This window comes from Sarcophilus harrisii, chromosome 1 (assembly GCF_902635505.1).
Source record: "Sarcophilus harrisii chromosome 1, mSarHar1.11, whole genome shotgun sequence".
Lineage (NCBI taxonomy): Eukaryota > Metazoa > Chordata > Mammalia > Dasyuromorphia > Dasyuridae > Sarcophilus > Sarcophilus harrisii.
The window spans coordinates 345,325,689-345,397,777 of NC_045426.1; the positions used below are offsets into that span (position 1 = coordinate 345,325,689).

The 72,089-nt window shown below is 43.3% G+C and overlaps 1 protein-coding gene across 1 annotated transcript; it reads right to left on the reverse strand.

Moving 5' to 3' along the window:
* Positions 1–5,724: 5,724 nt before the first annotated feature.
* On the reverse strand, positions 5,725–40,012 carry HS3ST6 (heparan sulfate-glucosamine 3-sulfotransferase 6). Its single transcript, XM_012543245.3, has 2 exons — positions 39,341–40,012; positions 5,725–6,617 (listed from the first exon to the last, which is right to left on the reverse strand). The coding sequence occupies exons 1-2, from the start codon at positions 39,859–39,861 to the stop codon at positions 5,999–6,001; spliced, it is 1,140 nt and encodes a 379-aa protein (XP_012398699.2). The 5' UTR covers positions 39,862–40,012; the 3' UTR covers positions 5,725–5,998.
* Between the last annotated feature and the right edge of the window lie 32,077 nt (positions 40,013–72,089).

The following is a 72,089-nucleotide window of genomic DNA, read 5'->3' on the forward strand; positions in this document are numbered from 1 at the left end:
AAACATCTTCAGTGAGTGATTCTCTGTTGTCTTTTGGATCAAATACCAACTCTTCAGACAAGTAGTTAAGGCTTTCTACAATCTGACTGCAATCTACCTCTTCAGCTCTATATTACTTCTCTCATAAACTCTAGATTCCAGCTAACATTGACTTTCTGCTGGTACTCAAACTCAGCATGCAAATAGACAATGTATCCTGTGGCTTACATCAGTCCTTCTTCATTTCTGACTTTTAGCATCCTCTTCTTTCTATAGGACTCTGTTCTCCTGCTACCTCTTCCATGAAGCCTTCTCTGATCCTCCCCAGTTAATGCTCTAATATAAATGTAATTTCCTTAAGTTACATTCTTTTCGCCTATTTACATACATTTTTATCCCCCTAAAAAATAAGCTTTTTTATGGGCAGAGGCAGTTTCATTATTGTCTTTGTCTATTTGCCTACTTCACACATGCTATCTAGCATGCTTTGCAATTCCACTGTTCTTTAAGGTTTGTTTAATTGATGGAAATGGAGTCGACATACACTTAAAAGAGACTGTTCCTTGTAATAAGATGTATACTAGGATTGGAGTTAGAACACTTAAGAGATGAATCCTCAACTCAGCGCCCTAATGTCATTCAACCCTATTTTTAAATCAGCTTTGCCCAAGGAATGTAGTTCAAGCCAGGTCATAGCACCCCAGCCTTCACCAGGTCTTCTCCTTCGGTCAATGATGTCTTTCAAGTCCATATTCTCAAAAAACTCTATGATACTCTCTTTCTTCAGGAATGGGTTTATTTTTCCTTGCCCCTTAAAGATTCCTTAGAGCTAATCAAGCTCCCATCCTCCAAAAGTCTTAAAGAAGCTATCCATTCATTTTTTTTTTCTGACCTGGATCCAAGTGTCTTAAATTTCCTGAGATTTGGGGATAGGCAACATTGAGATTTAAGGGGAGGTAGATGGCACCGTGAATAGAGTGCCAGGTGTGGAGTCAGGAAGACGCATCTTCCTGAGCTCTAACCTGGCCTCAGACATTTACTAGCTGTGTGATCCTGGGCAAGTCATTTAACCTTATTTGCCTCAGTTTCTTGATCTGTAAAATGAGCTGGAGAAGGACTTGGAAAACCACTCCAGTATCTTTGTCAAGAAAACCCCAAAAGAGAGTCACAAAGAGTTGGACACGACTAAAATAATTGCACAACAACAAATCATTGAGAGAAAGCAAAGAGCAATGAGGGAAAAGAGTTTGGGAAGAATACTCATCTTTGAAAAGTCAAAATACTGGAGAAGTTTCTAGAATCTCATCAACAAGAGAACATTTAAAAAGTTGGAAGAGATACTGGATTTATACTGGATTTTACTTGAGTCCCTGCTAATTTCCAGACAGAGACAAGTGAACAATCTAACTTCCTCTTCTGAGAAGAGTTGGGAAATCTACTACAAATAAATAAAGCTTTTCAATTGAACTACCAAGTGCTTGTTTAAAGCGTGATCAAGAGGCAATTTGCTGGGACAATTAGCTGTGAGAAATACCAGCTAAAATAGAGAATTGAATACCTCATTTTCAGTATGGTGTGAAAAGAAATTTTGTAGTGATACTTCAGGGAGTGTACTCTGTTTGTGTTTCTGCCCCAGATACCCATGCTCGACATGCATTTTATTTCCCTCACAGAGCAAAAGCTGAAAGAGCTAGAAGAGTCTACATTTCAGATTATCAGAGAGAATGAAATCTTCCTTGAAAAAGTGGCAGAAGAACTGGAGTACATTATTGAATAAAAAATAGATAATTTTGATTATATTAAGTTAAAAGGGTTTTGTAAATCAAAACCAAAGCAGACAAGATTAGAAGGGAAGCAATAAACAGGGGAAGAAATTTTACATTCAAGGGTTCTGCTAAAGCCCTTGTTTCTTAAAATATATAGAGAATTGAGTCAAAATTATAAGAATTCAAGCCATTCTCCAATCAATAAATGGTCAAAGTAAACCCTTTGATCCAGCAATGTTTCTACTGGACTTATATCCCAAAGAGATCATAAAAGAGGGAAAGGACCCACATGTGCAAAAATGTTTGTGGCAGCCCTTTTTGTAGTGGCAAGAAACTGATGCGCATCAGTTGGAGAATGGCTGAATGAGTTATAGTATATGTATGTAATGTAATATTATTGTTCTATAAAAAATGATAAACAAGCTGATTTCAGAAAGACCTGGAGAGACTTACATGAACTAATTCTGAGTGAAATGAATAGAACCAAGTGAACAACTGTGATGGATGTGGCTCTTTTCAACAATGAGGTGATTCAGGCCAGTTCCAGTAGTCTTGTGATGGGGAGAGTCATCTGCACCCAGAGAGAGGACTGTGGGTACTGAATATGGATCACAACATAGTATTTTCACCTTTTTGTTGTTGTTTGCTTGCTTGTTTTTTCTTTCTCTTTTTTTTCCTTTTTGATCTGATTTTTCTTGTGCAGTATGAAAACTATGGAAATATATTTAGAAGAATTATGTTTAACCTATGCTGGATTACTTGCTATTTAGGAGAGGGGAAAGGGGGAAGAAAAATTTGGAACAGAAGTTTTGCAAGAGTGAATGTTGAAAACTATCTTTTCAAAAAGATGTATTTGCAAAATAAAAAGGCTATTATTATATATATATATAAAAAGAAAAAATGGCAGAAGGGTTTAAAAATAGAAACCAGAAGATAAATAATTTTGAGGGGTGCCAGGAAATAGGTGGGTAGAGGAAACTGAAAAGGACTAAGCTAGACTTTCTTCAGAGATGGCAATTTCTCATTTCTCAAGGAAAGGCAACATGAAAGGGCAGCAAGATGGCATAATGTATAGAGGACCAGTCAGGAAGGTCTGAGTTCAAATCCAGACTTAAGACACTTAATACTTACTAGCTGTCTGATCTTGGACAAGTTACTTAACCCCAATTGCCTTGTTAAAAAAAAAAAAAAAAAGACAACATGAAGCTACTGACTCCATCAGATGAGAGGTCATTTAAAGGCAGAGGGAGAAGTAAAAAGCAACAATGATTGAGGACTCCTGTCTTAAGATGGACCGAGGCAGTCATTTGTCAAGCTGTCATGAGCAGTAGCGAGATGTCTGCTGCATTCTGGATCATGTATCCAGAATTTGATGGAGAACCTCAAGAATTATTAAGCCCTATGACCACTATTCACTCCTTCAAATTCATGTGGTGACAAATGATATCACCAGAAGGAGCACAAAAAGAATTCCTGAGGAGTGTGAGATCCAGGGCTAGAAAGTTATGGTCTTAGGAGTACAACTGGTCTTTTAATTACTGTAAGCTGTTTAAAAAAGGGATTCAGATGGGAACAGCAGACTTGGGAAGTGAAGAACAGCTGGTTAAGAAGATGGCATCTGAGAATGGAATTTCAGATTTCCAAACCACAATTTAAAATACAGGCATAAATTGGTTAATATGCTGATTAGCTTTCCAGAACTAGGTTTTTTCTCTTTTATTCTTTGTTATAAAACATGGCTGAGGGCAAGTAATGGCAAATGACTACCTTAAGAAACACACATGATGAAAAACAAAATATATCAATTAAAACATTAAAATAAAACAAAATAATAATGGAATCCAGGAAAGGAATGCATCTAATGAGATATTGGGCTCTGACCAGACTAGTTGCTGAAATACGAACAGCAGAAATTTCTGGGACAAGTGACCATTCCATGATATTGTGATAGAGGAAAGCAGGTTCTTTCGGATTTTCAGAGAGCAGATTTCAGAGGGTTCAGAGACATGATAGCTAGGATCCAATAACCTCATACTCTGGGGGGGTTGGGGCAGAGTGGGGGTAGGAAATCAACCCAAGAAGGAGGGAATCACTTGACTTCATCAGGAACAGGTCATGCCAGATTAATCTTATTTCCTTTTTTGACAGGGTCACTAGACTGGGAGATCAGGGGAATGCTTTAGCTATAGCATACTAAGATTTCAGTGAGGCCTTTGACAAAATCTCTCATGTTATCTTTGTGGACATAATGAAATGATGTGGGCTAGATGATGCTACAGTTAAATTTATTTAGAACTGGTTAAGTAACCAGACCCAAAGAATACAATGGCTTCCTATTGCTACAAAGATAAAATACAAACTCCTTCATTTGTTATTTGAGCTCCTCCATAATCTACCTTTCCAGCTTTATTTCCAGTACTCCCCTTCATATAGTGTCTTCCAGCTAAACTGAACCGCTATATGGTCCCTAAACTTGACATACTGTCTTCTTCCCTCAGTATATAGGCCTTTCTCTGTCTTTGGAATCCACTCCCACTTCATTTCCTTCTTTTGGAATCCTTATCTCTTTTCAGGATTCAGCTCATATGCTACCCATTCCATGTATTTTTTTTTTTTTCACACCCTCCTCCCCAATCTGGTCTCCCTCCAGAGAATATAAGTTTTTTGAATTATTTTTTCTTATATTCTCAATATTTAATCTAGTGCTTTACATACAGTAGGTGAACAATAAATGTTTGTTCAATTGAATTGACCAAGAAAATCATGACTTGGTTGATTGCACCACAAGCAGCAGTTTGGTACAGTGGATAGAGAACTGGCCTCAGAACTAGTTCTGAGTTCACCTTTGATACTTACCACCTGTGTGACCCTGGGCAAACCATCTAATATTTCTGGGTCTCAGTTTCCTCATCTATAAAATGAAAGGGCTGCACTGGCTGACCTCTTTAGTCTCTTCCAGCTCTAAATCTTTGATCTCTGAAGCATGGGTTGGGGAGGTGGGGTTCCAACAAAAGGTGAGAAATCCTGTCTCCCAGGAGTCAGGAGGCTATCAGGATATTGAGGGTACCAAAGACCATGCCTTATGAGAACTGGTTGAAGGAGCAAGGATGTTTAGCCTAGACAAAGGGAGATTTAGAGGGAACATGATAGCTGTCTTCAAGTATTTAAAAGGACTATCCAGCAGATGGGGGATTAGATTTGTTTTCCTTGGCCTCTGAGGGCAAAATTAAAAGCGACAGAAAGAAGCTATAGGAAGGTAGATTTAAGGATGATGAAAATAAAACTTCCTTAGAAAGCGTTTTCCCAAAGCAGAATGGGTTGCTTGGGGAGACAGAGGATTCCACTTTAATGAGGTTTCCAAGTGGAGGCTGGATATCCTTGTCAGGAATATTGTAAAGGGAATGCAAGGATGTCTTTAACAGAGTGATTAAGTTTGGGTTAAGACTGTGTGGGAGACGAAGCTTTGAGGGAGGGGTGAATAAGGGATGCAGGTTTTGGATAAGGGGTCAGTGTGGTGAATGAGGATTGTAGTTAAGGGCCAGGAGTCAGTGGGAGTTGAAGGCTTTAAGGATAATATTTAAAGAGCGGAATCGGCAGAGGAAAAGGATAAATGTTTGGTATTAAGTGTATATATATATATATATATATTTCTAAGAAATATATATTTCTAAACATATATATATATATATGGGGAGGGGCGTGATTTAGAAATTTGGGACAGAGATAACGGTTGCGCCATCACTTGGGTGATATGTCCAGCTATGAGGAGGGCACCAGGGCTAGGCCCTTTCTGGGGAAGCAGAGTACAGATGGAGTTGTACTGCTCTGGCTCCTGCCATCCCCAAGGTATGCTCAGTGAGCGGACATGTTCCCCAATGACCATGAGGTACACAAATATGAAAGAGATTAAAACTCAGTCCTCCCATTTTCCCACTTTTCCTCCCCACCTGAAAACATCCAGCAATAGAGACCACAAAAGTTTATGTGGAAGAATATTTATCTGACTGTTTTATTTCTTAAATATCTCTCTCTACTCAGTAAGTGTACAATTGCTTGCTCTCTACTAGGAGAGCAGATATAAATTAGAACCATTGTCAAACTTTCTAAAGCCTGGTACGAGGCTCAAGTCCAAGCCGGCCCAGATGGGCGCCTTCAGAGATCTTTTCCTTGTCTCAGCGGTGACCCCCGCTGCCAGCAGCAGCAGCTGCCCCTCTCATCCCACCCCACTACCAGCAGGGTACCCCGAGTCTGGGTCAGTCCCACCCAAAGTCCTGCCCCGTCATCTGGTAGAACTTGAGGTTGAAAGGCCGGTAAAACTCTCTCAGGCGCTGGACCACATGCTCCTCGATGTGGGGGTGGGGTCTGCCCTTGGACTTGCCCAGACATCGAGGGCGGCTGCTGCCTTCTGGCTTCTTCAGGCAAGGGAAGCCTTTGGTCTCATTGAAGTAGAAGTGCTTGTCTGTCACGACCCTCTTGAGGCCCAGGAAATCCTGCACGCGGCCCATCTCCCCGGCCGGGTCGCTCACCAGCCTCTCCCCGCTCACAAACAGGAAGTGGGACAGCGGGAAGTACTGCAGCCAGTTGTCCAGGTGCTTGGCGTAGATGCCGATGCGCACGGCGCTCCACGCGGTGTCCACCAGCCCCGAGCTGCCATTCCGGAAGGCCAGCGCCTGGAAGCTCGGAATGGAGGGGTTCTTGGACAGCGTCTGCGTATAGTCCGAAATGGCCCGAGTGACTGGGTTCCGAACCACCACGATCAGTTTGGTGTCCTGAGACATGTTGTGTATGCGTCGAGGGGCCTCCTTCGTCACAAAGTAGCTGGGGGTCTTCTCCATGGTGATCTGGCCATCCAGTGTCCGCGGCATCAGGCTTCTGGGGAGACAAGAGGTCAGGACACGTATGAGCTGGCTGTTTTAGGACCCCCCCCCCCATGAGCCTAACATTTGTCCCTTCCTATCTCAGAGCTCTCGGCTCGGGGAGCCTCAATTTTCTTATCTATAAAGTGAAAGTTTGGACCACCAGAATTCCTTTTATCTCTAACTTTCTGGTTCAATGTCAAGCACTACTTATCTCCTTCCTTAGCTGAGAGCTATACCTTCCCATCAGAGCAAGCCCCAGCTAAGAACAAGGGCCAAGCCTCTTCCCCAAATCAGATCCCACAGAGCAGTTGTCTAAGTATGTTGAAGTCAAAGCTTCTTAAACTGGGTCTCGACCCCACATGGGGTCACATAACTGAATGGAGGGGGAGCAAAATTATGATTTATTATTAGTTTGATTTGTATACTTTTTATATGCCCATGTTACCGGGGGTCATGTAAAAATTTCTTAGGCAAAAAGGGGTCATGAATGGAAAAAATTTAAGGAGCCGGGGTATAAGAAACAGGAAGGGCATCTCAAGGGACCTTGAATTTTGGAAGGATAAACCAAGTCCTTCAGTCTGATTCAGAAATTTCCTTTTAGAAGCCCTAGATTTGATCATTTGCTTTGGACCAAACTACAGTTGGGATTGGGGCTATTTACTTCTATTCCACTTTATCTGGGTGAAATCTAGACATGAGTTTCCTGGGTCCATTCATGTGAAACTTTGTCTAGGAAGGGGTGTGACCTCAATCTCTTTATCTTTTTAAAACAACCCTGTCATTCTCCAATAACTGACCCATCCTTCCAGCTGGAAAATTTATAACAAAGTAGCTAAGCAAAACAAACCAACAGACTGGCCATATCTGACCACACATCATCCTGTACCTGCAGTCCCCTGCCCATTCTCTATCTGGACAAGGGATTATCATTTCAGCATCAATAATCTTCCCACAACCTTACTGACCCCTGAGAGCTGCCACACAGGACGGCATCCTGGCCACATTCCATCAGACTTGTAGCCTACAAAAGGCATTTTAAAGAGCAGGCCTAGATTCAGATCCTGCCCCTGTAATTTACTACCTAAAATTCACTTCATCTCTTTGGGGACTCATTGTATTCTGGATAAAATAAGGGGATTGGGCCAGATACTATCACCCTCTGGGGGTGGGCATCAAAGCTGCCCTGTATTCTGGGGCAAAGGAGAGAGGAAGCCCTTGGGCTTCCTTTAGGGTACTAGGCCAGAACAGAGGGGCTACAGGCAGTGAGAAGGGTTTATTCTCCCTCATGGTCTGTAACCCTGTGATTAGAGTCCCTATCTTAGTGACTGATGGAGTCGTTAAGGTTTTACTACACAGATCACTAATTGGAACAGTAATAGCTGCAGTTATCACAACCATTCTTCATAGGGAGCATTCGTGCTGAGATGCAGTTAATCTTCTTAAAACACTTTCATCCCATCATTTATCAGCTCAAAAGTCTTTCCAGATCCTCCAGTGTCCTGAGGAGGTAAGTAAACCTTCACAGCCTGGCATTCTAGGCTGCCCACAATGTACCCCTTCCTAATTCAAGTTACCCCTAAATTGCTACCTCTAAACCAACTCTGGACCCTGATGGAGCCATAGCCACCACTGCAAACTGACTCCCATTTAGGCCAAATGGTGATTCCTAGCCCCTCACTGAGAATGCCCAGGAGCACAAACCAGTTTAAGAGCTCTCCTCCATCCCTCTCAGCAGATAATCTATAGCAGAGGGAGATGGAGATCTAAGGGAAGCTCAGTGGTCTGAATACCCAAATGTAAAATAATCAAATGTCTGGGCCCCTGGTTCCTGAAAATACCCAACAAAAGTGACCATATAGCCTCTTCTCCCCTTCAATTATGCCTTCATTATCTGGGATATCTTTGGGGATACACTGCAATCATTAAGTTTTAGGAGCTAATACGGGGAAGGCTGAGGATGTGTGTGTGTGCTGGGGGATCACCAAACTGTCCCTCAGACACTAGCTAGGTCACCCCCAAACAACCAGCTTAACCTCTCATATATAAAATGAAAGGGTTGACCTAATTGATCTCTAGAGGTTCCTTATGGCTCGAAATCTTAAAACCCAGGCCCCGGATTGAGCCCCACCCCTGGTCCCTGTCTGACCTCTAGCCTCAGTCATAGACTAACCCACCATTCCAGCTGAAGAGCAAGCTTCCTTACAAATGCCTACCATTGATCCTAAGATGAAGAGAGCAGAGAGTGTGGCTAATGCTGCCCGTTCCCACTCCCAGGGACACAGCTCGGAGCCCATGGCCCCGCGATCAGTGGGGTAGGGGGTCAGGACCGTCCATCCATCTAGTCATTCATCTATCTGACAAGCATTTATAGAGTCTAATACTGCAGGGAGACAAGAGAAGTATCGGGCTGAGCTCGGGTCTGACTGGGGGGACAAAACACACAGGAAACAATTACAGACCGCTAAAAGGTTAGGCTGCAGGAGGCACTTAGTAAATGTTTGCAGAATTTGTTGAATTGAATTATCTGGGCCAGGCTAGGAATGGAAGCAGGGGTAGAAGTGCAGAAAGAGCTGTTTCCCAACTGCTTTGGGGACTTTGCTCATTGAGCATCAAGGAGTGGATGTATAAAAGTTGGAATGGACTCCAGCCCCTCCTGCTTCCTGCCTCGGGTCTTGTTTCCTTCCATCGTGATTGCCCCTCAGACAATGAGGCTGCCCCTCTAGGGGGCCAGAGGCTCTTCTGAAAAGCTCCTATAAACCACCACATACATAAACCACAGGACACCCCCCCACCCCGACAACGAACTGGTTTGGGGACTGGTCTAGCTTGGGCTGTGTTCAGGGCTCAAGGAACTTGTCACTTTGTCTCTCCTTGAACCCTCTTCCCTTGCTCTTACCAAAAGAAAACTCCTGGAGCAACCCCAGGGAAAAAGAATTTCTTACATCCTTTGAAAAAAAAAACACACCAAAAAACCAAAACCAAAAACATGTTCAGTGATCAAAGATTTATAGCCAGAAGATTTGGGGGTAGGAGTGGGGTTAGTTGGTAAAAGACCAAACATCATCCCATAGATTTAGAATTGGATATAGAGAGGGCATCTAATCCAATCCCCTCATTTTATAAAGGAAGAAAAGACCCAAAGAGACTTAACAAATGGCATTCAGGATTTGAATCCAGTTCCGATGGCTTCAAATCCAGCATTCTTTCCCACTGTATTATTGTGATCAAGATTCTTCATCCAGTGCTTGCTTAATGAGTGTTTATTGACTTATTCTCAAGATGTTCCTGCTGGATTTCTGCCTAGGCTAGAAGAGGGTCATTCCCCCCAACTTCCAAAGACCTAAGAGATAGATGGAGGTTCCAGATCTCCAGGGCAAAAACATCTGTTCCCTCCTGAAGGAGAAGAGCCAGAGCAAAACCTGAAGTGTGTCCTAGATCACAGATGAAGCCCTGGCTCTTTCTGTGCTTTAGAGATGAAGAAGCCATCCCAGCTTTCTGTACTCTACTGGATACTTACTCTTCCCTTACCATTCAAGTGCCTGTGCCTGGTTCTTAGTTCAGCTACAATGGAAAAAGGGACAGAGAGAAAGAACAGATCCTAGGAAGCTCACAGAATAAGATGGAATACGGCTGGAGAGATGGCTAAGTAAATGGTCCAATGTCATTTTCACAGACTAAGAGTCATCGGATAGAATCCTAAAAGTCATCTATCTCAACTCCCCCATTTTACAGATGAGTAAACTGAGGACCACAGAAGTTATTAAAAGTCACAAAATGAATTAGCAAATGGACTAGAAACCAAGTCTTGTGACAGCCCCCAATTCCCCCTAAAGCTATAAAGACTCTCAACCTTCTTGTGGCCATCCCAGACCCCTCTAGCAGTCTTTGAAACTTTGGAGCCCCTTTCAGCAGTTTTTTAAATGCACAAAATAAATACAAGTGATTACAAAGGAAATCAATCAAAAACTATATATATATATATATATATATATATATATATATATTAGTATAGTTCTCCAACTCTGAGTTAAGAACTCTTATACTTCAATGTTTAACTTATATCAGACTGCTTGTTATCTTGTGGAGGGAAGGAGAAAAAACTGGAACACAAAATCTTACCAAAATGAATGTTGAAACTATATGTGTATCTAGAAAAATAAAATACTACTGAGGGGGAAAAAAGAACTCTTGTACTTAAATATGCCAGTTCCATAGGTTCTTAAGATTTAGCACTGGGAAAATCCTTTACCCCCCATTTTCCAAATAAGAAAACAAAAGCCTGGTCCAATGTCATATAGGTAGCAAGGAGCCGACCTGGGATCAGAAACCAGATCATCACTGACTCCCAAATCCAGTCCTATGATCTCCTTTCTCTCCCCCATTAGCTTTCTCCTTTTTTTCCCCTTTCTCTCCCCCATACTCAGCCCTTTAAAATGAGAAAACTTGAGCTGGGGCAAGGATAATTTTCTTTCTACACTACTCTAGCATTTAACCCCTGCCAACCACGCCCTCAGCCCAGCCCTGCCTGTGAGTGGGAGAAACCTGGGATGACCAATTTGGGACAGGTAGGGTGTAAGGATTCAATAGGAATTTCCAATCTTCCTCAACAAAGTAGAAAGATCAGAGAAGGTATGAAGAAGGAAAGAAAGCAAATAAGAGATAGCCTTTTGGGATTATTTCTCACTGTCCTTACCAGATTTATAGAATCCTAAAATTTAAGAGCTAAAGGCATTTTATGAGATAATCTGGCCAGGCTCCTCACTTTTCAATTGGGGAAATAAGCCCAGAGAAGTAAACTATTTCCTGTTTTTAACTTCTTAGGGCCTCAGTTTCCCCATCTGTAAGATGAAAGGGTTGTACTAACAACAGACCTTTAAGGACCCTCCTAGTTTTAAATCCTATGACTATATATACTAGATAAGTAATAGCAAAATCAGGACCTCAGACTTGAGAATCAGTGTTATTTCCATTAGACCAAAACTCCTCTTCCTGGCCAAACATAGTCAGTTCCTAGTTCATTCTGATGATTCTAATACTCTGACCTAGACAACATGTATCTGTACTGCCAGCACCTAAAACAGGGCTACTTCCAGCCCCCAACAGCGCTTCAGAGACACACACACTGAATAAGTACTGAGGTTAGGAATAGCCCATACAGGATTCATCCTTGTTCATGATCCCAGCAGCCCAAGGGGATACCCCCATCAGCTGGAACCCATCTCATCCCGTCACTGAAGTGAGGCTGCGAAAGTTGGAGGTTTCCCTTGGCCATCCTCCCTGAACTACTCAACCAAAGCTGTCCCAGCCTTCTGCTGCTTGTCCCCCCACACAAAGGCTCCCACCATGCTTTGTAATTACTCCTCTGTCCATTTTCATTAACTCATACCTTGCCCTAAACTGCCTCCATTAATTATCGATACCTCTCCTCCTTCCCATAAGGGACAGCTTCCTGGACTCCTCCACTCTTCTGACAGACTCCCTTTAATTATGAGTGTGCTAATTGTCTTTAACCTTACCAGGTGGCTCCACAATACTAAAGAGAATCCACAAAGAACTCAACTTGGGGAAGGATGTTACCTAAGAGAAAAGGTCCCAGCTCTTACCCCTCTGATGGCTCCCCACTGATCACTGCAGCAGGATAGAAGGCAGCAAGATGCAGTGGGGCACAAGTCCTGGACTAGCAGACGGGAGACCGGGACTCAAGCCCCAAGATATTTACTAGTGCTGCTCAGCCTCAGGTTTCTCCTTTTTAAATGAAAGTGGGGAGAGCATCATTTGCACTCCTTTCATTTCAGAATTGTGAGGAAAGCACTTTAAAAATGACAAAGTACTAAATCAAAGTAGGGCTTTATTTATTACCCAGTGACAGCGGTGATGGGCCAATCAATAGTAGTTACAAAGTAGCAGCCCCCCGGAGTGATGGCATTAGAGACAGCTAGGGTAATAGGTGATAGGGTGCTGCCAGATGGCCAAATAACAGTGCGATGACATTGGGTGCCAGGGTGATGGGATCACCCTGGGAACCAGGCAGGCACTCTCTTAATAGCTCTCAGAAAGCCTCTGAGTCTGCCTCCTTTATTGACTCAGGCATGGCAGGGAATGGAAGGAGAAGGGGAAAGGAGTTAACGAGCTCAGACTCCCAGACCCTCTAATTGCCATCTCTGTAGATGAATTTCCAAAGCCCAGAACAAGCCAGCAAGCAGGGTTTCTGCTCATTCCTGAGAGCCCTCGTATTTTATTCCAGGGAAATTTCAGATCTCAGTGGCGTCTGCCGTACTGGAAGCACACAGCGTTGCCCCTCTTCTTGGGCCAACGGGGCAGGCCCACCCTTCAGCCCCTGCCTTTCTGATTTGGGTTGGCAGCCGGGTTCTCCCATCACCCCTCTCTGGGAACAGTTCCAGCCCGTGAAACCCATCACCCAGGGCTAAGAATCCAGAACCCCGTAAATTCCACCCATTGATCCCACTGCTCCCTTCTGGGAACAACCTAATCCTTCAACCCCATGGAGAGACCTTCAGATATTTGAAGACAGCTGCTGCCTACCCTCTAACTTAAAAAACACCCTGAACGCCTTTGGTGTGGTTTTGAGACTCCTCCCTCACCACCCCGGTTTGCACTCCCCCTAGACACAGCCTTCCACTTGTCAAAGTCTTCCTGGAATGGGCTCTCAGAACTGTACCCAACACTCCAGGTATGGTCTTTTCCCAGTTAGAGGATAACGGGATTATCATATCCCCCCTCTCATCCTGGACATTTACAGAGGGGGGAAGGGAAGAGAGAGAGGGAAAAGGAAGGGAGGAAGGTTTGGAGAAAGAGAAAGAAAGGGGAGGAAGGGAAAAAGGGAGGGGGAGGAAGAGAGAAAGGGAGGAGGGAGGAAGAGACAGTGAGACAGAGACAGAGAGACAAGGACAGGGACAGAAAGAGGAGAAAAAGGAGGAGGAGGAGGAGGAGGAAGAGAAGAAAAAGGAAGGAGAAGGAAGAGAAGAAGAAGCAGAAGAAGGAGGAGGAGGAAGAGAAGAAGAAAGAGAAGGAGGAAGAGGAGGAAGTAGAGGAGGAGGAAGAAGTGGAAGAGGAGGAGGAGAAGGAGGAAGAAAAGGAGGAAGTGGAGAGGAGGAAGAAGAAGAGGAGGAGGAGAGAAAAAGGAGGAGGAGAAAGAGGAGGAAGAGGAGAACACACACACACACACACACACACACACACACACACACACACAGCTAAGATTAAAATACCCAGAAGTCCAAAAACTTTTGGTTCATGTAGGGCATGCGATCATTGAACAGGAGTTATGGTACTGCTATGGTGGTGAGCTGCTTGTCGACATCTCAGAAAGTGCTTTCACAGTGAATTCTCAATATATCATCCAGGGGAGGAGCTTACTAACTATGTCTTAGAACTGAGGCAGCTGATGAAGGAAGTCCCTCGGGCTTCCCCTCTGGCAGTTCCTGGCAGAAGGCTTATTCAGTGGGTGTGATAAGTAGATGCTAAGACTGGCAAGCCTCCTCAGCTATCCCTATTCAACTAAATATGAATAAAAAAAAGTGCCAAGAACCTCTCAGCAGAGACACTCTCACTGATGTCACCCACCCCCATCAACTGGATCATAGAATATCTGGATTGCAAGCTCTTAGTGAACATAGATCACTATATCCAATCCCCTCACTTTATAGAGCAGGAAACAGAGGCCAAACAGCTAAAGGACTTTCTCTGGGTAACACCATAAAAAGCAGGCTAATATTTGAATCTCAATTCTCAAGATTTGAAACTAGTGTTCTTTGTCCTATTATAACAATGCTTTAGGCTCCTCGGTAATGCAGAGATAAAAGGGGGAAGAGAAGGGAAGCAATTAGATAATTAGGGGAAAGGAAGGGAAGAAGTGAGGGATTCCACAGAGTGATAAGCACATTCCCCCTGCCCTGGGGAAGGACAGGTGCAACCTCTTGGTGTCTGACATTTGAAATCCTGTCAATGCTCACCTGCCTCCCACTCAGTGTCTGACTCAGACGCAGGTCCCCAGGGGGCCTATGACAGGTGTCCTGCCTGTGACTTCGTCAGTCCCAATAGGCAGACTATAGTCTCCGGTTGGCCCCCTCCCCTTTCCCTTTCAATTATTCAAAGTGGAGGAGACAGAGTTCCTACTGAACGGCAAACGGCCTCTGACCAGAGAACATGGGGTACAGTGAGATGAGGTCTAGAAGTCAGAGGACCCTAGATAGAATCCTGTTTCTACTATTGTGTAACCTATGGGCAAGCTATTTAATCACTTAAAGCCTTGGTATATGTAAAATGAGGGCATTGGAAGTAGATAACCAAAATAACCTCCAAGGGCTCTTTTAGATCTAAATCTGCTTTTTTTTTTTTTTTTTTTTTAATATTTTTCTTTTCTTTTTTTTTTGTTTTATTTTATTTTTACTCAACAGTATTTTATTTTTTCCAATTACATGTAAAGATAGATTTCAACATTTATTTTCGTAAGATTGAGTTCCAAATTTTTCTCTTTCTCTCCTTTACCTCCCCTCTCCCCAAATCAGCAAACAAGCTGATATAGGTTATACATGTACAATCAATTTAAATATACTTCCATATCAGTCATGTTGTGAAAGAAAAATCAGAACAAAAGGGAAAACCATAAAAAAGAAAAAGCAAACAACAAAAAAGTGAAAATAGTATGCTTTAATCTGCACTCAATTTCCCAGATGTTATCCTCCATCCCAAGTCTAATGGAATTCTCTTTAATCACTGTATTTCTGGGAAGAGCTAAATCTATCATAGTCAACGATCATACAATGTTGCTGCTACTGGATACAATGTTTTCTTGATTCTGCTTTCTTCACTCAGCATCAGTTCATGTAAGTCTTTCCAGGCTTTTCTGAAATCAACCTGCTCATAATATTCCATTACATTTATATACCATAACTTATTCAGCCATTCTCCCCAATTGATGGGCATCCATTCCATTTCCAATTCAGATCTAAATCTTAAGATCTGTGCATGATCTTGGGACTTTTAGTCACTCAGAGCTGAGGAACAAGGGAGAACAGAGAAAGGCTCATTCCTCAAGACCCTTCTTTGTCTTTACTACAAAAGGAGAGAGTAAGTAACTAGATAAATTTTTACTCTACCATACATACACATATATACTCCCTCTGGGAATGTGGAAGAGCCAGCTGTCCCAGCAGGGGACAGGGCTAAGGGCTAGAACCTCCAAAAGCAATCCTCAGAATGATCCTTCCCTGAGAGCTGGGAGGGATCACTTCAGAGTCACAGTTGCTAGAGATGGAATTGGAGATCACCCAGTCCCTCTCATTTGCAGACAAGAGTCTAGCCATTTGAACCTATGTCCAAGGTAATAAATAAATCACTTCTTTCCCTTTACTGCCCCCCCCCAATTTCTGAGCTGCCAATAATGGACCTGGAAGTCAGGGAGAAACACCTAGGTCCCCACCTCCATGAGCACATCCAGGTGAACTTCAGTGACCACAACTATCCCTTACAGTAACAAAGTGTGTGTATGTGTGTGGGTATTTCACTACTATGGAGGTGTCTTAGAAAGGCCCTCTAAAATGGGACTGAGGTCATCTTCTGCTTCTGCATTAATGCCAGGCCATGGGGAGGACAAACTGTCCAACACATCTTTCTTAAATTCCTTTAAATCCAACACTAACCAGGAAGCCTTTCAAGACCATCAGTTAAAAAAAACATTCATTAAGCATTTATTGTATGCTCTAAAGCCTAGAAAGTACTTTAATCTGACACTCTCAATTTCCCTACTTATAAAAATGGGCAGATTGAGGAAGATGATCTCTCAGATCTCTTGCAGCCCTAAAATCCTAAATCCTCTCTTTTCATCTTTTTTTTGGGGTGGGGAGGGGGAGGGAGTGGAGGTGAGATTGGAAGCTTCAGGGCTTCCAGCATAGGATGTTTCCAAAATCAGTATGTGAGAACTGTGGGTATGCATAACTGAGAACCCCAATAGTTCTTTCCAGCCCAGCACCCACCATGCCCAGAAAGCAGGGTACTTCAACTATTAAAATCATATAACAAGATAACCATAAGCAGCCCTACCCAGAAACCAATGTATGATACTGTTGAAAAATGCTCTGTTTTGAGCTAGGGACTTTAATCCTAATCCTGACTGACTCTGCTATTAGGTTACTGTGTATGTAGCCTCTGGCAAACTGGGTCTCAATTTCCTTGTCTACACAATAAAGATCTGTTTTTAAAAAAAAATAAAGAGGAAGAAGACTCATATCTAAAAATATTTATATCAGCTCTTTTTATAATGGCAAAGAGCTGGAAACGAGGGGAATGCCCATGTACTGGGGAATGATTGAATATTTGAATAAAATGCAATATTACTACACTGTAAGAAATGATAAAAGAGTTTTTGGAGAAATCTGAGAAGACTTACAAGAACCAATGAAAAGTGAAGTGAGTAGAACCAGAACAATCTAAAGAAAAACAACTTTCAAAGATTTGAGAACTCTGATAATGTAATGACCAATCACCATAACAAAGTTGCAGTGATAAGCAAGATACACCTACCTCTAGACAGACTCAAGATGTAAAATGAAATACATATTGTTGGACATAGTCAACATGGAAATTTGTTTTGCTTGACTTACATATATTCGTTATTTTTTTTTAATGTCCAGAGAAGAACATAAGGAAAACCAGAAGGAATCACAGACATGCAGGACCACTTTGAAAATTATGTTGAATTTATTATATACTTAAAAAGAAAAACAAACTGCATATAATGGAGATAAACAGTTTTATGCACAATCATCTTCTTTTGTTCTATTCTGTATACAGAAATGCTCTCTTTATTTGATGTTTAAGTCCAGAATTTAAAAAAAAATCCAAAGGAAAAAAAATGAGGGGGTTGGGGCCGGCTGTTCTATGAGGTCCCTTCCCAGCTCTGAGCTTCTTTGATTCTTTCCCTACCTCCCGGTGCCAGCCTCTAGGGCTGAGCTGTCTAACTGAGCCACTGACATTGTGTTTGCTGTAAACCATCCTCTCACCAAGCTGCAGATGTTGCTACAGATGTTCCCTTATGATCAAACTCTGCTTCTTCTCAGCTCTGGAGCTGCCATACCCAGCCAGGCCCACAGCCTGTAAACCCAAATGAGGACAGAAGACAACCTCCCCCAAGTCTGTTCGAACTAATTCCCATCAGATGGAGCTGCTCAGACTGGCTTTGGCCCGGGTCCAAGAGAAGGGCTTCCTGAAGAGGGAGGGTGGGGCGGTCCAGGCCCAACCCTGCAGGTCTCCATCTAATTGCATCCCTACTTAGGTTGGCTGGCATGAACATGCCTCGGGGCACACAGGTAGCCCCAGCCTGTTTAATTATTTAGCACCTACTTGACCCTTTCTAATTGGGGCTCAAGGGACAGTGGGAGAAGAGAAAGGGAAAGAATACACCCTAATACCAGCTCCAATTTTGACTGAGTTTTGCAATACACAAAACACTTTTGCACCCAGAAATACCAGGAAGAAGGTTATATGAACATTATCCCCATTTTACAGAAGAGTGAGGGGAAAAAACTTGAAAGTCACCTATTGAATACACTTTGGTTTCTCTCACCTGTTAAAAATGGTCACTATCCCTACCTGTCTCCTCCTGGATCCTGGGAAAATTAGTCCGTTACCTCTCCATCAAGCTCATGAGTGCCTAGCAAAGTGCCCAGATCCATAGGAGACAGAAGTAAGAAAATACAAAGCTGTGTCCTCTGAACACCTCTGGGGTCAACAGCCTTCCTGGCTGGTCAGTCTCAGGGCTGCCAGCACAGGAAGTTTCCAATCAATGGCAGGCTCTGAGAACTGGAGGTGTCCCCAGCCAGGACCCCCAACAGCTCTTCCAGACCAGCACCCACCCTGCTGAGAGAGCAGAACAGCATAACCACAGGCAGACCTGCCCAGGAAGCCAGGCAGTGCCAAGGGGCCGGTACCTTAACCCACCCATGCACATTCAAGAAAGTGGCCCAGGGGGTAAGGATAGCAAGCTGGTACTCAGGCACATGGTCCCTCTCTCCTCACAATGCTGTGGAGTTTCCCCTCCTGTACATCAATACAGCAAAATAGTTCCATGTGCAGCCCCTACGCCAGCCCCGCCAGGCGGGCGCTGAGACGGCTGATTCCAAACATGCTTGTGGCTTCATTCCCACCTTGGGTTTCAGACTTTGGGAGCTGCTCAGCTGAGACCCGCCAGAGTCAACAGGCAGGATCCACATGGCAACAGAGAGCCCTGGCCATCACTCCAACCCTCCATCCTTCCCTCCCTCCTTCCCCTTCCACCCCACCTAAGGAAAGTTGGAAAAAAACAATCAGAAGACTAGGGCAGGAGAGCCCCCCAGCTCAGTCTATCCCCAACACACATGGGTGAACAGGGCTACTTAACCTTTTGTGTGCCACAAGTCCCTTCTCAAAGTTATGTTTTTAATGCACAAAATAAAATTACAAAGAAAACAATTCAGAATTTTAAAAATTATCAAAATGTTTCTGAAAACAAATTTCCTAAAACTGAGCTAAGAACCCTGCTAGACAATGGAAACAGCCTTGTTTGCTTGCTTGGAGCTTACATTCTGAACATCTTATGATTTTCTTACTTTGGCTAACTTTTGTTTGGTAAAAATACTCTCAAGACCTAGAACTAGAAAGAAACAAAGATCATCTAGTACCATATTCCTTCCTCAAGGAAACTGAGACTCAGGAAAGAGGGAAGTAAATTAGTGGTTGCAATTGAAATTCAAATCCAATTGCTTTCTGACTTCAATTCAGCGCTCTTTCCAGTATAGAACATCTGAGTTTCTCATCCCTTTGGACCCTAAAGCATTTCCACTTGATTCAAGTTAAACCCAAGTGAGGTGTTTCTCTTCTGGTACAGAAAACCTGGAGAGAAGCTGCTTTGTAGCATATGGGTGGGAGGTTCTCAAGATCTGTCTTGAGGGGTAAGGAGTCTCACAACTGGCCCTGAGTTGGGGCTAGTCCAAGATTCTATGTACCTTAGGTGTTTCCTGGATGCTCAAATTTGAAGGAAACCAAGAGGGGATCCTGAATTCCCTTATCTGTTTCCCCGTTTGTAAATTAAAGGTTAGATGGTATAATCTATCCCATAAAGCCCAAAATCTAGGTTCCCCTGATGAAGGATGGCCTATTCTGCCAGGTCACCAGAAGCAGCCAGGACAAATCTGTTTCTGCAACCCCCAACATATGTACCAGTATCCTGCCTAAAATCCACTTTTTAGACCTCCCCAGTGCTAATTTCCTGGGTGATTTAGGATAAGTGACTCCCATTCTCTGGGTTAGTTTCCTTTATTTATAAAATGAAAGAGCTGGAATCAAAAAAGCATCAAGGCTACCTCTGACTCTAAACAGAGATCAACTATTTAGAATGGATTGTTTTAAAAACTCAAATAAAACAAAACAATTCTCTGGGCTCCAGGCTAATGGGCACAGTTCCACCAAGGCCCGATTCCTGGGAACGTCTTGCACAGACCACAGGGATTCACAACCCACAAGGCAAGCCCTTGGCCTCCATAGTTGGGGAATCCCAAACTGCCCTTGAACAGTCTCACATAAATCCTCCCTCCTCAATGCCAGGCCCTTTCCTCTGCTCTCTCTATCCTATTCACAGGATCCTTGAACAGAACATGTGCATGCATGCATTTATATATCTTTTGCAGCTATGTACGTCTGTGTCCATGCGCCTGTGCCATCCTGTTTATGGCACCTATATCTATCAAACAAGCATTTATTAAATGGCTGCAATTCATCAGGCACTATGCTAAGTGCTGGGATACAGAGAAAAAAAATAAAACAGTTCCTGATCCCAAGGAGATTCTGCTCTTTAAAAAGAGACAACATATGGACAGAGAAGTCCATCTAAGAGGTATATAAGGCAAATCACAAAGTAAACTCAGATGGGAAGGCACTACCACTATGGAGGGGGCTAAGATAGAGTGGGGAGGGGGGAAAACTGAGTCATGACAGAAATGAGGGTTGGGGAACGCAAGAAATAAGACAGGCATTCCAGGCAAGGGTTGGAGGAGGATGGGAGCAACTGGTACAGAGGCAAAGAGATGGACATCTTGTGCTCCAGGAGGGGACAGCAAGTAAGCAAGTATGGCTTAGCTACAGCCTGAGTAATGTGTAAGAAAGAGGGAGGAAAGGCAGAGAGAAGAGCATCTAAAGCTATTCCTTGCAGTTCTAGATAGTATCCAATAGTATTTTCTTCTGAGTGTCTGCTTTTTCCTCCCAGCCCATAAACACCCCAAGGGATGGATGGGTACAAGTCTCCTCCTCCTGCCCCAACAAACTGAGATTCCCAGAAACAGGATATGGATCTGCTTCCCAGTTTTATCCCATATTGTAAGTTTGTTTCACTTCCCCTGGGCAGACATTTACCTGTTGTGTGGTTTCCTCATTTATAAAACGAAGGATTTAAACTCAAGTCACCCAAATATCCTTCCAGCTCTAGTCTGATTCTTTCTTAACTAGTAACATAGTTACTGACAGACTTGGAAGTTAGAATTGAAGTCTCCAGACTCCCAGGAAAAGATTTGTTTTACAACATCACAAAATTTCCTTTTAACCCTGTTGGAACAACACTTTCTTAGTCCAAGGAAAAAACCCAGCAGAAAATTCTGAAAATTTTACCTCTGGCTAGTCTGTGTATGGGGTTTCCCACATAGCTGTAATCACATTTAGAGATGGATGCCAGAAAGAGAGATCCCCTCTTGGGGAACTCTCTGAAAAAGAACTTCTTTGAACTCTGTCGGTCTGTTTCTGTGTCTCTTTGTCTCTGCCTGTTTCTCTGTTTCTTTGTTTCTGTCTCTGGTTTGTCTTGCTCTCTGTCTGTCTTTTTTTCTATTTCTCACTTTCTCTCTTACTGTCTCTCTCTTTATCTGTCTCTGTCTGGCTCTGGCTCTCTGCCTCTCTATCTCACGTATGTGCATGTACATACATACACACATACACCCCCCTCCCAGATCAGGAACGGCCATGTCTCCACTCTCTCCATTCTGGGAGCTCCCCAAGGATATTAACCATGGCTCCTGTTTCCTCTATTTACCTATGGAAAGTCTGTTTATACACACCACTTTCTAGTTGCCAGTGACCACAGTTGGCCTATGCCTGCCCAGTCTATGATCTGAGAAGCAGCTTGCTATAATGAAAAGTCACAGAACTTCAAGGAATTCACAGAAGGAAAGATGGAGGGATGCAGGGAAAGAAGGAGGGAGGAAGAAAGGGAAGGAGAGAGAGAAAGAGGGAGGGAAGAAGGGAAGGAAAAGAGAGAGAGAGAAAGGAAGGAAGGGACGGAGGGATGGAGGAAGAAAGGAAAGAAGGAAGGAAGGAAGGAAGGAAGGAAGGAAGGAAGGAAGGAAGGAAGGAAGGAAGGAAGGAAGAAGAAAAGAAGAGAGGGAGGGAGGGAGGAAGGAAGGGGAAGAGGAAGGAAGGATTTAGGCCTACTATGTGCTAGGCATTATGCCAAGCACTTTCTAAATATTTTCTCATTTGAGGATAATGAGAGGAGACAACATGCAAATTGTATTAGAAAATACATACAAGATATTTTGGAGATAATCCCAGAGAAAAGCCCTAGTGATAAGAGGAACTGGGAAAAATAGAAATATAAAAAGTGAGACTTTAGCTGAGCTTAGAAGGAAACCAGAAAAAGCAAAAGTGAGGAGGAAGAGCACTCAAAGTGTGGAGGGCAGGAGATCGATGAGCAACATTAAGGTCAGTGTCATTGTAGAAGTGAGATGTAAAAAGACTGAAAAGGTAGAAAGGGTCTAGTCTATGAAGGGTCTTAACAGCCAAAGAGAGAGGGCAGCTAGTTGGTGCAGTGGACAGAGCACCAGCCTGAAGTCAGGAGGAACAGAGTTCAAATGTGATCTCAGGCACTTAACTCTTCCTAGCTGTGTGATCCTGGGCAAGTCACTTAACCCCAATTGCCCGGGAAGTGGGGGGAGGGCAAAGAGAGGTTTTATATTTGATCCTATAATAATAAGGAGCTACTAGGGTTGCTTGAATGAGGGGGTATGAGGTGAAGAGAGACCTACATCTGGGGGTTTGAGAGAGAGGAAGCCCCCTCAGATACCTACAAGTTGTGTGACAGTGGGTAAGTCACTTCACCCAAGTCTCAATTTCTCCACTTGGCAAAATGGGAAGAGGAAGACCTGTAGGATGTACTTACTTCACCAGTTTGTCAGAAGGAGAAAATGTTTGCATGAGACATCTGACAAACCTTGAAGCAGAAGATCAACATCAACTATCGAAAACATTTGTTCCTAGTTCAGTTTGGGATTCTCCACTAGCAAAAATCAAAGGATTGGACAGTAAAAACCTCAGAGGGGTTTCTGCCCTTCCTACCCTAGGTCTCTGTTTTTCCCTGGAGCTGACCCAAAGTAAGAGCTTGGGGAAAGGGGAAGCAGGGAATCCCCACAGGCTCCCAAGTATAGTAGCAAAATAGAAATAGGGTTAGAAGAGACCTTGGAAATCGTCTCCTCCAATTCTCCCATTTTTACAGACCAGGAAAATGAGGCCCCCCAAAATTAAGTGACTTATCCAAGATTTCACAGACAGTAAGTAACAGAGCTGGGTGAAGCCATCTTACACTTTTCACTGGTCTTCTCTCTGTTGGGACTAAGACTCTTGTCCAGAGAGTCCCTGGAGTTTCAACCATTACTGGACCTCAGAAACCATTTTGCTCAAGGTCACACAGCTCTCTAGTTGCTCTGTTTCACCACAGTTTTTTAACAGCAGACATCCCAGGGATGTGCGTTTGTGCATGGGTATATGGGCATAAAAATGCCTTCTGCTGAGAGTCCTCAAAGCCCTGAGGGTCACCCCATCTCAGCCTCCTTTACTGGATCATCTGAGGAAAAGGGGACAGGCTAAATCCTTGATGTCCTCTGTATTTGAAACATATTTATTGGACTCAATTTAGCACAGGCTCCTCTAACCTATAGTGGGGGTTGGCAGGGCAGCAACTGACACAATTTGGGCAACTGTGGGGAAAACAGCAGAACCTGGTGTAAAGGGAATAACAGTGGCCTTGGGCCTAGGATTCTAGTCTCATTTCTCCACGCATTAGCTGGGCTTCTTTGGGCAAAGCATTTCATTTCTCTGGAACTCATCTGTTGTAAAGGAAGCGCACTATGAACCCTAAAGGGGATGTGTGCTGTTTTTTGGAGTTTTGTACGTGGTTGCAAGGGCATAGTCCAGAACCTTATCTATCACACTATGCTATCTCTGGAACACTCTTGGGGGCAATGTGACTCAGGTCTAACCCCACATTTTCTGGACTTAGGTTTGCCTACATTTGTGCTTTTGCAAAGCCATGAGGCAGTTGTTGGTCTTCCTCCAAACTGTTTTACAACGAGGTTCAATGGATAGAATCAAGAATCAAATTCAAATCCAGGCTCAGACACTTAACCAGCTGTGTGACTGGGCAAATCACTTACCTCTATCTCAGTTTCCTTATCTATAAAAGGGGGGAATAATAATATTACTTAACCATTTTATTGTGAAAATAAAATGAGAGAATATTTGTAAAATAGACTGGAAACTTTGAAGCTCTGTTTAAATGCTAGTAATAGAAGCAGCAGCAACACTAGTATTAAATTATCATGTCTCTCTACTGGGCAAGGATGTCCCACATTTGCAGCCTGGGGCACTTTCTAGTCATTTTTAAAAATGAACTCCTTGCAGTGCTTGTTTTACATTGGTTAAATTTTTACAAGAAAAGGTCAGAGTCAAGGTCAATTTCTTTGCCTTTTTCTAACACCTCCCCACCCCCTTGTGTTTTTATATTGACTGCTAGTTAGGTTAAGACTGTCCCCAGTATCTTTCCATCTTTGTCCCTTTTTCTAATTTGGTGTTGATTTTGACCCTTGCTCTGACTAATCAATGGACTAAATGAGACAGCACTAAGTGATCATTTCCTGTCTCTCAAGATATAGTCAATTTTATTTCCTGTGATACTATTCAGGGCTCTTCATTTTCAGCGCCTTCACTCTTTTCTGGAAGAAAACATGAACTGTTCAGAGAAGTACCAGAGCTTTCTCATACACCCACATTCTCTCTTTCATCGCTCAAACTTAAGTAACATTTTTCAACACACTTTTTTCCCTCTGGACACTCTCCCCTGTCCACACTGAAGTCACCAACTACCAAACTCGATTTGAACAATCTAGTCAAGTTCATCACGGATTTCTTTATTCATTAACTGATGTTGGTACACAAACTGCAATTATCTCCAAGGTGGTCTTTTTTAGTCATGGTCATCATAGACACAGAAACAAGAGAATCCAAGGGTCCCACAAAACGATGGTTCTCATTTCCTCTGGGTGCTTGATGAAACCAGCTCTTTGTCTCTCTCCAGGGACAGTCTGAGAGCCATATTTCCTTTCGTTTAGTTACAACTTCCTTGTCTTCTGCTTTTGTTTATCACAAGAATATCAATACTGATGTGGTTCAATTCTCCTAGAAGAATGTCATCACTGGCCAGAGGACAATAATGTCTGTACCTACAGTTAAGCTTCATTTTTTAAAGTATCCTCTGCCATCTTTTCCTCCCCTCTGCCCCTGGTACCCTAGAAAAATAACATGGGCTCGCATAGGACTAAGGACCATTTTGTATTTTGTTCCATGGGTTGCCATGGCAGCCAGTTCCTCCCAATGAGCTCTTTTGTACCTGGCTATATTTGTTCTTGGACCAGTAGACTCAATGTGTCACTGAGAAAGATTTACTCAAAGATCTTCCAGCATGGTAGAACTTATGCTCCACTGACCAAGGACCCAGAATCACCTCCACACCACAATAAGACACAAAAGAGAGCCTCTGGAGCAGCTGGATGGTACAGTGGAGAGAGTCAGGAGTACATGAATTCAAAGCTAGCTTCAGACATTTACTATGCCCAGACAGGGGTCCTAGCTCTATCCCTTAAGCAAGTCACAACTCTGCCTCCCCTAAACCCCTCCCAAAAAATAGGCCTCTGTGTAGCAGTATAGTATATAAAATAGAGTTTGACTTTCATAAAACTATAGTTTAAAAACATAAAAAACCCAAAAGGTTCCCCCACAAAAGGACCTGAGTTCAATTTCAGTTTGGCACAATAACTCACAAAAACAGCCACTTTCCTAAGGTGAAAACAAATGGGTGAAAAGGGCTGGCTATTAGCTTCTCTTAGTCCTCCAGACTTCTCTCCATATTGTAAGGGAGGAGAGCAGACAGCTCCCAATTATTTGGAAGTGCTGGATTTGAAGCTGGCAAAGAGGGTTCAAATTCTGACTCTACTACTATTATGGAGGTGAGCGAAGAAAAGTAATTTAATATCTCTGCCCTTCTATTTCCTCACCAATAAAGGGTTGAATTAGATAGTCTTTGGAGAGCATAGGGGGCTGGGTAATGTGCTGAGCTTGCAGGAAGGAAGTCTTGTGTTCAAATGTTATCTCTGAACTTTAGTAGCCTTTCAATCAATGAAGTCAACTGACTTCTTTGAGGCTCTTTTGTCATCTGTAAAGTAAGGAGATTGAATTAGATGGCTTTTAAGATCCCTTCCAGCTCTAAATAAGAACCTGTGATTCTTTCAAGGATTCTGTGCTCCTGTGATTCCTGCACTTCCTTAGAAAATTATAAACTTTCCCCAAATCAAATAAATTTAAAAAGAGGAGAGAGCAACTAAATGGCATGGTAGATAGAGTTAAATCCAGCCTCAGACACTTAACACTTCCTAGCTGTGTGACTCTAAGAAAGTCACTTAACCCCAATTACCTCACCAATAATAATAATAATAATAATTTTTAAAATCATAAATTTTGAAAATTAAGCAAGTTGAAAGAAGAAAGATACACAAAAATATGATGAGGTGATAGATGCCAAATACAGACATTAACAAAATATTAGGACAGCCCAAATGCTGATTTATCCAGCCATGGGCTCCATGGAGATCTGTATAAGGATCAGGTCCTTGCATCCTAAATCTGTTATTCAAAAATATTAAATGATCCCAGATTCACCATTGCCTCCCAAATGATGTTCAAATTCCTTTGCCCAAGCTAACCCTCAAGTAGTCCACCATGGGCTGGAGTTATTCTTCCTTTCCAGCCTTCTACAATTCTACTTCCCTCTGCACTCTATGCTCTCATTAAATGGGTTCATTCTCTATTACCCAAACATGCCATACACCCTCCTGTCTCCTTGCCTTTGTTCACACTATTCCTTGTGCTTGTAATTCCCACCTTCTTCCCTTGCCCATCCTTTAAAGCTGGATTCAAACACTACCTCTTCCATGAAGCCTTCCCTGATGTCGCATGCATAAGTGAGTGCCGTTTCCCATCATCTCCAAGCCTCAAATAGCACTTTGTTCTGTAATTCTCTAATGCACTCATCATATTAATCATTATCTATATTGGTGTCTTATCTCCACTAGGTAAATTTAACACCTTTTTTTTTTTTTTTTTTTTTTGCACACAGGATGAGATTAATGAATAATTCACATATAAAGTTACCAAGTGAGCTTTGTTATATCGGGATCTGACTATACAATGGCTGATCAATGATGAGACTTCTACAGGCGAGGGAACCAAGGATTAAGACCAGGATGAGAAGTGAGTCTCACTTCACAACTGAGATTTCCCTAGAACCTCCTCCCATTCCCTTCACCCCCCCCCCACATCCTACTTGGAGCGCTTCCTAGCTGAGGCTGGGTGGGGGCCACGGGCCCAGAATAAACAGCTCTTTTTAGTATTCTTAATCTAAACCAGAGAGGCATTCAGCAAACTGTGTGTCTGTTTCTCTCCCCCAAGCAAACTCCCCAATTCAGCAGTAGCCCCAGTGCTCGCAGGGAATGCTTTCTAACGGGACTAGAATACAGCACAAGGGATTGGGGGGAGGTGGGTGACAGAAGCATTTCTGTGCTCTGGCTCTAAACAGCCCTCCAGAGGGGGCCAGAAAGGATTTGTTTCTGATCCAATTTAGCACCATTGTTTCAGGAGAGGGCTGGAAGGGGGCTAGGCTCCCTCAGATCCAGGGCCCAGGGACAGCTGGGCCTTCCTTCCAGCTCCAGGTTCTCACACAGCAGACACACAGCACTGGTTATCTGAGTAGGGGGCCTGGTCTCCTAATCCTTCTCCCTTTTCAGTCAAGCATTGGATTATGACTCTGCCACCCAAACCTCACAACTCCAAAAACGGGCTATTTGGAAGAATTTCCTTTCTGGACCCTTGGCGAGGGGCAGGATACCAGAGACTGACTTATAGGAGAAACTGAGGCTTCCCTACCCTCAGTCTGGGCACGTGGGGGATTAGAAAAAGAAAGAAAGGGTGGTGGGAAGCTGGGAGGAACCCTGGGTGTTCAGATACTAAACAAATCATTAGGGTCACCAGTTTCAACCTTTGAGATAAAAGAACAGCCCAGCTGCTAGGAAGAGGTGTGGGAATGCACAGCCAGGGGTCTTAGCTCTATCCTGTGGGATTCCCTAACTATCTGCTTCTGGGTCAGCATCTGCAAAATGGGTTAGTGTGTGTGTTGGGGGGAGGAGATTTCATCAACTTTAAAAAAAATATTTCAATGATGCCTCTTTATTCTCTTTATTATCACAGTCATTTAAACTCTCCCCCAAGATAGAAATAAATCCCTCCTCTGACCAAGAAAAACAATTAAGCGAACCCATCTGACAGTGAACACAAATTCTGCCCCAGCAGTCTTTGGCCTCTGCCATGAGTTGGGAGGTATGTTTCATTATCTGTTCTCTGGGGACCTTCATTGGTTTTTCAATTACTTAGAGTGACTTCCTTTTACTGATCAAAAAAAAAAAAAATAGGAGACAACTGACAAGACTGCTACTAAACTGACCCCCAGAATGGGAGGGACAAAGACAACTGAAGGCCCCAGGGAGCTCCCCCGAGCCCACAATGAAGCCATTGCTCGAGACTTTCCAGAATCATTCATTTTAACCAAGACTGCTTCCTGAGGATCCATCCCAGACTAGCACAGCCAGATCCTGACTAACAACCCCCCCTCCCCAATAGACCATCTGCATATGCTGCTGTGACCTGGGTCTCTCCACCCCCACCCTGTTCCATGACCCAGATGGGGAGAATTCCTGCTTGGGCTCTGCCAGGTGAGCCCACACCTGGGGGTCGGGGATGTGGGATGCCTCTGCCCGGCGGCCCCCACCATAAAAGCTGGCTATTCTGATGCCTTTGAGACCTCATCCTTCTCTAACCTTCACTAGAATCACAGCCTGACTGCATTTTGAGGCAAAAGTAACCTCGGAGGCTGTCCCCTTCCACAAAGGGTGGAAATGTCACTTGCTGAAGATCCCACAGGGAAGACAGTGAGTGGGCAGGATTTGAACCCAAAGCTAGTGGTTTCCCCCACTGTACATTCTATCTCTAGAGGTGTGACTCCTCAACTTTCTCCACCCACCCATCACACACAGGTCTAATGGGAACTTAACCTTTTAGATCGGTCTCATCTTCAATCAACCCGGGGCCTAGAAGCGGTCCCATGGGGCTGGCCCACCTTCCCATCCTGCCTCTGAAGCAGTACTCAGGAAGAGACCCTTCCCCACCCCCACCCCCAGCGGAAAAAAGTCTGCCTTGTTGGAGAGATCCTGGGAATACTTGGCCCCAGAACAGGAAACAAAGCCGCATCTCCCCGGAGCCACCTTCCCCTCCCCTCTCCCCAGTCCTGGGGGTCAGGGGAAGAATTCAAGGGAGAAAAACTGACTCCCAAACTTTCAGATCAGAAAATCGCTTTGCTAAATCCTTCCCTTCCGGACAAAGGGCCGGCCTCGGCAGAGGCCGGGCTCCCAGCTCCAGGAAGCCCTGCAGGATTTCAGGGTCGGCTACAACTTGAAACTGGCTAGGGATTTCCTTTCCGTTCCCCGCCTATTTGAAAACCGATTACCCTCTTCAAACCCGGATAGATTACCAACTCCCCCCTTCTCTCTTTCCCCCTTCTTTTCTGGAAAGAAAAATCGACAAGAAAGGGGAAATTAATCAGAAACAGCTTCTGAAGTTTCCTAGTCTGCTGCTCTGTTTCCAGTCTCCCCGGCATAGTCACGGCTCGGTTCTTTGAGGGATGGCTTAAGGGCTGGAGGGAGAAAAGGATGGGCCTTGGGTTAGTGAAGAACCAAATGTCTGTGGTTCCTGACCCATTAAAATTAATTCATGGTGTCCTAAATTCGAGAGACTAATATTGCTCCTCCCCAAATCCACTTCCATCCCCTACCCTGCTCAGGAAACAACCAGTCTTCAGCAAGAGACTCAGACCAAGCCATCCAGATGCCTCCCTTCCCGGATCCCTCTTAATTCTTCATTCAATGTGTGGATGGAGGGCCAGAGCCCAGAGATGGTCCCCCCCCCCAAATAATTCCTCAGCCCCACATCAGTCCAACTGCTGCCTCAGCTCGGCTGGGATACCAGCTCCCAGTATTGGGACAATACGACGACTCCAAGTGCTTTGCCGATCTTAAAAACCCCTTTTTACAGGTTTCAGCACTCTTATCTGATACAGGCCGGTCCGGGGCCTGCTTTAAGTTTGCAATAAAGGACTCCGCTTCCAAACGGGGCCTCCTCCATGCAGAGGAATATCTCCCTCAGGGGAGGCTAGAGATGGGCACAGCTAATCCTGCGCCAAGAGTACTCAGGGTTCCTTCCACGCTTCTTCCCCCTGGTGGGGCCCCAGCTAAGAGGCTTCTCAGGACCAGGAGGAAAGGGGAAAGGGACATAATCGCCTCCCATCACACCTCCCATCGAGGTAAATTCGGTTCCCTGCCCGTGGGAGATAAAAGCAGGACAGAAACTTTTATCCAAGACCCTGTCTCCTAGCAGGTCCCGGCAGTGCCCCTGTTCTGCCTCCCCTTTGGGGAGGGGGCCGGGGTCTGAGTCCAGCGGACTGAAGGGGAACCACACCCCCATACAACCAGCATCTAACAAATTGTCTAACAAATTATCTCTGCTGATCCACATCTGGTATGCATTTCCCTGTGGCTTTCATCAAGCCCCAGGCGACCAACTGCTCCCTCAGTCTCGCCTGACCGTCCAGATAAGTTACCCAGACAGGCGGTAGAATGGACCGTCCCTCCCTCAAAAGGCTCATAGACATCTAGAGCTGAAAGAGACCCCAGAGATCTACTCTCAAGCTCCTCATTTTACATAGGAGCAAACTGAAGCCCTCGGAGGTAAACTGACTTGCCCAGTACCACACAGCTAATAAACAGCAGAGCCGAGATTTCCATCTCTGACTCCCAGCCCCCTGAGCTCCTTCCATCGTTCCGGGGGTACCAACACTCCAAAGGCCCAATTGGGATGTTGCCCCTGGACCTCTACCAGTTAATGCTGGGAGGCGGTAATCGATACTATTTTCACAAATGGCCCTTATCCTGGGGATGGAAGGGAACCCTGGGAGCTGGGTGGGACCGGGATTACCATCCTCATTACAGATAAATAGCCCCGTCTCCCCCATCATCTCCCCTCCCCCCAGGCCGGCTTTGGGCTGAGACTCGGAGACAGACTTGAATAGCATAGAAAACCCTATAATACCAGAGGAGTTGCATCTGCATAAGGTCCCCCTAGAGGGGTGTGGCCTGTATTTCAGGGAACAAAGCAGCAGAAAGGGAGGGTGCTCTCCTATCCCCTCCTCCACCGAGAACCATCCAATCATACTATTTAGAGTACAAAACCTACTCTATAGCTCCGAAAAAGAACTTCAGGTAAATTGGATGAGCAGTGATAGGTGCCCCACTTGGGCAAAGGTCCCCCGGCCCACACTCCGACCCCTCTTGGGCTGGGGGGTGTCAGGTCCTTCCTGGCGGGGCTCCAGGAGCCTTTGTACCCAACCTGGAGGAGGTGGGGACAGGCTAAATCGGAGGCTGGAGAGGGAAAGAGAGGCTCTTAGAGGTTGTCACCCCACACCCACCCTTCTAGAGCCTGGTTAATGGCCCCAGTGTTGTAGCCGAGCCCCTCCCCTTGCTTCTAGTTTTGGGGATGGGGCAGCAGGAAGAAGAAAGAAGAGAAGAGGAAAAATGGTCCTGGAGGGAGGACATGTGGGGGTGGGAGGGGGAAGGGCAGCTTTCCACCCCTAGTCCAGCCTGAATTCAAATATACTCTAGTCCCTTCTCTAAGTAGAAAGCCCTGCCCCCACAAGCTGGGCTGGAGGCCTAAGGAACCCCACTCTGCTCCCCACCCCCAGAAGCTCTGAATAACCAAAAAGAAAGGACAGAAAGAAGGATGGAGGGAAGGTCACTGCACACAGAAAAAGCAGTTCCCCGGGAAGGGACGGGGGTGGGGGTGGGAAGGGGAGGAGAGGAATGAGAGGGGAAGTTCGCCTTTTAAGACAGGGGACCAGGGACTAGTATTCAAGAGCTCCAGTGAGTCCCTCTCTCCACCGCCGGCCCGCTGGATACCTGAGACTCCCCGTGCCTCTCCCCCCTCAGCCCGGTCCCCTCCCCTGACCCAAGCCCCCTCCCCTGAAGGTCTCCAGGGTTGTAACTCACTGCCGTGAGAAGAGAGAGCCCAGGGCTATCTCTGTTGCATGCAGCCCAGTGGCTCTACCATATGGTGCCCATCCAGAAGGATTGCTCCCTGGGGGGCCACCCCCCCACCCGCCTCACTCAACAGCTGCCCCCTCTGAAGCTGTTCCAATTAGCCAAGGGTCACAGAGCAGAAGATTACAATGGTGACTTCAGAGCGGGCAGCAGCCACAGGCGTGTGCTCAGGGGAGCCCCGGGAGGAGTCGGACGTTCACACGTACACATGTGGGTACACTCAGGTACGCTCGGGCCGCGGGAGCCTTCTCGGGCAGCCGCCTCTCGGTCCCAGCTCCGCTGCTTGGGCCGGAGCTGAGGTGGGAGGATCAGGGATGACCTCCAGCCCACTCCATGAATCAATAAGGCCCTGGTCATCAGTAGGGGCATTTAATGAGGTCACATGTCTGCTCCCTGCAGACCAAGGCTCGCTGATTACTAATAAGACCCCAGTGACCAATGACTATATTAATGCAATTCTCTCTCCTCCCCTCATCAATTCCCTGAAGTTTTGATTTCCCATGACCCCCTCGGGTCTGACCCTAATGCTGCAGGTTGGAGGCAGATGCACAAGATTAGCCTCCGGGGACTTGGGGGGCTTCCCACCGTGTCTGCTACAGAGCCCTGTGGGCAAAATTCTGCCATCATCTGCCTTGTCCTGTCTCAGAAAAAGGCCATAATAAGACAGCCCTTCCAAGACAGCCCAGGGAGAGTGGACAAGGGGGAACTGGCAGAGTCCGGCTAACCCAGAACTGAGTCCCTCGCAGCTGCTGCTCTCTCTCCCTATCTCCGGCTAGACAGAGTGGTAGATTAAGGTTCTCAACAAGCCCTGAGTTCAAATCCCTCAGATCCTCCTCAAGTACCTCCGGGCAGCCCACTTCCCCTGCAGGGTGGTTGTGAGGATCAAATGAAATGATACATACAGAGCACTTGGCAACTTTCAATATAAACCATTATATAAATACTAGATATTATTATTATTACAAGGTGAAAATATCTCAAGTCTGTTGAACGCACTAAAAAACTACATTTTTCCAACCACAAACACCGTCCCTGCCAACAAGTACATTCACACCCACATACAAACACCCCACTATGAACTCACAGACCCACATAAACACATTAAGGAAAAAAAGCACTCACAGAACACCTTCACACTCTCCCATACCCCAATCACACATACTCCTATTCTCCCCGCTCCAACAAGTACAAGCAAAGCGAACCCCTGGGAGGCTCCACAGAGATGGCCTCTGTTCCCTCCTCAGCCAGAAGGCCACGGCCCTGCCCCCTCACCCCGAGGACCTTCTTTCCGGGGCGGGCCCCCCCCCCCCCCCCACTAGGCAGGCTATCCTTCCAAATGGCTCCCAGCAAGACAGCAGGGTGAGGCAGTTGGATTCTAAGGGCTCTTTGAAAACTGTTTTAGGGCTAAACCCTGGTATTAAGGCGCCTTTGCTCAACCCTTTCATTAGCCAAGTTCTCAATCCCCACCCAAGCTTAATACAGTCAAAACTTCTCAAAGGTCAGTAATAAGCTCTTAAATATGGGCTCCAATTAACATTCAGGCTTCCCCATAGCTTCCTGCTCTATCCTACTTCCTCCTCAGGGTGAGCAGCTATAATTATTTGCTTCAGGATTCCTGGGCAGAGTTAAGTAGCAAAATCCACTTTAGCTCAGGCATCTAAAGACCCTATTAGACTAGCCAAGACTCTTGGAAATTAGGACAGCCATTGAGATTTTTCTTAACTTCAGGGGAAAGAAAAGAGCTGGAGAGACAACAGAATTATTTCAAAATGGGACAAAGATCATTAGAGACAGGACCACTCCCTGGGGGGCCAAAGTGGTTATTGACACTGTGTTTCAATCAATAAATAAGGTCCTGGCCCAATCCCTTTCCATTGCCTGCCAAAGGCTGGCAGGCTTGGATTTTTTTACTTGCACCAACAGGATCATGGCAAAAATTTCAGAGACATTTATTCATCCATATGTAAGAGATAGCAGCTTTTTAACCTTTGGCTTAAATCCCAACTCTTCAAATTATCTTGTATTATGCTAATTCTTTAAATTAAAGTGGACCTGGGTCCCAGGTTCCACTCTTCCTTTTCCTATTTAATTCCTATTTACTATCTTAGATAAGCCATTTGAACTCTGAGCCTCAATTTTTTTATCTGAAAATAGGAAGGTTGGCTTAAAGTCTCAGCGATCCCTTACTTTGTATTATAGTTGAAATAAAATCTGTTTGATGGGGAGGAAGAGAAAGAAGGTATGGGGAATATCAGTACCTCTGGATAAAACCAGAGACTTCCTGGGGAATTTTTGTCTAGGACTGAAAATTCTACTTCCAACTGTCTCATTTTCAGTGTGACCTGCTAATAAACTTCTATCCCCTTTTCAGTTTTGCCATCTATAAACTGAGGAAATTGGACCAGATGACCCCAAAGGACCTTCTGAGGTCTGCCATTCTTAAAGTCTAGAATGTATATAGAGGGCTTTGTTTCTCAGGAACCAGCTCTTCATTATGCAGAAGCAATGTGGTTTTACCTACCCTACATAAAAGATTCCCCAAGAATTTGTTTTGCATGACTATACATATTTGTAACGGTTTTATTTTTCTAGCTTTCTCAATAGGTGGAAGAAGGGGAGGGAGAGGAAAGACGGAGAGAATTCACAATTGAAAATAAGAGTGAATTTAAATAAAAAGACTCTCCAAGATAATTTTCATCAGTATCTTCAGGCAGAAATGCTTATTTCTAAATTTCCCCCTACCCAGTTCCAGAGAAGCTCAGTATTCTGAGAATAGGAAACTGACTCTTTCCATGAACATGGGCCAGTAGGAATGCTGGGGGAAATATAGCTGTTCCCTCCTGAACAGATATACCTGCTTCCTGAAAGCTAAAAACTCTCCTCTGACCCTCTCTTCCGCCTAAAAGAAGTCCCAGAGAGGCCCCTACTCAGGGACACCCCTTAAGAGATTGATTGGGCTGTGATACATAAACCTGGAACCAGTAAAAAAAGAGAAAAAAAGGCTTCTATATCACTATCAGTACAAACTCAAGGGCTAAAGGGTTAGGGGGGGAAAAACTACAGTCATTTATCTTGGGGAGGTGGAGAGGAAGGGAGGAAGAAAGGCAGACAATCTACAAATCAGACTGTCAGAGTTGGAAGGGACCTTAAAGATCATCTGAGCCTTTGCTATAAAGGGAGACAGGAACTCTTAGGGGAACTGACTAGGCCAGGGTCACAGAGTAAAGCAGAACTGCCGAGAGGATGCCCAGACTTCCTTCCCATCCAAGGACTTTTCTCCCACCTAGAGCCTTCTTCCAGCTTTGAAAGGAAAGCACAAAAGGGAGCCTCATGGTGCCTCTCAGGTTAATTATCATCAGAAATGCTTCCAACTGGATCCAATTCCACAAACTTTTCCACAGCCTAAAGCCAGGCACGGTGCATTCAAATGAAGTCATTCCTGCCCTCTAGGAGTTTATTTTCAACGTAGAGGAAATGGGTCTAAAGCATATTCAGGAAAGGATCAGAGGGAAACTGGCCCAGAACTGTACAAAGGAAAGAACATAAGGGGAGGGGGGGGAGGGTCAGGAAATCTAACATTTACTGTGTGGTACTAAGAAATCACTGAATTTCTCCTCTAAACCTCATTTGTCTCAATCAAATCAACAATGAAGTACCTACTATGTGTCAGATACTGTGCTAGGTGCTGGAGATGAAAGAAAAGAAATGTTTATTTCAGAAATGTTCACATCCTCATCTGTAAAATGGACTCAAAGAGGGCAAGTCTCAGAAAGTTGTTGTGAAGAAAGCATTTTGTAAATTGCAAAGTGTTTAGACATAAATGAGCTACCTTTACAATGATAAATCCGATTGTGGATAAGATAGTCCAACCTTCAAGATAAATTAGAGTCAATTTAATATAGTTTTATGGTCTGACTGTTAGGAAAGTACAAAGGAAGAAAAACCTTGGTGGGGAGGGGGCCCTGTTCTCAGAGAGGAGATCGCTCGCTGTGTTTCTTGGCAGATACACAGTGTCCTATTAGCACCCAGGACAACAAGGAGATACCAGTGATGGAGGTGGACACTAGAATGTCTCCACAGTTTGAGTCTCCATCTGAGAGATCACAAGGCTTCAATTTCCCTCCCTCCTGAAGGCATCTCCTTAATTCCACTTTCCAGCTGCCAATAACACTAAATCCTGAAGCTAATGGAGTAACCCTGTAATTGGAGCGGGGCTCACCCGGATGCGCACACACACACACACACACACACACACACACACACACAAAACAAGCAGCCTTCCCTCAAACCCACATCAACTCCTTGATTCACTTTACTCTGTGGGGTGGGCCACAATGTTCAGAACAACCAAGCCAGGCTCCAGCCCTCCCAAACAGAAAGACAGATGAACGGGGAGATAGACACATACACATGTCTGAGCTAAGGCCCGGAAAAAGGGAAAAGCCGTAAACATCTGCAAGGTCTATCTGTGGCTATCTGAAGTCACAGACACTCTACCTACCTCCTTTCTGTTAATTAAAACACTAGTCAACACGCTTATCACAGAAATGGGAGCTGGAAGGAATCTTAGAAACCATCTACTGAAACACTCTCATTTTACAGAAACGAAACTTGAGGTTCAGAAAAGTGAAATACCCAGGTCCTCCTCACAAGTACTAAGTGGAGCTAAAATTCAAGCCCAGGTTATCTTCATGCTAATTCTTCTCTTCTTTCTCCAAGATGACTTCTGGGTCCTTCCCAGGATGTTTTCCATCTGTGACATCGCTCCCTGGATTGCCTGAAACTTTTCCTCGCGCCCATGGCCCAAAGCTCATAAACTTGTAAAGTCCCAGAACGTAAAATGGGCAGGATTTAGGGTTATGTACCTGACATCCAGATCTGGGATTGGAAATTAGAAAACCGAGAGGGCAGATTCCAGGTCACGGCCTATAGTCATTTCTGTGGCATTAGTTCCAGGACCATATAAGCTCATTCACTCGATACTGGGCCAGCTGCTTCCTCCAGCAACAGTACTTAATTTCTGCTTGTGTCAAAGAAGTCAGCAGGGAGTTCTGGGACCCTTTCCTGCTAACTGCCATGAGACAGATTTCAACAGTAATATTGTCCCAAGTCCCTCTTCTGGGGAAAAAAAAAAAGCACAGGGAGAGAAGAGAAAGGGGGATGCTAAAGCACTAGCAAAGGACACAAACTGTTCTCATGACTCCAACTTCATTTACGCCCCCCATCTTCCCCCCCAAGATTCCAAAAGTCTTTGCTTGGCCCCACAAAACAAAGTCCCAAACTTTTGAAGCCCTGATGGAGTTTGTTAACAGTGAATAGAGAGAAGGCTCATTTCCCAAACATTCCTGTCATGTCCACTCGGACCCTGAAACTTTTGGAGATACCCGTCTGTGTGGTTCACAAAGCCTGAAGCCCCCGAGAGCTGGCAAACAGGGAGGGCGGCTCCCTGCAGGTTTAGCACAAGAGGGAAGGTCTTTAAGCTTTGTGAATCTATTCGCTTTCCCAAACACAATGTCTTTCCCTATTAGAAAGGGTTAGTTAAGACTTCCAGTCATGGGAAGACTCTCCTTTTGGGCTGCTTCCTGGTCTTAGATAAACTACAACAGGCCAACAGCAAAGATATAGTGAATCCAGTCAGTCAAAAGAGAAGATTCGGCCCCCCAATCCAAAAGCACAGAATTACAGATTATCTAGTAAAAACTCTCTTTATAATAGGAATTGTAATTAAAGGTTAGAGGGATTAAGTCAAGCAGGTCATTAAGAGGCAAGAGTTTGAAAATCAGACACACAAAAAAAGGAAAAAAAGAAAATCAGACATACACCTCCAATTCAGTGCCCAATCTAATGTACTATTCCCCAAGTTCCACCCAAGCAATTTGGTGTATAACTGTGCCTGTTAGAGGCAACTCCTGGCCATTTTGCCAGTTGGCACACTCTTGGCTTTCTGCATTTTTGGGGTTTCCCAGCTAATAGGAAACATGTTCATACCACTTCAAGATATAAAAGACCGTCTCTATTCCTTACCCTCCCCAAACCTTCAGCCAGTCCCTTACTCTGACTTTAGAAACCAAAAGACTCACAAGATTGAATTCTGGTCACAACCTCAATATAGAAGCAAAGGAGATTTCTTTCTATGTCTCAAGTCTTAGTTGCCTTTCCTTAGAAACCAATCTGGTTCCCTGAGCCTCTATCTTACAGGACTACTGTTGCTGTCATGGATTCTTCCCCCCCTACCCCCCACCCCCCAATCCTTCCCCATAGTTACTCATATTCCTGTCCCATCTTCAGTGACTTTCTCTAAGCTCCTACCAAAGCTAAGGAGGTGACTGCTCCTGAGACTACATCCCCACCTAATTCTAACTTTACAGTCTGAGCTAGTTTCAAGGGTTCAACAGCAAACACCCCTATCACACATCTAGAAATTATTCCAAAGCCAAATCTGGAGTTCGTACTGTCCCCCTGCTTTCCACATGGACCTAATTAGATATTGGGTCACAGTCCCCATGGACAGTTCTTCCTTCCTCCCGGTGAAAGACAATCCTTTCTAAAGGACTTGGCCCCATAGGGTGGGGTCTCGAAGATACCATACTCTTTCAGGCAGTTCGCTAAAAGCCGTTACAGAAAGGCCGGGACCCACTTCTTGCAAAGCTGCTCAAAGTTTCTGGGCAACACCCTCCCAACCCCCTACTTTTGCTGCCTGTGACAAACCCTGAAAACGGTTTTTTAGTAGTCTTAGCTACAAAGGAGACGGAGGGCTTTCTCTTTCCTCAAAAAAGAAAGGCAGGGGAAGGAAGTGGGGGAATGACATGCGGGGCAAAAGTCCTTCTGGGTGCCCGGAGTTCATTTTTCGTATTCGACAAGCTACAAAGAGAAAAACAGAAGGCCTCAGTTCTCCACGAAGTAGGGGGAGATCTGGCTAGAAGGAGGAAAGAAGATCGCAGGCTGAGGTGGAAGAAGAATTGTCCCAAAGTGAAAAGAAGTGCCAAGTAAAAGAGAAGCGGGCATCATCTCAAAGGAGGGACGTTCCAGAGAAGAGAGAAGGGGAAAGTCCTAGATGGAGTGAAGCTACCGGGGAAGCAGAGGGTCAGGAGCTCCAGCTGCCTTCTGACCCCGGGCAGATTCGGGCCGTCTGAGACGCCTGCTCCAGGCTTGCAGGAGAGTATGACGGGGCGCTTACCTGTACCAGGCGAGCCCCTTATTGTAGCACCTGTCGAAGAAGTGGGGCTCGGCCCCCAGCGCTCGGACGTCTGGGTGCACTCTCAGAAACTCGAGCAAGGCTCGAGTGCCCCCCTTCTTCACGCCCACGATGAGCGCCTGCGGGAAGCGCCGGCTCCCGAAACTGCTGGCCAGGGGCAGCCCGCCCCCGCCGGGGGTCCCAGCTCCGCCGCGCTGCGCCTCGGGCTCTGGAGGATCCTCAGGCTCAGCCGCCGCCGCCGGGAGGAGCCGCCCGGGCCGCGGCGCCCAGGACGGCGGCTGCGGGGCGCGAGTGGCCGGGGGCGCGGCGGGCTGCGACGGGGGGCGGGCAGCGGCGCAGGGGCCAGACAGGCAATAGAAAAAGTAGGTGCCGAGCAGGAGCACAGAGAGCAGCAGCGGCGCGCGGGGCGGCGCGCGGAGCAGCGCCCCGAGGTGCGCCCGGAGCCCCGGCCCCGGGCCCCCCGCGCCGCTGCCTTCCCCGCCGCCGCCGCCGCTACGTCCCATGAAGCCTCGTTGCGCCCGGAGCCCGGAGCGGGGGCCGTGGAGCGCCGCGCGGGGCGTGCATCCCGGCCCTGGCCGCGCTCCCTCAGCCGGGCGTCTCGGCTTCTGCACGGCCGCCGGCCGGCCCAGGCTGAGGCAGCAGGGTGGAGGGGGAGGAGAAGAGGGGAGGGGAAGGGCGGGGAGGGGCCCGGCAGCCCCCCGCCCCTGCCTGCCCCGCCCCGCCCCAACCCGGCCTGAGGCCCGCCCCGCCTCGCCCAACCCCAGCGCGCTTCCCCCTCTCTACCCTCCCGCTACCTACCCAATCTTTCTCCGCCACCGCCTCCTGGGGTAGCCAGCCCCTGCGGCTTGGGGTGCGAGGAGCTGAGAAGCCAGCCCCGGCCGGGTCTCCAGCGCGCTGCCTCCTCCCGGAGAACCGCCTTTCAAACCCGGGACGGTCCCTAGAAAACAGGCCGCGGAGACACGCGTAGATAGATACGTGACCCGAAAAAAACATCGATAGCCCAGACCTACCCCTTTTGGGGAGGACAAAAATACCCCCACGACTCTGGATAGACACACGTTTTGGGACGCTTGGATACACATCCCGGAGCACATGAGTATACGTGAAAACATCTTGGCCAGACTCTTGGTGCTTTCCCAGCCTGCCACCCTGGTCCCGGAGCCCGGCTGGTTTCTTAAGTCCCTCACGTTCTCAGCCCCAGAGCCCTGCTCCCCGGTTAACTCCTTCCCCTTTCCCGATTCGGGCCAGCACCGGGACCAGGGAGGGAGGGATCCTTGCAGACGCGAGCAGAGACAAGTTGTTCTAAGTGAGTCGCCATTGACTGCTTCAAGTGGGCACTATTGGGCGGGGGACGTCCGGGTGCGCTCTCCCAGAAGGGCCTAAATGTGCCGGTATGGAATTTTAGGAGTCCGAGTCCGAGTTCAGCCTCAGGCAGGATTGAACTGACTCCAGGTCTGGGGCAACAAACAGGGCTGATTACTTCCCCGGAGAGGGACTGAGAAAAAGGCGAGGGCAAAGCTTGCGGTTTATGAGACTGCTTCTAAAAGCCAGCATCTGCATGAAGAGTTTTTCACTTAGATTGGGACTTGGGGATCCTCCGAGATCCGTTTTGCCTCTCCTGCCTCCTTTGGTGCTTAGTCCCTTCTTTCGTGAGTTCTCTTCTCCCAATCCGAGAACAGTCCCCTTCCCTATCTCTGCCTCATATCCCCTCTCCCATCTCCCCTTTCCCTCTTTTCACTATCATCACTTTTCCCTCATTCCTGCTTTTCCATCGCCGTTTCCCTGTCTCCTTCTTTCCCTTTTCTCAGTCTCAGATTTCCTTTCTCCTCCAGTATTCTCTTCCTATGTTTCTACTCTCCTGCTTTATCCTTTATCCTTTCCCCTTGCCTCGCCTCTCTCCATCCTTGTTTTTCTTCTCTCCAGACTCCTTTCCTACTTCCTCTACTCTCCGTATTTCTTTCCTTCATTAGTTCTCATCCTTTCCCACTCCTTGTGTTTCCCAACTTCTCTTACTCTTTCTTTCATTTTTTCTTCCTCACTCCTTTCCTCCTTATCCCTCCCTATGCCTTTTCCTTCCAGTACCATCTTCTATATTCCCTCTTTCCCTCCCCTGTCTCCCCTGTTCCTTCTCCTTTGCCTCACCTGACTCTCTCCTTCTGGCAGCACAGAACGCCGCCCCTCCCAGCGCCTCTCAAGTCTCCTTCACAGCCTCCCAGTCTAAGCCATTACTTTCTTCCCCCCTATCCTCTCCCCATTTTCCTAACTGCTCCCTCTTCTCTCCATCCCACATCTGGAAAATTTGCCCAGTGACCTGGCATGAGGGGAGGTGTCTGGCTTGTGGTCTCCAGCTGGGCAACCGAACTACCCCCAGGCCTCCACCTCCAGAGTCTTGTTTCCATGGCATTTCTCTCTCAGGAGCCTTTCTCCTCCCCACCCCACCCCCAACTCCCCAGTCGCCTGGTTGATTCTTAAGGAAAGTGGCTAGTCTATCTGTCCCCATCATTCAGAGATACAGAGACAGAGAGGGACAGAGAGAGACAGACAGAGAAAGAGACTGAGAGAGAGATAGAGAGAGCCAGACACACACACACACAGAGGGAGACAGGGAGAGAGACAGAAAAAGATAGAGTCAGACAGAGAGACAGACAGAGACAGAGACAGAGTATGTGTCTCAGCAATGTGGAATGATCATTCTTTGAAACTTCAAGATACTATACATTGTGGCCCTCTTCTTGGAAAGGGACTGGTACAAAGCCAAAATTAACCAACTACTAGAAGACAAATTCAGTAGAAGTAGGGAAGAACAAAAGACAGGCTTTAGAAGACAGCCCGATCTTGGATATAATTGCACTGGGAAAGGAGTAGTCTGGCTCTCACTTCTCCATCCCCACTCCCATTCCCATACCCAGGGATGAGAAGATGGTTCTAAGACAAAGACCTTTGGCTATGGAGCCTTGAGCATCTGAGAAAAGTCCTCGATGGGGTGACTTCACATGCACATGGAATGGTCCCAGACCTTCCACCTTCTAGAAATGAATGAATGAAATGGGGAAAAAATTATCAAGTGCATTCTATGTACAAAACACTGTGCTAAGTTCTAGGGACATAAATAGAAAAACTAGGCAGTCTCTGCTGTCAAAGAGCTGCTTACATTGTAATGGAGCTCTAATGAGACAACACATAGAAAGTTTTAGTTGCAAATTGGATGGAAAGGCTCCATGATTGTTGGGTAGAACAACAAAGGTGGTAATGATCTTTGATGTCATTTCCAGTGGGGGAGGACAAAAAAAAAAAAAAAACTAAACCTATTTCTGATATTGAATTTTTTGACATACCAAGGATTTTGGGTGGCAAGAACTTTCTTTTCTGGGTCTTTGGGAATAAGAGACATAGATAGCATGGTTGCAGAATCTGCAGAAACAGTCTCTAAAGGGTTGATTCCTTGCAGGGAAACTGGAATAGAAAAAGGACCATTGGTCTGGGGCTAACTGCTGTCCCCCTTGTTCTTGTCCTCTAGGTCCTGGGCTATCTCCATTGAGGTCTAAAAGGTGGACAGTAGTGGTCAAGATAATGGACAATGGTTTGTCTTGCTGGTCACATGCTACTTCTTGTATCTTGCTCGGGGTGTCTTATTACTTCACTTGGGCTGGCTTAGGGTATTAGCTGATGAGGATAGCTTGTCTCTTCTCCATAAGGATTGCTCTCTAGATAGTAGCTGTGGAGGTGTGCTAGAAGTAGTATGGGGGACTACTGCTTTTTCTGGGATGTTAGGAATTATTTACCCATCAATGGTGGTTGATCAATAGATAGTGGTGATGATGGTGAGCTGCTTTTCTTGACAACTGCTGCAAAGCCCTGGCTAAAAGCAGAACTAGTGGTTTGAATGGAGCATGAGCTTTAAAAAGTCCTTTATTTCAGAAATCATGGGCTCAAGGTCCTGAACTAGTTCTGTCCATATCTGAAGGAAGGTGATTAAGGTTTTGGCAGTGATTTGACTTGCCTGACACTTGTCTCCCTCAAGGGTGCTTTGCTGCTTCATCTAGGCTGATTTGCCTGCTTGTAATATTCTCAGATCTCATATTCCTTACCTCCACCTAGATATATAAAGGAATATAAAGAAGTATCAATAAGAAGGGAGATGGAACTAGCTGAACTCCAGAACTGCTTGCCAAGGCATTTTTATTTCTAAGAATTGCCCCAGCATTTAGGGAGTCATCATGACATCACTGTCTTTACAGTGGATTCAGGGCCCTTAGTAAATGCTCAGAATTACCCTCTAGTTCTTTTGCCCTGGTAAGGAAGGAACCCCTTCTTCTTACTCTTATCCCATAGATCCAGTTTGGGTAATAAATAAATAAAAATGTATATGTTTACATATCATACACACATATGTTTTGTGGGGAGGGGGGATACTCCTACTACCAGTTGATATATTCACTGAGGTAACCCAAGTGTTAATGAATTAAACAAAGTGTAGTACAAAGACTCTCTATGTCCCATTATCCCTTTAGGAAGTGTGAAAAAGTTTCCCTGATGGAATTGGAAGGGAAGCTTGCCAAAGATTGGCCAAGTCCCTAGTGGCCTTTTTTAAAAAATAAACTTGCCAGCCCTTGAGGCAGTAGATATATTTGAGTCAGGAAGTGGCTTTGTGGAGTATGACTCCCTTTTCTTCTGGGGTGGGGTGAATTTCTTGCAGTGGAGCTATTCACCCAGTAGAGACATTGTATTAGAGGGAGGTAGGAAGGGGGATGTAAGAGGGGAGAGTGAAGAGAGAGAGAAAGAAGGGAATTGAGACAAAAAAAGAGCTTTAAGGAACATGACTCCTGGCAGCAGAGAAGAGAGTCATCTGTGAATTCAAAGGAAAAATTAGCCTTAGCAAAATAGTCTATGAGATTTGGAGAGAAATCAGTCCAGAAAGTCTGATTGAATGACCTGCCCAACAGAAAGGTTGCTTCCAAAGTGGAGCAGCAGGAAAAGAGAAAACATATTAGAGCCCACCAGTGCTGGATCTATGAGTTGCTTTCAGAGTCTCATTACCAGCATACTCTTAAGTCTGTGTCTGATATTTCCTCAGATAATGAGCATATTTATTTGGGAAGGAGTATGTCCCAAGTTTATGGGGGGAATATTATGGAGCTATTTACTGTTCTTATCATGCCATCTTGATAAGTGCTTTTGCTCTGGGCTAATTATAGTTCCTTATTAAAGATAACTTCACTGAAGGCTCATAAAAATCCAACCTGCAACCTCTGAGTGCTAAGATGGACATGTACTTCTAGGAAGGGAATACTACATATATGAATCACTTTAATATTCAAATATTAATAGTAATTACAAGTAATAATTCTGGTAGATAATTTAATAATAGCAAATTATTAATATGCATTTAATATGTTTAATATCAAACATTTATTAAGCACTTAATGAAATGCCCTGACTGGGTATTTGGGAGAGATATAGTCTCCAAAGGACCTTGAACCTCAAAAGATCATCATTTAGCTTTCCTAGATAAATAAAGGAATTCACTAATTAGAGCACACTTGGTACAAAACTCAAACTAAGGTTATAAAAGCACAGTTATTTGCTTTTAATTGGGTCCTAAGTAGAAGGGTCAATCAGTTTATTGCTATCTCTTTAAAAAAAACAAACAAACTTATTTCTGGTCTGGAAGGAAAGAGATCTAAATCCTGGTCCTCTTGCCACAGATGGAGTGTTAGTCCTTTTTCCTAAACTTACTTTACAATGTCAATGGTACAGCAAAGTTCAAATCCCTCTGCCCCTGAGAAATTAACCCCTGCCATAGACACATCACACTGCAATCTGCAGAGCTCCCCAAGAAAGTATGGCTCCATGAAAGCATCTGTAGGCCCCTGAAGGGAAAGGTTTTCCCTCCTAGGGGAAAACTGTAGACATAGTATACCAACCTAGCTGTCAGCTAGGCCTTTGTCAATGTCTCTCCTGACATCCCTGTCGACAGGATGGAGAGATGTGGGCTGGATGATAGTTGTTAAGTGAATTCAGAACTGATTGAACGACTAGATCCAAACAGTGGTGATTAGCAGATCGACGTCAACCTGGAGGGAGTAGAAAGCCCCAGGGATTTCTAAGCTTGGCCCTGTGCTGTTCAAAATTTTTTTATCAATGACTTGAATGAAGGCATAGATGGCAAGCTTGTCAAATTTATGGATATCGTGAAGCTGGGAGGGATGGATAGCCAACTCACTGGATAATAAGATCCCAAAATATCTCCTCAGGTTAGAAGAATAAGTTAAATCTAACAAAAAACATTTTAATAAGGATAAACACAAAGTCCTGTGTTTGGAATCAAAAAATCAACCACTTTTTAAGAACGTAATGGAGACAATGTAGTGAAACTAAAACTTGTGGGGAAAATTGCTAGGAATTTTAGTGGACTACAAACTTAATACTAGTCAGCACAATGACATGGCAGCCAAGGAAGTTGATGCCACCTTAAACTAAATTTACAGAGGTATAGTGTCCTTGGACAGGTAGGTGTCAAAGAACATAGAGTGCCATATCTGGAATTAGGAAAACTCATCTTCATGAGTTCAAATCTGGCCTCAGATACAAGCTGGATGATAAGTCACTCAGTCTTTTTGTCTCAGTTTCCTTATCTGTCAAAAGAACTGGAGAAGGAAATGGCAAACTACTTCAGTATCTTTGTCAAGAAAATTCCAAAAGAAGTCAAGAAGAATCAATCTAAATGACTAAATGAAATGACAAACAAATAGTATCCAAAGCAAAGCAGGTAATTACTGTCTTTTCTGCCCTAATCAAATGAGATCTAGGATATTGTATTCTTACCTCTTCATTTTGTCTGTAACCTCTTCTCCTAAATGCCTCTTTTGGCAAAGAAAAAAAATATTGTATTCTGTTCTGGGCATGACATTTTGGAAAGGTCATTTACAACCACTGCAGATAAAAGCAGTGGGGATAATGAAAGGGCTGGAAACCTTTATCATATAAAGAACTAGGGACCCTAAGGTGAGCTACCACCTTATTTTTCCTTACCTAGTGCCCAGCCAGCCACTCCTCTCATCAGCCACTTCCATACCGAGTCTACCTGCCTATGTGTTCATCCCTGATTCAGCAACACTGAACACCAGATAGGAAAAGGCTAGTACTCTGAGAGAGCCGGGGGAATTTTCACTAGAGAAAGGAGACTCAGACAAGGAACAGTTAAAGGCCAAGGCTTGATCGTGTGTGATCAAGGGCTATGTCAAGCAGACTCTAAATGCCATTTCTGGAGTTCAGAGAAGAGAGAAATCTTTGTGAGCTGGAGGAATAATGATAGCTCCCATGCTAAACAGAGCTTCACAGTTTACAGATCACTCCCCTCACAACAGCCCTCAGATGGATGTAGCACAACTATTTTGATCACCATTTGACCGCAAAGACTAGTGAGGTCCAGATAAATGAAGTAATTTGCCAAAGATCAGAAAGCTAACGTGTGGAAGAACCAGGAACTAAAACTCGGGTCTCTGGGCTGTCCCTTATTCCTTTCCCATAGGGATGGCCTTCACATGTTGTCCTACGGAGCCCACTGTTTGCCTACTCCCGATTCAGCATCCTGAGGGCCAGCTGTTCTGCCCACCACCCCTTAACTTCCGTGTCTGTTTCCACTATCCACGAGTAGTGGTATTTCTTGAATAATCGGGGTAGCATTGGGAGAGGATCTTAAAAGGATGGACAGGATGTGAACACAGAGAAGAATGAGATGAGAGTGAAGGATCACGGGGACTCCTAGCAGTGTTAGGTATAAGAAAGGAAGGTCTCCAGAAGGCTGAGTAGCGGCTCTGGGCAAGACATGAGGAGAGTGACAAACTTTGGGGAATACATGGACAAAAGGATGGGCGAGCAAGAGGGAATAACAGGGACTGTTGGAAGGGACTTCCTAAGCCAGAAAACCCCAAACCTACGGGTGGGGAGGGAAAAGACTGTGGCTGAGCCAGAGGCGGGCTGGCTGGCAGGCTGGGGCTGGGGACTTGGAGAGGGAACCCACCACCGTGCTGTGTATGAGGGGACACGGGTGGCCCTTTGGGAGGGCTGTGAACCGCCAGGGCCTGGATCCAAGGGGACAGGAGGGCAGCCCCTCCCTTGAAGATGTGTGTGGCGCTGCTGGGGCAGACGGAATCGGGGATCCCTGTGTGCGCGAGCCTAATTACTATTTTAAACGAGTTGCTTCTTCTAGGGAGCCTTACAGCAACAAAAGCCAAATGTGGCTCTAGCGGCTGAGCGTTTAATCAGAGGGGACAGGGGATTGTAAACACTGTTGAGGCTCAGACACTGCCACATGACGGGAATTAACCACCTGCCCCCTAAAGGCGGCGGAAGGAGGTCCTGGCTGGCTCCAAGCCTCCAGGTGGGAATCCTTCCCAGACAGACAGACCAGCAGCCTCGGCTCAGCCCCAGGCCTGCCGGAAGTTTACATTCCTGGCAAGCTGCTTTTTTTTTCTTTCCAAAAGAAATGGGGGGGGGGGGGGAGACTCTCTCTGAAGTCAGAGGGCTTGGATTCAAATTCTGTCTTGGCAAGTCACTTCTTCATCTGTAAAGCAGGCAAAAAAATGCTCCCAGTTCCTAGACTAATCAATCCATTCCATTCTGGAACTCATCTCCTGGGTTAGATAACTTCCCAAGGACTTTACAGCTCCAAACCCATTACCTCATTAAGCCCCCTTGAGGTTTGACCAGTACAACTTCACTCTTGTTTCTGCTTTAACAGCCTAAAGATTCTGTGACATTCCCACTCAGAACCACCCAGCATGGACAGCTGCCAAAGTCAGGCAGAGTTTGAGGTCTGGCTGTGCCACTTAGCATCTGTACGATTTGGGGGGCAGGATATTTCACTGTATTTGGCCTGTCATACGAAGGGACCGAATATAATTGGCTGGAACTTGAAGTCTGAGGATCTGGTTTTTTAGTCTCAGTTATAATGCAATAGTTGTGTGACCTTAAACAAGTCACTTACCTGAACCTCAGTTTTCAATTCTACTAAATGGTGATTAAAAACTTCTTTCTAAGTCTCTAATTCTTCAAATGAGAGAGTAAAATTAAGCAGAGATTCTTTTTTTTTCTTTTTTTTTATTATAGCTTTTTATTTATAAGTTATATGCATGGGTAATTTTATAGCACTGACAATTGCCAAACCTTTTGTTTCAACTTTTCCCCTCCTTCCCCCCACCCCTTCCCCCAGATGGCAGGTTGACCAATACATGTTAAATATATTAAAGTATAAGTTAAATACAATATAAGTATACATGTCCAAACAGATATTTTGCTGTACAAAAAAGAATCGGACTTTGAAATAGTGTACAATTAGCCTGTGAAGGAAATAAAAAATGCAGGTAGACAAAAATAGAGGGATTGGGAATTCTATGTAGTGGTTCATAGTCATCTCCCAGAGTTTGTTCTCTGGGTGTAGCTGGTTCAGTTCATTACTGCTCTACTGGAACTGATTTGGTTCATCTCATTGCTGAAGATGGCCACGTCCATCAAAATTGATCATCATATAGTATTGTTATTGAAGTATATAATGATCTCCTGGTCCTAAGCAGGGATTCTTAACTTTTTGTGTGGTGGTCCTCTTTCACGATCTGAAAAAGTCTGTGGGCTGCTTCTCAGAATAAATGCATAAAATAAAACATGCAGGATTATAGAAGTGACCCATTATATTAAAAATATAGTTACCAAAAATTTTTTTTAATAAAATCAAGTTCACGGACTCCAGGTTAAGATCATTTGGACTACATGAATGAATGAAAAAAAATTTATTAAATGCTTATTGTTTGTCAGTCATTGTGCTAAGCACTGGGGATAGAAACACAGAAAGTGAAATTGGTTCCTGCCTTCAAGGAGAATATATTCTTTCTTTTTTTTTTTTTTTTTTTTTTTTTTTTTTTTTTTAAGGAGAATACATTCTAAAGAGGAGAAACAACACACACACACACACACACACACACACACACACACACACATTGTAGCCAGGGAAGGGAGGGTCAATAGAATTGCAGGGATGGTAAGCTGATCCATAGGTCAATTTGTTGACACTTTCTTTCCATGAATAATGGCAGAATGATAATATTTGTTTGAGACAAGAAGACGAAGATGAGGAAAGAGAGGTGGTATTATATTCAAGGTAGCAAGGTTGATGGCGGAATACTAGGCTGGACAGCTACATGGGATAGCCCACAATCTGGTCTAGTTGTCTGCAGCCAGCTAGACGTAGTAGGTGGCTATATGCATCTATAGATAGATAGGCAGTTAGGTAGGTAGGCAGGCAGATAGATAGATAGACAGACAGACAGGTAGGTAGGTAGATCGATATAGATGGATAGATGGATGGATGGATGGATAGATGTCGGATAGACAGACAGACAGATATAACATGTGTGTGTGTTTTCAGGTTATATTTCCAAACAAAAATGTTCCCAGTTCCCCTGACGAAGGCTGTTTTTATTGGTGATTGAGTACAAACTCAAATCTATATTTCTATCTCTATACATATACCTTACATATATGCATAGATATAGATTTGAATTTGAACTCTCCAGCCAAGACAGCCTTATCCAAAGGATAAGTTCCAAAATTGAATGTATTGATTAGTCCAGAAACTGGAGACATTTTTTCTGGAAATCTAACCTAGAAGTACTCTTTCACAGACAGTGAAGTAGAATGGCAACAAGGTGAGTGGCAAAATGGCTAAATTGAATTGAATGTCCAGATCTTCTAGTCAGTTGGTTTTAGCTTTTTAGTTCTCCCAGGTTAATATAATTTCTGAGATACTATCAACTCTAAATCCTAAATAGGAGAGACTTAAAAGTAAACCAGAATTTTGAGTCAAGTGGGAGCCTGAAATGTGGTTGGAAACATAAGACACATACTCTTGAAACCATTATATAGCATCATGTTACACATAAGGAAGGACTGCAGCCAGTCCAAGGTTGATGAGAGAGATGGCCATAGGCTGGAGTAGTCTGAGAATTCCTTCCCAAGCTTCCTGGAGAAGGTGGGACTTGGATTGGTTCTTGTGGAGGACTTGGAGAGGCAGAAAGGAGGGAGGAGGACATTCCAAGAGCTGGGGACAGCCCAAGCAAAGACTGGAGCGAATCCCAGACCATGGGGACCTCCTTGGCTTCCCTCCCTCCCTTCCTCCATTCTGCACCTGTCAAGCCCTGGGCTAGAATGACCTTCAACAACCTCCAGGAGGCTTTTGTGAAATGTCCCAGCCCTCTCTTTGCCTGTCCCGGGCTTGCTGAAGTCTGCACCCACAAGCCCTTTTGCTTAGGATCAGCACTTTGTTAATTAGCCAGTTAATACAATTATCTAGGCCTAATTAGGTCTCTAGAGGTTCCAAAAGGAGAAAGAGCCTTTGGAGTAAGGAACTTCAGGCAGAGTTCTAGCTTCCTTGAGCTCTTTCCTCTTAAGATCATGGGATTTAGAGCTGAAAGGGAGCTTAGAAGAATTCCACCTCTACCCCGTCATCTTGTAGATGAGAAAGGATGCCCAGACTCTCAATCCTTTCTTATTCCCCCAATATCCAGATCAGGAGCCTAAGTAGGTGAGGAAAATATGTGTGTGTGTAAGGGTGCTAACTAGGCTGGATCACTTAGGATCACGGGATCCAAGACATCATCGACCTAATCTTTTTATTGTACAGAGAAGAAAACTAAGGCCCACAGGAATAAAGGGACTTGCCCAAGATCTCACAGAAAGGAACAGAGAAAGAATTTTAACTCAGGTCTTCTGACTCCAGATACAGTACTCTTTCATTGTACTATTGCATTTCTGCTGGTTATTCCAGGTTCCTCCAAGCATCATGAAGTATCAGTTGTGGTGTAAAAGGATCTAATGAATTTATAATAGAATATAGAAGATTGCTGTTAGGAAACTGCTCAATACTTTCAACAGGCCCAGGTTTTCCCCTGGGTGGGGAACAAAACTCCATCTCTTTTAATATTATTTTCCAAGTTGTTTTTAATAAGAATAAAAAGAAGAAAGAATAAAAAATTAAAAATCATCCAAAGGATAATGGAGAGACATAATGATGAGCATTAATAGCTTCTTTAAGTAGCATGTAATTCATATGGACAAAGAACTGAACAGAAGAAGCAGTATAAAAGAAATAATGCTTTGACTGAGAAAGGAGGTGAACTGGTCATTTAGGTAGAATCAATGGATAGCCAGCATATACCATCCATCTAAAGTAAAGAGATACAGGAAAACTCCCAGTACAATGGGACCTTCTAATAGTGGGATTTAGTTGTTCATCCTCAGTGAGCTGTGAATAGGTCAACAGATTCTTTGGCTTAGGTATTTGTTTTACTTCCTCATTTTATGCATGAGAAAACTGAGGCCTCTAGAAGAAAGGGAATTTGTCTAACATCAGCAATGAGTAGGTTTGATCTTTGGATCTACTAATCTTTTAATTATATCAAGTGACTTCCTCTTGCTTAGATTTGTCATAATGTTTTGCCTGGACCTCTCAGATGAATTTATCTTTTTTGTTGTTTTTCAGTCACTTTTTAAATCATGTCCTACTCTTCATAATTCTATTTGGGATTTTCTTGGCAGAGATATTGGACTGGTTTGCCATCTCCTTCTTCAGCTCATTTTATAGATGAGGAAATTAGGGCAAACAGAGTTTAAGTAATTTGCCAAGGTCACACAGCTAATAAGTGTCTGAGGTCAGATTTGGGCTCAGGAAGATAGGTTTTCCTGACTTCTAGCTCAGTAATCTACTTACCCACCCTATCTCTTTTTACTGTATTATAATTAATTTTGTATTTATCCTCCCTCTCCTCCATTTGATAAAAAACTCCTTGGAGGAGTGCACATTGGGTTTAAAAAGCTAATATTTGAAAACTGTCTTTGTATGTACTTTGCAAAATGAAAAGCTATTATAAAAAATAAAAATAAATAAAAAGCTAACATTTTGGATGCAACATTCTTTATTTCCCCCTCTTTCATCTCTAGCATTTTCTCCCCTCAGGACCTACATAGTTCTCCTTGTAGTAGCAATACTCTATATTTGGAAGTCCCCTGAAAAAGCTATGTTTTGGATTATTAAGGAGTCAACCATTGAAAGAATTTAGTACAGGTGGGATTATGGCAAACAGGTACATTCATTCAATTCTAGTAGAATAACAACCTTAAGAATCTTTCTAAAAATTCATCTGGAAGTATATGTTAGAAATTATAAAAATAATCATATTGACTCAACAATTTGACTTGATAATTCTTTTGTTGGAATAAACCCTAAAAAGGTTCTTTTTAAGGAGAAAAAAGGAACTACTTATTCAAAGATTTTTCAAAGTAACCTTATATGTAGTTACAAAAAACTGGAGGCAAACTAAATGTTCAACAAAGGGAAATGGTTAAATAAATTGTGGTATATTAATGTAATGGGATATTATAAAGCAATTAAGATGGACAAGTGCAAGGAATACCAAAAAAAAAAAAAAATCTGGAAAGACCATTATGGAATAATGCAGAGCAAAAAAAAAATTCAAACCCAGAAAAATGGAGTATGCACTAAGTTCATATAAGAAAAAGATGGATGAGAACAAATGGACAGAAAATCCTAATGGACACTTAATGGAAGAAACAGAAAGTGCAATGCATTGAACTACATTTAAATTGATTTAACTGTAAATAGCAATTAGGGCAGCTAGGTGGCACAATGGATAGAATGCCAGGCCTGGAGTCAGGAAGGCTCATCTTCCTGAATTCAAATCTGACTTCAGACACTAGCTTTGTGATCTTAGGCAAGTCATTTACCTTATTTGCCTCAGTTTCCTCATCTATTAAATGAGCTGGTGAAGGAAATGGCAAATCACTCTAGTATCTCTCTATCAAAAAAAACTCCAAATGAGATTATAAAGAATCAAACAAGACTAAACAACAAAATAGAAATTAAGCAAATATAACTATTTGTCTTGACATTTAAAGTTTTTACCAAAAAAAACTTTTTTTTTATAAAGTTAATGCCCCACCCAACCTTTGGTGAGTCCTGCTTCTCCCCAATTTCCCTATGAATCCTTTATAGCTCTTCAGATCTATAGTATTACCCTAAGGTTTTGGAGCTTCCTCAGAAAGTAATTTTATACTTGGGTACATTATTGCCATAAAGGCAATCATCCCTTCCCTTGTGAATCTTCACCTCTACCATTTTTAAGAACCTCTACAACCCTTCAGATTTGTATTACCCTTAATGTTTTGAACTTCTCCAGGAAGAAGTTTCTTATGTGATTTCTAGATAATTTAGTTCCTTCCTCCTTTCCAGTCTTATATTTCACTCACTTCCATGTACTCTATAATCCAGTTTCTAGGCCTACTTTCTGGTCCTCGCACACAACATTCTATCCCTCATTTCCAAGATTTTGTACTGATTGTACTGGATGCTCAAAAGATTGACCTTCCTCACCTCTGACGTCTAACTTCCTTGGCTTCCTTCTGGACAAAGCTCAAGTCTCATTTTCTGCAGGTTCCTCAGTTTCTAGAGCCTTTTGTTCCTGTCACTAACTATGTGACCCTAAGCAGTTCATTTAACTTCTCTATGCTTCAGTTTCCTCATCTTTCAAAGAAGGGAATTGGATAAGGCAGCCTTTAAAGTTTTTCCTAGCTCCATATCTATGATTCTTTGATTTTGTACTTTTCCTAAATACATAAAAAAGAAGATATCATATATCATAGAGTGAAGCAAGGGAGATTTTCTCTCTCAGCTAGGGATAGTGGCTAATTTAAGGCACCGTTGGTTCATTTGTTAAGGACACTTTCTTCAATTAATGAAGGAAGGAAAAATATACAACAGGAGAAAAGTTATTTCTTTTTAGTAGCTGTAGATTGAAGGAGGGAGTAAAGTTAGGAATGGATTGTAGTGATCCAGGTAAAAAGTGATAAAGGTCTAGCCTGGGGTTGAGGTCCTGGGATACAGAGGTATAAATCATAATAGCTCCAATTTTTATGGCACTTTAAAGGTCCAAAAACATACAACATCCCGTGAGATTACGTGGTACAAATATAATAAGCTGGGGCAGTTACATGGCTAAGTAGATAGAACACCAGTCCTGAAGTCAGGAGGCCTTGTTTTCAAATCTGACTGCAGACACATAATGCTAATTAGCTGTATGATCCTGGGAAAGTCATTTAACCCCAATTGACTTGCCAAAAAAAGAAAGAAAGAAAGCTAAGTATAATAAGCCCCACTTGACAGATAGGTCAAATGACTTTCCTTAACTAGTCAGTAACTATCAGAACTAGAATTTGAATCCAGACCTCCTGACTCCAAATCCAGTATTCATTCTATTATATCTTTATTGTCTCTGTCTGGCATTTGAAGATCATTTGGTCCAGACAAAACTTGGATTTTCTCACTGAGAAAAATCCAAGAAGATATGTTTACCTAGGTAGTAAACAGCAAAACTAGGAGATTTGAACCTTTCTGACTCCAAACCCAGGGTTCTTTTTACTCTACCCCTACTGCCCACTGGGAGAGAATAAAGTGATATTAAGGAAAAGGATGCATCTATAGGAGATACTCCTATAGATGGAGAGCACAGGTCTTTGTTGATTGGGGGGAGATGTAACAAGGCCAAGGGGAGAGGAAACTCCGGAATCTGAATTTATTTACCCTGTGTAGTGAGACAATGAGAAGGTGCCATAATCCAAGATGGAATCCTCTTTTTGACAAAGTCAAAGAAAAAGGTCTCACAATTACAATAGACTTGTGATGGAAAGTGCCAACTGCATTCAGAGAGTTCTTATGAGAACTCTATGAATATAGATCAAAGTATAGTACTTTCAACTTTTTTTTGGTTATTGTTTGTGTTCTTTTTCTTTATCCTGTTTTTTTCTCTTTTGGTTTGATTTTTCTTGTGCAGCATGACAAATTTGGATATATGTTTAGAAGGATTGTATATGTTTAATCTACATCAGATTGTTTGCTGTCTTGAGGATGAAGAAGGGAGGGAGAAAAATTTTGGAACACGAGGTTTTGCAAAGGTGAATGTTGAAAACTATCTTTGCATGTATTTGGAAAAATAAAATACAAGAAACAAAGAAAGAAAAAAAGAAACAAAGAGAGGAAAAGAGGAAAAAAGAAAAAAGAATGAAAGGAAATAAGAAAAGAAGGAAGGAAAGAAAGGGAAGAAGGGAGAGAAGGAAAAGCAAGGAAAGAGGGGAAGAAGGAAGGAAGGAGGGGAGAAAAGAAGAAAGGAAGGAAAGAAGGAAGGAAAGGAAGAAGGGAGGAAAGGAGGAAGGAAGAGAGGAAGGTGGGAAGGAAGGAAGGAAGGAAGGAGGGAGGGAAGGAAGGAAGGAGGGAAGGAAGAGAAAGAAAAGAGAAAGAAAGGCAGAAAGGAAGGAACAAAAGAAAGAAGAGAGAGGGGAAAGGAGGAAGGAAGAAAAGGAAAGAAAGAAAGAAGGACAGAAGGGAGGGAGGAAGGAAGGAAGGGAGAGAGAGAAAGAAAGAAACGAAAGGAGGGAAGGAAGGAAGGAGGAAATGAAGGAAAAGAAATAGAAAAGAGAAAGAAAGGCAGAAAGGAGGAACAAAGGAAAGAAGAGAGAGAAGAAGGGAGGAAGGAAGAAAAGGAAAGAAAGAAAAAAAAGAAAGAAAGAAAGAGAGGGAGGGAGAGAGGAAAGAAGGGAGGGAGGAAGGAACAAAGAAAGGGAGAGAAAGAGAGACAGAGACAGAGAGACACAGAGAGAGAGAGACAAAGACAGAGAAAGATAGGGAGAGACAGAGAGAGAAAGAAGAAAAAAAGAAAAAGGTCTCAGGCCAGGGGGTGAATCTGTGGGAACTTAGCAGGGGGTGCTCTCTGCTTCCTAAAAGACCAAGTTGTGGGCACATATTCTACACCATAGACCACGTCAGAGCAGACAGTACCTTGGAGGTCACATGGTTCACCTCTTGCTCACTCTATGTTAGAACAGTTGCACAGGCTCATACGGCAGATGAATTTCAAGACTTGAAGGAAGGTTTCTTAATTCCCAGGGCAGATTTCTTTCCCACTGTCCTGGGCTTCTTCTCATGAAGCTTTGGGGGATGTTATTATCAAAGGGAGTTCCTTCCTCCTGCCTCCGGCTCCTGAGACTGCAGGACGGGATGGGAGTTTCCACTGGCTGCATTTTCTCAGAGCTTGGATTGCCGCAGATGCAGGAGGGTGTGTTCTGCACTAAGGAGAGGGTGAGGATGGGCCAGAGGTTTTCCACGAGGGAGCCTTTTGGAGAAGGGGCCAGCCTCTCCTGAGCCTCTGACCCAGACAGGCCCTCAGCCTCGTCTCCTGCAAGGGGCTCTCAGTCCAGGTGGAAGCCCCGCTCCTGCCCAAGCCTTGGAGACGGCTTCCAGGCCAGAGGTAGAGGGCCCGGGAACCCAGCAAGGCTTGTCCCAGGAGCGCACCATACCCCACAGGCCATGTTGGGACAGGTCTTAAGAGTGTTAGGATAGTAGGGGAGGGTTAGGAGAGAGGCCTCCCATCTGCACTTGAGAAAGCCGGCCTGCTTGCATTTGTACATGTGAGCACATGCACCTCGTGATCCATATACCCAGATGTGTACATGCAAACACGGGCGTTCTTCTCGTTGTGCACACATGAGCATACGTGTGCACAGCCAGGGAAACGTGTACGTCCTTCTCTCAGTTCTCCAAATTCTCTGCTGATTGCAGAGTTGCCACAGATTTCTACACAACTCTGTTCAAAGACAACAATCAGATCATTTTTCTATAGCGCTGTCAGGTCAAAAAAGAGTTACCCCTGTATGGTAGGAAGGAAGGAAGGAAGGAGGGAAGGAAGGAAGAAGGAAGGAAGAAAGGAGGAAAGGAAGGAAAGAAAGAGGGAAGGAAGAAAGGAGGGAAGGAGGAAAAGGAAGGAAGAGAAAGAAAAGAGAAAGAAAGACAGAAAGGAAGGAACAAAAGAATAAAAGAATAAAAAGACTAGGGGACAGGGACTGAGCCCGTGACTTTATTGATACAGAAAACTCCTGGGAAAGGAAGATCCCTGTACCAGCACAGGTCAGCACTTTCTCTGCAATTTATAATCTTAGAGTGGCTAAGGCACCGGGAGGCTATGGTCACACAGCTAATGTGTAAGAGACTGAACTTGAACTCAAGCGTTCCTGGATCCGCAGCCAGTTCTTTTTTTCCATTAAGTCAAAGTTACCTCTATGAGGTCAGTAATACAAATATAATGAGCACATTGTGGCGAGATTGCCAACAGCGGTTGTCACCTCTGTCCCTCACCCTACAGGGCTCCTAGTGGGATATTCATACCTCTCTAGACTTCAGGGTAATTTGTAAGGCCTGGCACTAATCACTAGACAGAATGATGGAAGTTGTGACGGCAAATGGAAAATAATCTGAGTGTTTTTCCCCAGCCTCATAAAAACTCAGTGGGAGGTGGTGAGTGTGTGTGTGTGTCGGGGGAGGGAGGGAGGTGTGATGTGTTGGAGAGAAAGGCATACAACTTTCCCCCAGAGACCCCAGAGAGGTGAATAGAATTCTGTTACCTTAACTCAGCTGTGAGTGAAAGCTGGAGACCTTCCCCTTGATAAGAGGGAGACCTTAAATCTCAAAGAGGTCCCCTCAGCCGCTTAATGAAATCCTTTTGTAGGCCCTTGTGTGGGCCTGAATAGCAGAGTGCTGGCAACTTGATGACGAGCTCTAAGGCACCTCACCCCGGGCCAGGGTGTTCCAGAGGGCTGAGCCCCTCCCTGAGGACTCAGCAGCCAGGGCGGGGTGGCAGAGAGCTGCGGTGGATGTGTCAGGGGTCGGAGCCACACGGAGGAGTTCCAGAGTCAAGTGGAGGACCAGTGTCAAGGAGCTGGAATGGTTAATGAGACACAACCATTACCTAGAGAAGCAGGCTGAGACCTTGTTTTCCCTGGAGTTAGGGGGGCTATACTGGTCTGAGGTTGGTGGGGTTGATTTCTTAGAAAGCTGCACTTTCCTCACTATGGGGTAATATCAGTCCCACGTTAAAGAGCTCACCAGATAGGATGCTATTCTTTTTTTTTTTTTCAATTAAAGTGTTTTATTTTCAAAATATATGCATGGATAATTTTTCAACATTGACCCTTGCAAAACCTTGTGTTCCAATCTCCCCACCATCACCTTATCCCCACCTCCTTCTCTAACTGACAAGTAATAGAATGCTATTCTTTTATTCTTTTTGTTGTTGTTGTTGTTGTTTTGCTGAAGCAGTTGGGGTGAAGTGACTTGCCCAGGATCACACAACTAGGAAGTGTTAAGTGTTGGAGGCCACCTGACTTCAGGGCCTGTGTTCTATCTACTCTGCCATCTAGTTGCCCCATTAGGATGCTATTTTCTTTCTTTCTTTCTTTTCTTTTTTTTTCTGAGGCAGTTGGGGTTAAGTGACTGCCCTGGGTCACACGGCTGGGAAGTGTTAAGTGTCTGAGACCAGATTTGAACTCAGGTCCTCCTGACTGCGGGGCTGGTGCTCTTTCCACTGCAACACCTACCTGCCCCCAGGATGCTATTTTTGATACATCTTTTCCAACTACTTTAATGGACATAGTCTCAGTCAAACAGACCTGTTGAATACTTTAACTTAAAAGGACCAAGGCCTCCCATTGCATCCAGGGCCATCTCCAGTTATCCAATAGCCATTGGATCCAGATGACTTTGGAGGGAAACTGAGGCAGGTGATCTTGCCCAACCCTCACTCACTTAAATCTAATTCACTTGCATGTCATTGGACATCTCCTCTATAAGAACAAAGGACAAGCAACAATAACAACAACAAAGAATGTAGTAAATTGGTATTTGCTAGAGAACTGAGAACAAGGAAACAAAAACTCCAGGTCTTTTCTCTCGTGGTTCCCCACATGTCTGGAATATTCTCCCTCCTCATCTCCACCTACTTGCTTTCTTAGCTTTCTTCATATTCTAACTAAAATCCCATCTAAGGAAGTCTTTTCCAACCCCTCTTAATTCCGGCACCTTCCCTTTCTTAATTATTCCCTATTTACTGTGGGGGGGGGGTATGGGGTGGTCAGAGAGTTCTCCCACCTCTGGTGGGAGGGTTTACTAAGCTTCTCTAAGGGCTGCTCATCCACCTTTCACCCAGCTCTCACCTGAGGCTCCAAGAAACTGTAACATGAGCAGCAGCCCCACCCAGGTGCCCTGCTTCTGGAGACAGCCTAAGCCAGGCTGAGGGGGACTGACAGGGTTCAAAAGCATCCGAGAGTTCGGGGGGTCTGTTCCAAGCCTGTGGAGTGAGCAGCAGAGAAAATCTGTCCCAGTGGCCATGAAGGTGACCAAAGCATGCACTAGGGAGCCTGGTCAAGCGTTAAACTCTATAGTCATCCACTGTAGCCCAGCCATCCCCAGTCACCTTGTCCTTTGGCTTGTCACTGGAACTATCTCACCACTTCAATGACTCTGGAAGAGAAATAGAGGCTGATAACATTGTACAATTCTGCCTCACTTAATTCCAATTCTCTTGCAAGTCAAGACATCATCACATCATTAATTCTCCTTGAAAACGAAGGACAAACAACAACAATATTTATCCTTTATAAAGCAGGTTTGTACATCTTGTCTCCCCTATAAGATTGAGTTCCTTTAGGTAAGAGACTGATTTTGGCTTTGCACAGTGCCCGGTATATAATAGGTACTCAATAAATGTTTATTGACTGACTGAACTGGAAATGAACCAAATGTTAACATTTTCAGAGGAGACCCTGGCTGAAGGCAAAAATGAGCCATGTAGAGATGTTATTGCTGATAAGTCTCCAAGATTAAATCCACACTATCCATCTCGATTAAATAATTATTGCATTCATTCAAAGAAGGACCCGTAGAAAGCCTTAACTTGCCCGGTTCACATAGCTAGTGTATATCCAAACAGGTTTGAACCTTAGCTTCCTGGTTCCCACTTCTGTGCTCTGGTCTCTGGGATCCCCAGTCCTCCGAGGTTAGAAGGTAAGGATGCTGGGGCAGAAACTAAGACGGCTCTCCCCCCAAAGAGAGAGCACAAGGAACCCGACACAGATTCCTGTGTCCTAACATTAGGACCCAAAAGAGACCTCAGGCAGGGTCTGGAGGAGGGCACATTCTTCCAGTAATGTCTGCTCCTTCCCTCAGGGTGTCTGTGTAGGGGGATTAGCATGGATCAGCATCCTTAGCCAAATTAAAAACAGGCATATATACATGTTTTCCTTCTCCTCCAGGGTCTGGATTAGTTGGATAGTACTCCCACTGAGGCGTCCCCAAGTCTGTTCTTGGGGACCACTGAGTCCTAAGACCAGAAACGAGACTAGGGCCCACCTTCCCCTCTCTCCTGGACCACTGTTATTCTCTCTTCAATAAAGTGGGGGGAATTAAACACTGAAAGGGTATCTGGTATAGACAGAGTTATACCAGGGCCCACATTAGGAGCTTTTAGTAAGAGAAAGAAAATGCAATTTTACCTTCTTCTTCAGGGAATCCTTGCTATAAGAGGGAACATTCTTGGCTTCCCTAAAATCTATGGTAATATGGAGGCCATGAGAGCTGGGAGATGTTCCATCTTGTTGGGAGCAGGCCTAGTAGCAGTATCTTCTCATACAGTCTGCTGATTCTGGAGTCTTCCAGGACTGGGCCGGACTGGGGGAATATAGAACCTAAACACAGACAATGTCCTCTGGCATGGTCAGTTTTCTGAGTAGGGATAGTTGGAGTGGGCAGGAGAACAAGAGGCAGTTTCAGTTATTTTTCAGTCATGTATGATTCTTCAAGATCCTATTTGGGATTTTCTTGGATGGTTTTCCATTCCCTTTTCCAGATCATTTTACAGATAAAGAAACTGAGGCAAACGGAGTTAAGTGACTTGCTCAGGGTCACCCAGCTGGAAAGGATCTGAGGTCAGATTTGAACTCAGAAAGATGAGATGCTCTGATTTCCTAATACTCTGTACGTTATGGTGTCACTTAGCAACCAATATTCTGTAGCACCACAAATTATCCAGGATTTCAGAGAGGATCAAGTTCCAGCTTCTCACCTTCCTTAGTTTAGGGTTCCTATGCTCAGTCCCACATTCTACATGAGTATGGTGGGAGAAAAAAATTAGGAGTCAGAGAATGCGACTTGAAGTCCAGACCAGCTATTTCCTCCTCTTTGACCCTCCTGTACAAAATGAAAGGATTTAGAGTCCATCCATGGAGGAACCGTAACCCACCTTCCCGATCTAAATTCTACGATACTAGCTTGAACTTATACCTAAAAAGAAAAGCCATCTATCCCTAACAGCGATGAGGTTTGTGGTACTTGGCCCGGGCACAAAAAGTCCTTGTTATAGCTCGGTCCCTAGCATATGCGCCCCTTGGGAGCAGTCCTATGGGGAAGGGCAGGTGACCAACTGCTATATTCCTTGGCATGAGATCATTGGCTAAAGCTACGCTTTCTGATCTGTCCTGGCAAGCCTAACCAAATGAGATGGAAGACTAAGTAATTTGCTCATGCAGGGAAGAGATGCCGTGTGTGTGTGTGTGTGTGTGTGTGTGTGTGTGTGTGTATGTGTGTGTGTTTATCTTGGCATGGGATGGAAAGGAGAAGGGGGTGGGGGAGAATGAACATACTGAAGCCTCTTGGTTGCCATGTTCTTGCTCAGAAATCTCACCTCCTTTCACACAAGGACCACAACCATGGCACATGTTTCCAGTTTGCTTTCCTTACCCCCAGGGTTGTTCCTGGCTCCTCTCACAGGCAGGAACCCCTCCTCCTTACATTCCAAACCCTGGTCCTGAAAGGGGGAAGGGAGACTTTCATCTCTTCTACTCAGGAACCCAAGAATGAGCACGGGTCCTTCTCACTCTGTGGCAGGGGATCCATCGCTACTCTCAGCTACATACACTTTAGTAGAAAGATTTTTTTGGTAAATAAGAAGGGTTGGATTCTAATTCAAGCTAAGTCACTTACTAGTTGTGTGCTTATGGGTAAGTCACTTCTCTCTGGACCTCAGTTTCCTCATATAAAATGAGAAGGTTGCATTTAGTAACCCCTTCCTGTCTAGCTCTATGATACTATGTGATGGGAAAGAGCTACTCGAGATTCCAGCTCACACTTAGCTTCCTTTCCCCCAGGAAACCTTGTCTGACGGCCACCCCAGGCTGCAGCAAACCCCTTACACATACTTCTAACCCAAATGCCTTGTTGACCTTGAGCTCCTACTACAAGGTTAAAAGCCTCTCTGTGTATCATTCCCTTCCTAGATCCTGGGTGTTTGTTCAGACTTCCCTCAGATTATGAACTAACTCGGCAAGAGTACATCCACATCTGCTCCTCCTTCTCGCTCTCTCTGCCTCTTCGAAATAGGAACCCTCAGCAAGAAGCCTATGACTGTCTTGTATTCTGTTTCCTCCATCACATGACTTGACTGGTTATCTGAATGAGTGAATGAACGAATAAATAGTCCTCAGTAAAAACTTGCTTTATGAACAAGTGGGTCAACAGTTGTGAGACTGGGAGGGGAAGGGTTAAAGGTACTTTGGACATCACATAGATATCATGTCAAGGTCAAACTCCCATTCTACATAATTTGAACACATCATTTGGGAAGCTAGATGGCACAGTAGATAGGGCACAGACCCTGGAGTCAAGAGCAGCAGAGTTCAAATCCAGCCTCAGATACTTAAGACTTACTATGAACAAGTCATTTAACCCCCATTGTCTGAAAATATGTACAATCTGCAGTACCTATGAATTTCTCACCTCCACAAAGAGGTGGATTAAGGGTGTCCTCTCATATCCCTTCATGCAAACCCTATTTAATCTTTTTCATCTTGTTATATTTACTTTAATTTATTTTTATTTACTATAATATAGTATTTACTCTATATTTACTATAATTTTTTGTTGCATAGTTGTTCTTTTCATTTACATGTTTGCAGTTATTGTGTATGTTTTTTTTCACTCTGTTTACTTTACTCTGAATCAATTCATATAGGTCTTTCCACACTTCTTTGTATTCATTTCTTACAGAACAACAGTATTCCATTATATTCATGTTCTACAATTTGTTTAGCCATTCACCAATTTTATTTTCAATTTTTAACTATTACAAAAAAATCTTATTATTGGCTTCCTTAGAGTATAAAACTCAGTGATGCAGTCTCTAGTTCAAAGGATATATATATATATATATATATATATATATATATTTATTTGCATAATTCCAAAATGGTTGTAACATTTCACAGCTCCACTAATGATGTACTTATCATTCTACATCTCCTCCAACATTAACTGTTACCATTTTGGGGACATTTTTGTCAATTTGTAGGATATGAGGTGAAACTTCAGGATTGTTTTGATTTGATTCTCTTCTTAGTAATTTGAAGCATTCCTTCATGTAATTTTGAATTTTTTGCATTTCTTCTTTTGAGAATTGTTAGTTCCTATCCTTTGATCCTGTATGTATTGGGGAAGAGTTTTTAGTCTTATATATTTATTAATCGATTATGTACCTAATATAGTAAAGCTTTATCAGAGAAATTTGATTTAAAGATTTTCTTCCCATCTGCCTGTTTATCTTCTTAACTTAGGTGCATTAATTTTATCTCAAGAGAAGCTTTTTAGGCTCAAGGAATCAAAATAATTTATCTTTTGTATTTGCCTCTGTCTTTTGTTTGGTTAAGAATTTCTTAACCCATAGTGTAAAAGGTACATGATATATTTCTCTCCTAACTTTTTTATAATATGATGTATTAAGGTCATGTATCCTTTCTAATCCATTTAGAATTTATTATAGCATATGATAAAAGATATTAATCTAAGATTAATTTCTGTCAAGCTGCTTTGCATTTTTTCCAGCAGCTAAAATGTTTTTCCCTTAGGCAATTTATATTTTCTATATAATTACTGAGTTCTATTGTTTTTGATTTTTCCTTGTCTAGTCTATTCCATTGATCTATATATTTTCTAACCAATACCAGATGGTTTTGATAACTGCTGCTTTATTATGTAGTTTGAGAACAGGAAACGCTTCTCCCCTTCATCTTGACTTCTTTTCATCATTTCCCTTGTTATCTCAATCTTTTGTTTTTCCAAATAAATTTGTTATTATTTTTCAAAGTATCCCCTTAATTGACGTAACATTAAAAGTATAAATTAATTTTGGTAGTATTGTTATTTTGTTGCATTAGCACATCCTAGCCATGAGCACTGAATTGTTCTTTATTTCTTTAAGGAGTCTTAATTGTAATTGAATCAATAGATTGAATTGAATCTCTATCCAATTTTGTGCTTTGGTAAGTCAGTCCCCTGATAGTTTATAGATTTTGTAGTTATTTGGAATGGAATTTCCCTTTTTATTTTTGCTTCTTGTATTTTTCAACATATAGAAATGCTGGGTTTTGAAGATTTATTTTATAGCCTTCAACTTTGCTAACGCTATTGTCTCAATTGGTTTCTTTACTGACTTCCTAGCATTTCCAAGTAATTCATATTATTAGCAAACAGGGATAGTTCTATCTCTTATTTTCTATTTTTATGCCTTTAATTTCTTCCTCTTATCTTACTGCTATTGCTAGCATTTCTAGAACTAGATATGGGAGGAGTAGACATCCTTGTTTCATTCATATGTTTATTGGAAAAGATCCTAGTGCATAATAATAGCTAATATTTATTGGTGCTTATAGGCCAGGTAGTTACTAAGAACTTTAGAAGTGTTATCTCAATTATTATATCCAAAGCATATAGTTTTAGATATATTTAATATAGTAAGAAAAGCCTATCTGCACCTATACTTTGTGGGGTTTTTAGAGCCCCCCCCCAGAAAAGTGTTGTACTTTGTCAAAGATTTTTCTGAATTTATTGAGATAATCATGTGATTTTGGATGTGTTGGTTTTTAATATGATTAATTATATTTTTAATGTTGAATTATCCTTGAATCTATAGGATAAATCCCATTTGGTTATAGATAAATTGCTGTAGTCTGTTTGATGAGAGTTTGTTTAAATGTTTTAATCAATATTCATTAATGATATTAGGCTAGTTTTTTTTTCTATGTTTTATCTTCTGCTGGTTGAAATATTAGGAGCATATTTGTCTCAAAAGCATTCTGGTAGGATGCTTTCATTCTCAATTTTGGAGAATAATTTGTAAAGTATGGGTACTTACTATTTTTGAAAAGTTTAATAGAATTCTCCTGTGAATCTATCAGAAACAGAAGTTGTTTCTCCTCCCACCCTGTTTTGATTATTTGTTTATAGCTAGATCTATTTCCTTTTCTGAAACTGAGTTATTTAAGATCTCTAGCTGGTCTTCTAATAGTTTGAAGGTATGTCTCTACTACTTTCATGTCTTCAGTTTTGTTAGCATATAATTATATATAATATGTTCTGATTATTCTTCTGGTTTTGCTATGATTTCACCTTGCCCACTTACTGTTTTACAGATTTGATTTTTTTTTCAGCTTATTATCTTTTATTTGGATTAGTAATCTCATTAATTTAACTGGGGGGGCACTCAATTGATCAGGAGGTCCCCTGATCATCCTCCCAACCCTGTTCTATATTTGATAATCTTTATATTTCTAGTTACTGAGGTTTTCTGACTTTTAAAGAACTTTAGGCTTTTTTAAACAAGACTTTAGATTCTCATCTCTTCACATCTTTATTTTAAGTAAAAAGGAAAGCACTTCCATCCCTCAAACACTAAATGACAGAAAATCTTTTCCACTGGACCAATGTGAAATTTAAAGGAATTAAATTGTATATAAAATGGAAACTTCATGAAAATGGAAGATTCACAAAGGGACAATCCCTAAGGAGTTTCCAAAACATAGAGAAAGTCAATAAAAAGTCACTCCTTGGAAGAAAGTAGAGATGACCTAACAATTAGAGAGATCAGAAAAGGCCTGTTGTAGGTGCTATTCCCCTGAGCTATTCTTTAAAGGAAGCCATGAATGCTAGTACTCTATATAAGAAGCAGATGTCAAAGGAGAACATTCCAGGAATGGAGAATAATAGCTCAGGCGAAGGAATGAAGGCACAGAGTGTCCTGTTCAGGGAATAACAGGTAGGCAGTTTGACTCCAAAGTAGAATGCATCTGATCTCAGTCACAGCTGGGTATTACAGTGAATAGAGCATTAAATATGGAGACTTTATGCTTAACCCTAAACAGTGTGACTTAAGTCTAGCAAGTTATTTCATGCCTCAGTTTCCTCATCTATAAAAGACAATAATTAGCACCTAACTCTCTGGGTTGCTATGAGACTTAAATGAATGAATATTTGTAAAGCACTTTGCAAACCTTAAAGTACTATATAAATAATGATTATTATTATTAGCTCTTTTTATCAGTATGGAAAAATAGGTTGGTTGGAACCAGATTGTAAACGGTTTCAATGCTAAATAGAGGGGTCTGTAGTTAATTCTACAAACATCTGACAATTGGGAGAACTGCTAAAACTTCTCAAGCACCTGAGTAACAAAGTCAGAACTGTACTTAAAAAATTACCATTTTGGTAACTCAACTGAATTGGGGAGAGACAAGGGAACAGAGAAGAAAAATCTGTTGGGGTTTTCTCCAGGCAGGGAACTCTTATAAGAAAAAAAGCTATCCCAATAGGGGCCTGGCTGGCAAGAAGAGGCAATCAAGGAGCCCATTTTCCTATAAATGTGCAAAGCTTACTGTATATTTTGAGTACTCCCTTCAATCAGTTAGTATACACACACACACACACACACACACACACACACACACTTCTACCAGATGAGCCAAGATATAGCAAAATATATACTTAATAAGATATAGCAAGAACAGAAATACAAATATTTTCTCCCAACATCTGAGGGGACAGACTCCCCTATACCAGAGCTTCTTAAACTTTTCCTACTTGTGATCCCTTTTTTCTGGAGAAATTTTTATATGACCCATATATATAATAGATATAAAAAATCAAACATTTTGATAATAAATCATAATTTCATAACTCCCACATTCAGTTATGAGACCCTATATGGGGTTGTGACCCCAGGTTAAAAAGCTTTGTGTCATAGCAATTTGATCCCTAGGGAAAGCAGGCTTAAGCTAAAACACTTTCTATAATGCATTGACCCACTTCTGAATTTGGTATAACTAGGGGGGTGCTGGTATTTCAGCTATGTCTGGACTTGGTTCTCAATTTCTCAAAGCCTGTACTGGTGCCTTGGTATCAAGCTCTGGCCAGGATTCCTCCCCCAGGACTTGTGGTGACTTGCTTTCCCAACTTTTGAAAATTCACAAGATCATTATTGTCTCCAATATGCCTTAATCTAAAAAGAGGAAAGAACAAAGAACAAACACCAAAAGGCAAAGAATAAAGTCCCATATACTCACACCCCACATATCAGCCCTGGGTGGACAAGGCTTGAGGTCTCACCCCATCCATCGATTTACAGCAAGTCTTTCTCCTTCAAATGCACCTAGGCAGGAAAGAGATAACCCCTTTGCTGATTAGTGCCATTTCAGTGCATTCTCAGTTCCAGCTCAGCAACCAATCAAAAGACTTTTTCACATGGCAAGGGGACTGGAAACAGAATACTGCACCTATGCATGCTCTGAATTGGGAATTAGGGCCCCTTCCATGATACAGTGTCAAAAGTTTTAGGGCAGGTTTCCTGAAAGAAACGGGATTTAGTGGGAATTTTAAAGAGGCGGGATTGAGATGGGTACTAAGAAGGGAGAAGGTAATTTAAGGAGAGGAAATGTTATTCGAAGTAGACCAGTGATATCAGAAAGTGATTGTAGACAATGAGGAGACCCACCTGGCTGGAAATGAAGCTGGAACCGAGCTGAAAGGAGATAATACTGGAGCCAAATTGTGAAGAGCCTTAAATGTCAGTGTATCAAGTTTTAGAACATGTTTGATTCTTTTTTCTATTCCAAATTAATGCTCACAAGTCACTATTTTCCACTGGATCTCTTCCCAATTATGCCACAAATAAGTCAATGACATCTTAATGAGGCAAAATAATATGTATTTAAAATAGATTTTAAGATAAATAGCAAGGAGTTTAAATAAGCTGTAAGTGTCCCAGAATACATTGACTACAACCTCAGGGTCTGAAAGCCTAATTCTGCCCAGCTATGGGGAAACCAGCTGTTAGTAATGGCAAGCATTAGATGCAGTTGGGGAGAACTACTTCCATTTTTCCTCTCCAAAGTTTATGTTGCCCCTTGATTACAGCCGCATTTCCCCCTTCTGTTTCTCATCAACTCTTTCCTCCATCTCTGATGTTGTTACCCCTTCCCAGTCGTCGGAGAGTTCAAACTATCTGGCTGTTACTCTAGTAAGAGCAGGGGCAAGAGGAGAGGGTCAGACTCCTCTTCCCATCCCATCAGACTGAGAAGTCTGGACTATATCTGCTAGACAATAGAGGGGAAAGGAGGGAAGGAAATAAATATTTACATAGTGCCTACTGTATGCCAGGAACCTTGCTAAGCACTTTTACCAATATTATCTCATTTGAACCTCACAACGATCCTTCCATTTCTTAACAAATCATCCCCATTTTACAGTTTAAGAAACTGACAAAAAGAAGGTAAAATAATTCACTCATGGTTACACAGCTAGGAAGTGTGACTGGATTTGAACTAAGTGGTACAGTAGTTAGAGCACTGGACCTGGAGTCAGGAAGTCTGAGTTCAAATCTAACTTCAATCACCAGCTATGTGATCCTGTTTTCCTCAGTTTCCTCATCTGTAAAATGAGCTAGAGGAGAAAATGGCAAACCACTCCAGAATCTCTCCGGAGAGATTCCAAATGGGGTTATAAAGTCTTGGGCACTACTAAGAAGGCTGAACAACAATTCCTAACTTCCAGCTACCCACTATATCCATCAGCAGTCTCACTAGAGGCATTGGAGAGCCACTAAAGAATATTTGATCTGGGTAGTGACAGGATCAGAGACAAGCAGTAAGAAGATTAATTTGACAGGGACCTGCTAACTCAGGTTGCTGGGAACAAAAACGGAGGAAGGAAGGGAGGAACTATTCTAGTTTCCAGGTAAAAACTTTGGGGTGAAAGCTAAAGCCAAGACATGTGAAGGGAGAGTGCATTAACTGGGATGTTTTAATCAGGATTCTCTGTTTCACTCCTTCCCCCACCCCACCACCACCTCTCTGGGCAAACAGCCATAATTCTGCAGACCCAAGAGTTGGCCGTCCCCTTTAGAGAGGAAGGGAAAGAAGACAAACCCATGTGGAGCTGTTTCCCAGATGACAAGCTCAGTCTGTCCAGCCACACGAACACTATCCCTCACAGACTGTTTCTGGAAGCTGGCCACATGAGCCCTGAGACATCCGCTTGTATGAACAGGCAAGGGGGCTCCCCACAGCCCAGATGAATGGGTAGTGGGGGTGGGGGTGGGAGAGGAGTTTGGGGACGAGGATCTGGTAGTCCAACTTGGCATCTTGGTCCCACTAAAGCTGACAGGGAATGGCTTCATTCATTTATTCGGTAAAATTAAGTACCTAGGTTCTAAGGGAGATAGGGAGACAGATAAAACACTGTCTTTCTCAAGGCAATTACAGTGTAGCAAGGGCGATGAGATAAAGACTCACAACAGACATATGTGAGGAATACAATGTTCTTTAAAATCACAAGGGAATACAGTAATTACCTTGTTGAGAATAAATATATCCTATTTTTTAAAAATCTCTTTGAAGATTTTATGGATACATCAAATGTAGAAGCAGGATAGAGAACAGTCAATTGGACTTGAACTTAGGCTATGTAACTTTACCCTTTCTGGCCTTTGGTTTCCTCAAATGCAAAATTCAGGGTTTTCCAGGGTCCCTTCCATCTCTTAACAATAACTAACAAAATCTAACATTTATACCATGCTTTAAGGTTTATAGAGTACTTTATATGTATTATCTCTTTTGATCTTCACAACAACTGTGGGAAGTAGGTAATATTATTTCCCCACTTTACAAATAGGGAAACTAAGTTTGAGAAAAGTAAAATTATTTGCCCAGAGTCATGCTTGGAATAAATTCCTGAGATAGGATTCCAACTACTGTCTTCCTGATTCCAAGTCTAGCCTTCTATGAACCAATTTGATACCTTTATTGTTGCTGCTGTTGTTCAATTGTTCACTTGTATTCAACTCTTCTCGGTCCCATTGACACTGAGATACCCCAATACTATCCATGAGTTTTTCTAGACAAAGATACTAGAGTGTGGTTTGCCATTTCCTTCTCCAATGGATCAAGGCAAACAAGGTTAAATGACTTGCTTAGGGTCACACAAACTAGTAAATGTCTGAAATAGGATTTGAATTCAGGTCTTCTTGACTCCAGACTCAACACTATCCACTGAGTCATCTAGATATCTCAAAATCTAAGATTCTTTAACTTAAGAGAAAAAATGAATTTGAAAGGTCAAACAAAGAATACAAATAAGGATTTAGAGTCACTAAAACATTATGGTACTTTGTGCATTCAAATTAATCAAAATGTGAATGTTTACTATATAAGTTTATTGGATGTATTGATGTTTTATATTGTCTTTAATAAAACATCTAATTTAAATATAACCCCAACTGCAATGGTATTTCCTACAGATGCTATGGAGACTATTTCTTTACTTTTAAAACAGAATAAAATCCTACAAAAAGTGTCAATTCTCCCCCCTCCCCAAGACATACAGAATAAGTTTTGTATATATGCAATTCCTTTAAATATATTTCCATATTTTCATGTTGTGCAAGAAAAATTAGACCAAAAGGGAGAAAACCATGAGAAAGAAAAACAAACAAATAAACAAACAAAAGATGAAAATACTATTCTCCTATCCATATTCAGTCTCCATAGTTCTTTCTCAGGATATGGATGGCATTTTCCATCCCAAATCTAATGGAATTATCTTGAATCACTTCATTTTTGAAAAGAGATATGTCCATAACAATTGATCATCACATAATCTTGCTATAACTGTGTACAGAATTCTCTTGGTTCTGCTCACTTCACTTACCATCAGTTCATGTAAATCTTTCCAAGCTTTTCTGAAATTAGCCTGTTAATCATTTCTTATAGAACAATAATATTCCATTATATTCATATACCATAACTTATTCAACCATTTCCCAATTAGGATTCACTCAATTTTGAGTTCCTTGCCACTACAAAAAGGGCTGTTACAAACATTTTTTGCACATGTGAGTCCTTCTCTCTCTTTTTATGATCTTTTGGGAATATAGACCCAATAGTGAAATAGCTAGATCAAAGGTACCAAAGATACAGTTTGATAGCCCTTTGGGCATCATTCCAAATTGCTCTCCAGAATAGTTGGATCAATTCACAACTCCACCAACAATGTATCAGTGTCCCAGTTTTCCCACATCCCCTCCAACATTCACCATTATCTTTTCCTGTCATCTTAGTCAATCTGAGAGGTATGTAGTGGTACATCAGAGTTTTCTTAATTTGCATTTCTCTAATCAATAATGATTTGGAGCTTTTTTTCATATAACTAGAAATGGCTTTCAATTTTGAAGAAATATTCTTGAAAGAACTTTGTTTAATTATTATTCTGTGGAGCAGATATCCTGAAGAGAATTATCAAAAGACTTTGGCTACCATTCTGAGACCTCAGCTGAATCATGGGACTATGAACTATGAACCATAAACTGAACCAGAGCTAAGAGGTCAGGAGTTACATGTGCTAATTCTGTCTATGACTTTCCTTACTGCTGAAATATTTAAATGTCTTTGTATTATCCATTACACT

What these genes read in the sequence shown, in the direction of transcription:
- HS3ST6 (XM_012543245.3), bottom strand. Translation starts at nt 39,861, where the DNA reads ATGGGACGTAGCGGCGGCGGCGGCGGGGAAGGCAGCGGCGCGGGGGGC. An exon ending in AAGGGGCTCGCCTGGTACAG is followed by an intron (nt 6,618 to 39,340) that starts GTAAGCGCCCCG and finishes TTGTCTCCCCAG; the next exon opens with AAGCCTGATGCCGCGGACAC.